Here is a 72,089-nt window from a genome sequence, read left to right on the forward strand (position 1 = left end):
GAAAAAAAGACTTGTAAAGTTAACAAACCGGATTTGTAGCCATGCCAGAGTTAAATATTTTGCTTCTTTTTTTTTTTTTTTTTTTTTCTTTTCCTTTAGAGGTAAAAATTCTTTATGCATTGCTAAGCTATATGAATATTAACAATGCAACACCACCAACACCACCGCCACCACCACCACCTTTCCGCACCGCCAATATAACTGTTCAATTGACAACAATAACTCTCGATGCAATAACAGCCATTTGCTCAGCAGACACTTACTGCATAGATATTAAAAACAATTTCATACAAATGAACTTTTATAAAATTTAAAAAGAAAAAGAGAGAGAAAAAAAAAAAAAGGCAAAAAACAAAAAAAAAAAAAAAAATGAAAACAAAGAAAAATATTATAATTTCAATACACACACTCTCTAAACACGATTAGATTTACAACAATAACAATAACAATAATAACAATAATAAGATAGAGAGACCAGCGTGCCAGCCCGAACGGCAAAAGAAAACAATTTGAAATATTCAGTAAATTACATCAGCTAAGTAATTGAACTAAATGTGCACGTTACAGACCTTTCCATATCTCGAACTCTTTCTATTTGCCTCTTACTCGCACTGTCCATCTGTCTATCTGTCTATCTATCTATCTATCTATCTGTCTGTCTGTCTGTCTGTCTGTGCGTCTGTCAGATTAACTGTCTATCGGTTTTTTCGTTCGCCTCGCCATAACTTGATTTTGTAGCACAGTTTACGTGGTTGGCGGGTGTGTCTGTGTGTTATTATTTGCTGCACTCTTGCGTTTAACGTTTCAAGTAAAGAAAGTCTTTTTGTGCCTTTTTTTTTATTTTTTTTGTTTTTCGCTACAAACGTTATTTGTTTTTTTTTTTTTTTTTTATTATTTAAAGTTTATATGCAATAAACAACAGTTTTATTGTATTCAATTTTATTTTATTTTATTATTCACGTAGCGTCATCGACTTGAGCGAGCGTGTTTTTTGCTTTTTTTGTACCTGTTCAACGAAGTAGAAGTTAATTAAACATTAAAAGCAATAGGGAGATCTTTTCAAATTTTAGTTTGTTTCTTAAGTCTTTCGTTTTCAAGTGATGATACAAGCAAATGAATACTGATTGGATGATCCTTTTGAAATTGGAAGTTTTCATCTATTTAACTCATACTCATATACATTTAGAAGTCAGTTTATATTTTCATATGGCGTTTAGTTCGTTTGTTTTGTGCCAGCACTGCTAACACATAGAACTTGGGCCAATCGCATTTTACCTAAATCAAATTCTTGTAATAACTTTCTCAGATAAGCCTTTTGCTCCGATTGCGCGAATCTTTCAATCAGCCGCGGTTTTGACAGGCATATTAATTATATGATTATATATATAGAAGAATATAATTTGCTCCGATTCGGAGAATCTTTCACTCAGCTGCGTCTTTGACAGGCAGATTAATTGTAACATTGTTAACTTGTGCTAATACTCGATCTCGATTGTGCTCGATCGCTGTCACTATGGTGCGGCATTTTGTTTTTTCAGCAATAATATCTGTGACATTGAATTGCGATCGGGCATACAAGAGTGGCTCGTGTGACTTCTCTTCCTTGTGTTTGGTTCCACTTGATGCTCGGCAATCAGATTCATTTCGCTAGATTTTCGTTCCGGGATCCTTACCTTTCAAATCTATTTAATTGCATTTGATATAACAATCGAAAAGGACCCAAAATGGAAGTCAACATCCAACTCCTCTATACTAAAATGTGTTAGCAGAGTTGCCACTTATTTCTTTAGTAACTCGTAGACGGCAGTTGTAAAGTGTGCGGACTCGTTTAATACTTTTTGCAAAACATTCAATCAATATTTAATCACTCTGGCGATTTAAAGCTCCTTTGCATAGGAGTGAATCGCGTTGTATATCACTACCCATTAATCTTAATACGTTAGCTTAAGTTGAGAAAATTGACTTGCAACTGCAACATGCTGGAGAAATGCTTACTGTCGCATCGATTATTTTACAGTTTGCCTTTTCTCTCACACCGTCTATGACTTCATGCATACGCAGAAAGGAAAGATGTTGCAACTTCTTGAGGAAAAGTTGTAGAGTTTCGCGGTTAATTCCTTGTTTCACATAACTGCTAGCCAGTGTTCGTGTACAAGTGGCCATGCTTTTGAAGATAATTCATATAAATAAAATATAATTCATTTTAAGTATTCGCTATAAATACGAATTACTTTATATCTATTGTAAAAAAAATATAATAAAAAAAATTAATTAGAAAATTATTTAACAAATTAAATGTTAACCTAAACACATACTTCCAAGGCTATACATTATATTTAATAGTTTTATTTTTTGTTTTTTTCAATTTTTTTTTTTGTTTTTTTTTTTAAATAAATAGTTAAAATTCGCATTAAGAAAACCTTGCAAACGATTTAAAGATATGTCTTTACTTTGTGTAAACGTGCTACTATTACTAATTTAAAAAATATTTGCGTGGCACGTAATGCACCCAGCCAAACCCAGAATAAACGGAAAGAATAAATAGATAGATATTCTTACGAAATTGAAGATACATTTACGTAATGTCTGTCTGTCTGCCTTTTTAATAGAGAATCATTTTTAATAGATTTTTCACTTTTTGCATTCCAATAAGGCAGTTAATCATGTATTAGTGTGTCTTTAATTTCCATGAAGTGTCTTGTTTTTTTTTTTTTTTTGTTTTTGTTTTGTTTTGTTTTTTTTGAAGACAACATGCTGACTAATTTATGAAATCTGACAAACTATAGGCACATGAGTATATGAGTATATAAAATAATATAATAATTATATTATATGTGTGTATGTATAGTATAGTATAGTTTTGTAGAAGAATAATGATAGGATTTCAAGTTTTAATGGGAGGTCATTGCAACTTACCCACCACCTAGGAAGAGCGAAAAAAGCAAAATCATACGACATTTGTTAGTTGCTTGTCATTGTCTTCTCTTTTCACTTGCGTTCTTTGCCCCCTTCTGCCTTTCTGAACCCCTGAACGTTATGCATAGTGCATAAGAAGTGTCGAGCAACTTTCTGGATCAGTTTTCAGCAATAATCCATTTATAGCCTTATCCATGCTACTAAGCACAATTAATTGCTAAGCAAACACAAGCTGATGTCCCTTCGTCCATCTATCACTATAGCAAAACTGTTTCGCGATCCGTTGAAAGCATTTCATTTGGAACTACTAACCAATGAGGCTCACTCATCCAACTCGTGCTAATTGTTTGCATTGGCGGGACCACACGCTCTTGCTGAGCAGGGCTTCACTTCTTATGGAAATTTATGAAATTAGCTGAAAACAGGCATAGCTAGGAAGGGACAATGGACTTTGAATAAAATATATTTTTTCATTATATTCATACAATACCCGTGAATTTTCTATACAACAATTCCGGTTTCATATTTACATACCTGGCTTAGTTCTTTCGAAAAAAAAAAACATCATAATTAACGTAAATGTTCATTAGGTACACAATGAAAAGTGCATGACGTATAAGAAAATATTGTATTGGATTTATCTGATATTCGGTCAGCAGTGTAAACAGCTTTGATTTCATAGTTTTTGGTGATACCTCACGAATTGCATTGGTTGGCGAATGCTCAAGTTGCCCTAACACCCCACCAAAGAAAGCAATGCAGTTTAACGTTAGGAGTCTTAATTATATGGCAGCTGGCTGCCGGGTCATAGTGACTTTCGATAAAAGAGAACAAACAAACAAAAACAAAAAGAAACGAAGAAGTAAAAGCAAGGACGAAGAACATGTACAAGTAACTTAATAGTTATTTTCAAATGACTCAATTCACTTCAACGAGAACGTAGAGAACGTAGTCGTAGCATTTGCAGTTGCTATCCGCAGAAAAGAGAAACAAATATGAAAATTACTATCTTTAAATAGAACAAGCAAACCATAAAGTGCGAAATAATTTATTTTATTAATTATTAGGACTCGAATAATTTTATCATCAAAAATTGCTTTTAATGTTCAGTATATTCGCACCCGTTTTAGGATTAATGCTTCTGCAAAGGTGCTTCACACGTCCATAAACATTCAATCTTTGTTGAATTTTAAATGAATACCTCTTGTAGAATGGCTTGTAGAGTAACGTAAGAATTTATATTACAAAGAAGTGCGTGAGTAACATACAACGAATCTCCTCTAAACCTTTATCTCTTTCTTCCCATTTTTTTTTTTTTTTTTTTTTTGATAGCAAGAAAGCTAGCAGAATAACAATGTTCGTCAAGGTTATTAGGTAAACATATATATGTGAAAGAAGAAAATTATATTTGGAAATAGTAACACCAGAGCCATTTTCGGGAGGCGCGAGCGCAGCGACAGGCATCGTTTAATCTATTACCTTATATGGAGAGGATTTTGAAAACAACAAAAAAAACTCACTCTTTCACTGATAAACAAACATTGTTGTGGGACCTGGGCCATCGTTAAATGCCATATACCACTTGGCTTAATATAGTTATTCATCTCAGCGCTTGTCAAAACAAAGTGTTACATGAGGAGCGGTCCGATCTTAAACATTTTCAATAGCTTTTATCCTTGGCACAAACTAAGTCGGTGTACAGAATTTCAACTGCAACTTCTAGGTTGAATACAAGAAAGTAAGAAGGACACACGGACAGAACGGGAAAGTTTAAAATAAAAAGTGAGTCTATCCCAAGCCCTTCTGCATGTTGAATACATCCGCACAAACTTAATATATCCTTGTACCCACGTGCGGTGTAGAGTGTAAAAATGTTTAAAATAACTTGTGAAAAAAATCTATGTATTTTGCTAGGGAATTTAGAGAATTTAAGATGCAGGGAAGAAATTTGAATGGAAATAATGAGAATTCTTTGAGTTACGGTGTTTGTGTTATTTCGAGAAAAACGCTTTTGAGGATTTCAAGTGTTCGTATACTGCCATACAATTACGTTTGAAGTATTAAATTTTTTCTAACAATTTAAAATTTTGCCACGCCCACCGAAGTCATTCTTAACTATTCAAATCTTCGTTTACGGCAATGCAAAGTATAGATTTTCTAAAGAATTTGCAGCGCACTACCCGGTAAACATGGGGATGATTTAACTTGAGGTTTAGGAAATCCTGGATAACTCTACGATGGATTTGCTTATATATACTCATGCTTGATCCGTTAGATAATCTTAAATTGTAAGGCGTAAAAGAAGTCGAGGTCTTAGGCCTTGCAATTATGATAAAGATGTTGTCTTGTTATTAAAGCAATCGCTCAGACGCCTGAAAAGCACTATCAATCACGCTCCACCCAACCGAATAGGTTTTTGCAATAATAGCTAATTTTTATTTAAAAAAAAAAAAATAAAAAAAAAAAAAAAAAAAAAAACTTTTCATGCTTTCAAGTCATGCGATTTGCATGTTAGACTAATGGAAAACTCAAGCCAAAGCTATTCTAATATCAAAGTAAATTTTTCAATCAAAGTGTATCTCGTATGTAATTTCGCAGCATATCACGTGATAATCCTTCTGTTCACATAAATGTCATATAAGAGGGGATTTGCTCCGCACCCTTTGGACATCTCGCTTCGAAGGGAGTTTACCTTAGTTCTCATACCATATCACAGTAGCCGTTAGACTAACTAATCGTTTTAATGTTCTTAAAATGCTTTATTAGTTTAGCGTAAGTAATAGGAAAGCGTGGTTTACTCTTCCATAACGATTCAATAGAGAAAATGTTGTTAACACACACCTTGAGCATTGGCACTTAACTATTGTTTGTTTATTGTGCACGCATATGTTTATAATATTTGTATAAATTTTTATTGTTGTCAAGCGAGCGCAATATATATATATATATATATATATATATATATATATGGATCAAATAAAACACCACAAAATATAGACTGAATGACAGCTTAGTAGAGCTAGCTGGCAATCATTGATAATCAAGTGACAGTGGTGGTTATAATAAATTTACTCTGTTTTTTTTTTTTGTTTTTGCTTTTCTTGTCTTGTTTATGTGTATACATTTCATAACATGGCTAAAATTAAATCATTCAACAACATAACGTATAACAATGTAAAGCCTTTAATTGAATTAAACCTAAGTCACCTACATTCGTTGCATTTAATGCACAACAACAACAACAACAACAATACGAACATATATGAAATTATACGAAATATTCGAAATGCAGTAGCAAGTAGTAAGTGGGCAAAGACCCAAAAAAACTGTACATATATATATATATCTGCATTGCATGTTGAATTTTTCCTTCTTTTTTTTTCATATTTTATTTTGGCGGACATTGGCTCCGAACGTAATAAAGATAAACGTACTAATAAACATCCATGCTGCACTAACTGCATATTGTTTGCGTTAATTGCCAGCAATGATTTTAAAGTCTAATTGCTAAGCTCATGTATATACATATATATATATATATATCCCAAAGTATTAGAGAGTTGAATGAAGTTTATATATCTATATATATATATATATATGTATATATGAAAAGAAAACATTTTCATTTACTTTTTAAAATATTCCCAAATTTCAGTTGCTGTATATATGTAGTATGCAGCCAGCATTACGTTCATATAAATATATCTACATTCGCATCTATGTTCGCATCTACATACATGCATGCATACATATGTTTATATTATATTCAATGCGAGTATCGAAAGCGAAAGCAACTTTGACAAGGTAGGTTAGTTTTTTGTTTTCATTACATATTCGCACACACACACACATATATACAAACATACACACGCTCACATACATGTACGCTTTTTATTCATTATTTAACTGGAACTGAGAGTCGAATCTCATTTGTTTAGCGATCTCGTGGCGCAGCAATGAAACAACATGCAAAACGGTTTTCAGTCAAATATATAACGGACCGTTTCAGCAGTCGTGGTGCTGCGAAAGCATTAAAACCAAATTGTAAGACCGTCATCAGACGACAACATGTAATATAAGATAACAAGGGAACGAATTCTTTTTTCTTTTTTTATTACTATTATTGTAAAGTTCGTTTTGCAAAATGAGAGAGAGAGAGAGAGAAAAAGAGAATAAAAGAGAAGAAAAGAACACTAAAGGGATCATAATGAAGACTTGCAACGACATTTATTGTCAAGAAAAGAAATATGAAAAAAAAAGCAATTATTCATATTGGGTTGGGTTAGCTTAGCTTAGCTTACATTTAGCGGCAGAGCAGTAGCCGTGACCAGTCACAGCACCCATACTATTGCATATTGTTTGCCAATAAGCAAGAGTCTGCCGCCAGAGTAGAAAGACAACGAGTCCAAGCTGCCATTGTTTTGTTGTGCTACGTGGTGCCGCAACGTACACCTAATTTGCACTTTTGTATAATCGCATAGATACCTGGTTAACGTTAACGTTGTTGTAATATTTTTCATGCTCTTCCTGCATTCCGAAACCTTGAATCACATTAAACTGGTTCAGATAATATGTACACACGAATGCCATTGATACTTAAGTTATTTTATAGTGATTTAATTTTTCTATTCACTATTCAAAGAATTGGACACACACACACACACACACACACACATAAAAAACTTTGCTCTGTCAGGTGCCATTTAGAAAAAATTTACTGCTGTAACAAGATGTGCCTGAAATGTTATTTCAACTTGGAATATCTTTCCTTAGTCTTAATAAATATTATTTATCTTAATTCACGGCAGAGTTATGTTGACCGTCAACGCCCATAAAAAACATAATTTTCAAGAAAAAGACTTCGTTAAGAAGGAAGAAATGGAGAGCAATTGGTTCACCTACTTAAGTGTTCACTTCGCGGAGCTATCTGTCACCAGGGAATTAAACCTTCACCCAGTGTATCTGTAAAACACATTTGTTCGCCTATTGAAAGGGTTTAAAAATACTCCTATTAATCGTATAACAACAACAAATAGAATGGAGAAAAATGGATTTTCAAATCATTAAACTTAGTCTTAGCTAACCGGCATCTTATCTAATAAGTGCATGAGCTACTCTTTTCGCATTTATGTTGCCAATGTTATAAGGGTGTGTTCGAGGATATATCTGTCCATTTATTTAGCTATTCTTGATTGCAATTTCACATGGTCGCATTTTGCTTGAATGACTAAGAAGATTAGAAAACTAACAAAGCTTAACTTAATATGAAAGAAAGGTAAAAAGAAGAACAGATAAAATCAGAAAACAAACTTGATTTAAAATTCTTCTGATCCGTTTTTCATCTGTTGCGTCGTCAAACGCAACAACAAATCCATTAACAGCTTTATATAGTAAACTAATATACTAAATAATTGTATATAAATGTCTACCCTTTACTCGAGGTCTCCAGGAAAATTTTCTACATATAGCTAACATTTGACGCCAAACAATCCTTCAATCCATTGTGAGGACGTTTCCATCCCTTTCCTAAAGGCTGGGGCAGCTCAGCGGCCCAGTGTAATGGAAACGCACAAGAAATTTGTATTTTGCAGGGACCTTTACCTTTATTTTCTATTTCTCTTGTTATACTTTCCTTTCAAACGCGTCTCGACAAATCTACGACTAAAACTGAACTTCATTATTTGGCGACTCAAACTCAACTAACTTAACCTATCCTTAACCTACGCTTATCTGGGCTATACTATTCTTATTCTATCTTAATCTATTCCAATTCTATCTTAATCTTGAGTTAATCTTGAGTTGATCAATTTGTGAGCCCTGACTGCTTGGGTGCGGCCATTTGGAGAGTACTCGTGGTGGTTGTGATTGACAATTCCGGGCCAAAGTGGAACAATCGAGTGCAGCTAGGCCTCACCTGTAAACCGTTCTGGACTCTGGTGCTGCTTAGGCCCCTACTCTTTGGGGATTGTCTAATTCGCCAGGGGGCGTATATTACGCTTAAAGTGGCTTGGGCCACCGTGGGGTTAAGCCATCATGGCAGGAACCCACGTTAAACCCATGCTACAATCTATCTTAATCTATTCTTATTCTTTCTTAATCTATTCTTACTCCATGTCTATCCTACTCTTATCCTATCTTACTCTCTAGCACTCCTTTCTCCCCAGCCAGAGACGGAGAACCCGAGAGGCCAAACCGAAGGACGACTTTGGGTTCTCACACCATATATTCAGTCTGTTGTTAGTATAAGCAAAAGGTGCTCTAGGTTTTGTTAAACGCTGATCTGATGAATATGAAAATGCATATATTGCATATTCATTGTAATGCATGCGTCATTAGTGAGACAAAGTTTAGAATATGCCGCGATTGCTTCATATAGTACCTATTGTTGCTATGCACATATGCTTAATTAGTGCACAACTACTATTACTATAGTTTGTATTACGCAATTTTGAATGGCATACTGCGTTAGTCATAAATTTTTTGCATGGATAGATGGAACGAAAATGACATAAACTACATATGTACTATATATCAAGATGCTCAAGGGACTTGTTTTTAACATTTTTTTTTTTTTTTTTTTTAGTATCTGCCTACTTATGAACACAAAATTTTGCTAAAGAATATCAAAAATAAATTCAAGTATTGTAGAAGAAGAGGGCTATAGTTCTACCAAGCTAAACTGTACCATGCGCTGTCAAACTCCACCATACTTTTTCACTTTCGATAGATTCCAACTCATCTCATAAGATTCTTACGCTTACATAGTATGTTTTACTTGTTATGTCGTTAATAGACTTTTTTTTTCTAATTATTTTCAATTACTTTTAATTTGTTTAGTTTACAATCTGTCTAAAAGGAAGAAGAAGTAGAAGTAAATATTATACGAATATGAAAAAAAAAATAACGAACAATATAACAAACAATAAGGAGATGAAGTTTAAGTAAAAGAAAAAGAATTAAATATATACTCAGACAACTCATTAAAATAATTTAAAGGGCAAAAATAAATTAATTTCATAATGGAGAACGCACCATATGATGCCTTTTCATCTAGAAGGGATATTACTAAGGGAGTTACGTGCTAACCAAGTATGAGAAGATGTTAAGCGATCACGTCATAAATAGCTTTACTGCTGACGCACCATGGAGTCATTAGCAATAAAACGAAGAGCCTTAAATAGATATTTATGAGGTTGCTAGGGGTTCCTCACAATGGTGGGGACAATAGATCCCGATAGATTGAAGGATACTCTTGTACAAAAGGCATTTATTGTTTAGATGAAGTTGAGACGAATTACGTAAAATTTTTAATTGTTTAAAAAAAAAACAACAAAAACACATAGTGATATTTACTAGGAGATCCAATACAATTTCAATATAATTTCTTCTTCTAGTTGCAAGCACCATGCAAACGGAAATTTGCGAATGCTGCTAACGTGCAGTTTGACAGTGCACAAGAACTGGAAGCTGGTTTCTGACTATTGAATTCGAAATGTTAGGCTTACAACAAAGATCAGATTGGGAATATGTTAAATAAATAATAGATTTTTTTTTTTTTTTTTTTTTTTTTAAATAATATTCGACTTTTGCGCACACATTTCGCGATTCTTTGCTTTATCTTATGGTAACAAGGCTCGAGATTCGTTGAATATGATTTATAAGTTAACTTATTGTTATCCATCGGGGATATATATCATTGTCTTCGTACATACATATACATATGTATCCATGTCAAATGCAATTCATTCACATTCGTCTGTGGATGAAAGTTGATACATATCTGAAAATCATTATTGTATGGGAAATTGTTCAAAATTATCTTATCTACTGGTTGTCTTTGCCCTGAAGAAGACGAAGAAGAAGAAGAAGAAGAAGAAGAAGAAGAAGAAGAAGAAGAAGAAGAAGAAAAATTTGCATATATGAACTTTGATCTTGCCAAGGCTTAATACTATATTAAGTAAATAGTAAAACAAAATAATTTTCATAATATTTCGATTAAATGAATTGATGTAATTCATAATTCATGAAAAATGATTTCAAGGAAATGATCTTCACATGTATGCTAAGTTGTGCTCAGTTAATTATGATCAACTCTTACTAAAATGTCACACACCATAGAATGTCACATGTGCATGTAAGAGTGTGTACGAGTGTGTAACAGTATGCAATAAATATTACACTACACTACACTTATTATCATAACAATCAATAGCATTGTAATCTAGATCACCTCACATCTCTCGACGTATCTATACATACTTGTAAACATCGCAATGAAGGCATTTTGTGAAATGAAAATCAAATGCCAAAAAAAAATAAAAAAAAAAAAAACTAAAGGAGAGAAAAAAAATTCAATAAATTTCAACCCCCACCTTTAAAAATGTATAAATTAAAGACAAAAGGAAAACGACAAAAAAAGCTAAATGATAAATACCGTAAACATATTTGCTGCCGCGTAAGAGCTAACACTTGCATACATACATTCGACGGCACATGTACAAGTAATTTGCATTTACAGAGAGAATATATTAAAATCTGCCGACCAAGTCACAACAGCACAACAGCAAAGTGCTCAAGTGTATTGAACGTCAACTGAGCTTTAACGTTCGCTGCATTACTTGAGTAAGCAAGCACACACACACACACGCACACACAAACATACACAGAGTTGGAAAGAGTGCACGACATAACCGCTTAGAGTACTATTTTTATCTGAAGTTGGCCACGACAGCAAACTTGGTCATCATCATCATCACATCAACACTCCGCAAAAATGTTGTGCAGAAAGAGAGATAGATGTTCGGCCAGAGTTATGTGTATGTACACACTGAGTAAATACTTGTGAGTAAAAAAGTGATACCAATAACAACAATAGCAATAAAAGCTTTTACACATAGGCAAAAGGGAGAGTTTTTTATTAACTGTTATTATCGCTAAGCTCAAGTCTCTGTTACCTTTTCCTCCTATTAAACGGCACTTGAATGTATTTACTCTTTGAATAGCTCTAACGTTACATATTATTCTACTCACTTACATTTGCGTATAACACACTATTAGGAATAGTGGTGCTATAGCAAAATAAACAATCGCCCATGTATGGGTACACGTAAGTGAATAAGTATTTTCTGCATTAACACACACACACACACACACACACACACAGCACAACAGCAATTGTATCGTTGTGATCGCTCGCTTTAGCGCTTTAGCGAGCGCTAATGCGCTAATGTTAATAACATCGACTCCGTTGCTCCGTTGCTCCGTTGCTCCGCTGTTTGGGGATAAAAATATTTACAGTAAACGTTAGCGACGTCAGTTTTTTTTTTTTTTTTTTTTTTTTTGTTTTTTTTTGTTTTGTTTACAGCTGATGCACGCGTGCGCACATTTGCAGCGGTATAAAAAGCGTATGTAAGTTTGCCAACCACACACAGTCGGTTCAAGTGTTTCGCGTTGGCGCAAATAATATCTAGACGAGAGATCTAATCATTCATTCATATTCTGCCTTCAAATTTGGATATACATATATATATATATATATATATATATATATTTTCTTTCAATTTCATTTCATTTCATATTTTTTGTAAAACAACCAACAACGAGCATCAAATTAATTGTTTATTTTATTGGAAAATCTAAAATTTTAAAAATGAACAAATTTCTTATTGTGTTTGTTGCCCTCTTTGGAGCCGGTATGTATTTATCTAGAATTAAAGACGAAACAACTAAATATCAGAAAAAAGAAAAAAAAAGAAAAAAAAAAAAGGAAAAAAACATTTTGCAAATAAATGAAAATCAAATAACAAAGTGTCAAAAAGTGAACAATTACCTAAATTGACTTGAGAGCAGGAGGATATTATATATGCATTATCTCTCTATATTATCTTATATATGGGCTTGTGCTAGAGAAAAGTGTTTTTAATTGAACATTTAAGTGATTTGATCAAAGAGAAATTGCATTTAATTTTTAAAAATAAAATTACAACAACAACAATAATAATAACAACAACAACAAAATGAAAATGAAAATAGAAATAAAAATTATATAAAAAAAACATTTTTTCCTTTGTTGTTGGTTTAATATATTTAATTAAAGTTGAATTGAAAGAAAATGAAAGATTTTTTTTTTTATTTAACAAATTTTTGAATAAATTTCAATATGTATCTGTTGAGTTTTTCTACAACTTTCTGGAATGTGAAATTTTTTTTTGTTGTTACTGCAAACAACATCATGTCGAATAACTGGATTTTAATTGATTTCATGAAAATAGGTTTTTTTTCTTTTGTAAATGTAGTCACTGAATGGATAAAAACAAGTGAGAAAGTCATGTCCACTTCGTGCCTTCTCTTATGATAGACAGGCTTGGGGGCTTGCTTGATTAATTTGATTTTACTTTACTCTAATAAACTTTCAAGTTTCATGTTGTTCTTACAAAAAATGTATTTAATTTTCCCCTTCCAAGATTTATTTTGTTTTTCAATGAGCGTGACTTTTAATAGCTACCTGGCAAAGATGCAGCGCAGGTTTGATGAGCGAACCCATTTATATTCATTTAATATCAAATGAATGCAAATGCAAGACTTGGTGCGTTTTTTTGCAGTTGTTGTTCTCAAGTCCAAACTCTTAGAGAAACTGTCACACAAAAGATTGTTTTTGAGTTTTCCCAAGATAGGAACAACAGTTGCTTTACGATCGTCCGATAGGCTTGATAGACTTGCACACTAAGCTCTAAGCTCCCCCTTTAATGAATTTTGAATGCATTATATTAACATAAGAAAAAATATATATTATTATTATTATTATTATAAATTTAACCAGGGAATAAATTCTAAGACGTAAAAGTCTTCAAGCACTAGCATCGGCTTTATTAAAAACTCTACTCTTTATATATTACAATGATAATAATTTTAGATGAAAACTTAGGCTTATATTTTTCTATTTTTTTTTTTTTTTTATATGAAATTACTAGAAACGATGGTTATCCCTTATTTACGTCGTGTTATTCGAAAGGGTGCAATTGTCATAAACATTTGCAGGAAAAATAAAAATAATTCCAGTAGCTTTCTAGTTGGGTAATAACTGATTTTCTTTCACACTTGAAATACGTTAGTTAAAAGAAATTTCTCCTATAATTGATATCATATCTATATATGTCGGGACCATCGAACTTTAGGAATCAAAAATCATTCTTAAAGAAAATAACTCTCATATAAATTTCTTATCTCTCCCGGAGAATATTCGGCAAAAATGTTTCCGTACGGGCGAACATCTTAAGCATTCGCTGATCATATTTAGTTTCCAAATATTTCGCATCGATGAGATATGTTCACTATATTTGTCGTGTCGAACATTAGGCTTAAAAAACCTCTAATATACCCATTCGCTCGGCCATTACTTGAAGCAATTCATATAATAAATAAAAATTAAATTTTGCCCATATTCTCTTAGCCTGCATTTCTCAAGATCGAATCGACTGAAAAACTGACACTTTATCAGATAGATAGTCTTGATTACTGAAATTTAGTCCACACATTCTTAGTTTGCATTTCTCAAGATCGAATCGACTGGAACACTGGAAGGCAGTTTATCAGATAGATAGTCTTGAATACTGAAATTCTTCTTCGCTTGATTTTCTCAAGATCGAATCGACTGAAAAACTGACACCTTATTATATAGATAGACTTAGACAAGGTAAATATTTTCATGAAGATTGTGTTGCCTTCTAATGAAGATTATGTCTACGTGATGGTAGATAAGTTCACAAAGCACGGAAAACAAATATCAATATAAAATATGTCGCGCAAATATCTATCCTATCCGGGATTTCAATAGTTCTCCGACTATCTAGTAACTGTATTGATCATTTTGAAAACAAAACAAGTCCAAAAAGAACGTTTGACATACAGGAATCCTCCTCTCACATGAAAGTTGCGAGTTTATGACTTAACGTATTAGGCGTTGATTATAAAAATGACGTCAGTCCGTTATCAAAAGGACAAAAGAAAAGGATAAAAAACGAATCTAGCATAAAGGGGATAAAAAGCGATAATTACACACGTTTCTACACATTTTTTTTTATTAATATATAGACATATGCTCCCAGGTGTAGGTTGTATCTGTAGCTATAGTAGAGTTGAGAAAACCGTGAAGATATTTATGAAAACATAATTTTTGGAATAATAATAGTTTTGCGAAGAGCTCGAAAACTTTTAACAAACAATTTGCTTTAATATTATCTAAGTAATAATAAGCTAAAAAAGTATAGTTTGACTGACTATAAGTTTAATGCAAAATGATTTGCATTTCAAAGCATTATATGAGGGTTTCTTCTTTTTTTTTTTAATATATTCATAGTAAATAATCTCTTTTCTTGTAGCGAGTTGTATGAAGCGTCAGTGAAATCGGATGATCTTGAATTTAATATCATTATATGCAATTCATAGTTAGTTAAGTAAGTTCATTAAACTGTGCATAGCATTATTATTATATTACCTAAGCCTTGAGCAAACACTTTAAAAGGGCCTGAAGATTATTAATTTCATATTATCACATAATGGCTTAGCTTAGAATGCATTTCGTATTAAACTTTTGATTTTAGCAAAGCGTAAAGAAATCTTAGATTAGATACTTTTTGCAGTAAAAAGTCACAAGAGGAAATTTGATGCTTTATGATTAGAGAAAAAAATACTAAAAAAAAAAAAAGTAATAGTTCAGGGGGAAGAGAAACTATAAAAAATCTTACTCATGGATTTTCCAAAGCAGTCGAACCCACTTCGCTTTACGGCTAATATATATGTATAAAGAATGACCTCTAAAAAGGTTCTTCTTGACATAGCATTGTTGCTGCTTGTTTCAATAATCCCTAGATATACTTAAGGTAGAGGTGAAGATGCATGAAGAATGATCAAAATGTCAGATCATGTCTATGTTCATTTCTTATGTGCTACACAAAGTTCTCCAAAAAAGAAGAGAATTAAATCCATTTCCACACAGTAATCAATCTTAGTGCTGCCTCATAATTATTATTGTTATTATTATTATTATTATTATTATTATCATTAATTTCGCCAGAGAAATAAATTCTAAGATTAAATGAGCACTTAAAGCACTAGCACGCAAGGCTATCGGCTTTTATTAAAAACTCGACCGCACTTGAGATTCGAATCCACGACCATTGAGATGCTAATCGAGATTTCTTACCTCCGGCAACTAAGGCGGTCTCTCTCATCATTAAATCCAGTAAAAGTCGTTTGGAAAGTAAAACTTTTTGTTATTCATATTTAATTAGTGAAAATTTGATTTTCTTAAAAAAATATTCAAGAATTAGTTTTTTCCCCATTTTTATAAAGAAATTCATGTCACGCCTGCAATAATAATCTTAACGCAGTTATTAAAGCTATCCAAGTTTTCCATCAGCATTATCTGGAAGAACCAATCGATTTTACAGCAATGTAAAACATTTGTTTGTGGCATCAAACACTTCTTCTTACTCTAAAATTTGTTTCTCGTTTTTATAAACATCCCCTGGACTCCACATGTACAACACTTTGCTTTGTTATAATTATAGTCAAAGGATGAAGAGGTTTCTTCCCAAACACCTATCACTTCATGAGAGTAAATAATTGCTTAAGGTATGTCTGTCCATCCGTCCAGCACCGGCTGGAAAATTGGAAGTTACACACTTCGGCGTCATAGATGAAATTTTGTACATAAGTGTGATCTGCTCACCAAGTAAATAGAAGGCAAAAAGGGTTACAAAAAGAATATTCCTTATATCATATCGGCAGATATCGAAATAATTCAAAGTTACATGTAACAGGCCCGAGAAGATGACATCGTGACTTTACGTTTATTTGCTTGATGCGTATGATGATTTCTGATCAGTTGATGTTAATGGGTTTTTACTTTTAATTCTAACTTTTTATAGCTTATCTGTCTTCTAAATTCCTTTCCTAATTCCTTTAATTGCGAATATTGTAAAATGATGTGTTTTTGAACTGAAATTTTTAAACCATAAAAACGATGTAATCGCTTAAATTAAATTTCTTTATCTCTATATCTTTATTATTATAAAGACAAACACAAATCGTTATGTAGTTAATTAAAATATTAGAGAAAAATGGAAAAAAGAAAAGGAGAAAAACAAAAGAAAAATTTATCATTAATCAATACGTTTTTCTTTATTTTTCTTATTTTATTTTATTCGAACAAAATTATATAAAAGTTCATCAATTCAATAACATCTTTTGCACTTTGCTTTTCTTCATTAGCTTGAAAGACGACGTATGCAGTATGCAGTATGCAGTTTTTTTTTTCTTAGCATCAAAGATTAATGCATTTTCATTTACAGATCACAATTATATATATATATATATATATATATACATGTAATGCATTACATATGCCATCGTTTTGTAATAGAGACGAAAGAAATTGAAAGCAGATAAGATGATTATAAAAAGAAAAGTTAGTTATCTTAAAAATGTTAATAGCGTTGTGCAATGATTGCTTTTAATATTGTATCCGTAAACATGTAAATGGTAAATAATTTGTTTCGTGATATTGCATTTTACAAAATAATGCATATGTATTGATATAACACTTACTCTGGCCCACGTCGTAATCATCTTTTGATAGTTTCACACAGTTAATAGTGAACACAGCACTGCAAACAAATTTCTTTGTGCTTAATATCTGCTAATTGGAAAAGTATGCTGCTTTTGACCGCTGATATGATTTACTTATATCGCTCTTCTTATTATTATACATATTAATACAAAGTCGACCTAATCATTGACGGATCAATATTTACAATGCAATCAATCAATTTGCCAAATAAAACTTGTCTCAAAATGAAGCCAACATCTTTCTTTTTCCCTAAGTTTTTTTTATAAATTCCATTTTCATACTCTCTAGACCGCGTTCTGTTGCAAGGTTATATTAAGGGTATATTAAGGTAACAGCCGGAAGGACTATGTGGAGGCCTACCTTCTCTGAATCGCTTTCTGAACCGATCTAAGCTTGTTTGTCCGCTTTTTGCCCAAGCTAAAGAGCTCAATTTTCGAAATATTTTAACACCATTCCTTTGCCCAAGGACGAATGCTGTTGAGAACGGTTCGGATCGGATCATTTTTTCTACCACTCCCCTAACGCATTATTTTGAAAAGTCATTATATGAATAACAGCAAAGAATTAAGCAAAGTTGTGCATGGCATGCAATGGTGGACCGTGCCCTACTGTAGTGTTTTCATTTGTCCCAAAGGACTTTTTAGTTCCGAGTTTATTTCAATTTAAAAACTATAATTAATTAATCGAAATGATTTCATTTATGGAAACGAGCTATAATTGTCTAATAAAGGATAGATTGGAAATTTTGAAGTAAGCAAAGCCCTTTGGCATGGTGTTAAGTGGCCTTTACTATCTATCTCGTCGCTGTGTACCTTTTCATATGTTATTAACAGTTCGTTCTCTTAAAAAGGGCAAGTAGAAGTAGAAAAAACCAAACTTATCTTCAAAGCAATGGATGGCATAAGTATTTGTATATAAAATGTCTAACAAGCGAGCCCGCGCCTTGGCAGTGCTTAATAGCAGCAAAGCCGTCTTGAGATTGTACGACATGAGCTTACGCATAGTCGTATAGCTGAGAGTTGCGACTAACACGTTATGCCCGCGATTTAGACTTGACTTTTCGTTGACATAGCATCGATCGTGTACAATATCCACTAGGCTGCGTCTACTCCCACACTGTTTATTACTCTTTTTTCGCTTCCTTCTAAACTTCATATACATGTATAGGATATCGTTTGAATTGATTGGTGGTATTAAGGGATACCCTTAATACCTTTAGAATATTTCAGTTTTTCAACGGGAAGACATTGAAAGTCTTCAGTTTTTTTCTAAAATATACTTTCTAATGCCGATAAGAAGTCACTTATTTTCAAAATATGAGGTTAGAATATATCAACCACTTGTTCTTGTTTCGAAAAATCTTTAATGCCGGGGGGAATATAAGAAACAAAAGAAAAGGAACTTTTTCTGCGGGGATCTCGCTTCAGACGTGCAAAAAAGGATTGTTGAAGTCTCAAACCCAAATTAAAGGATGTAATCTGAGCTCCGTAATGGCAACGTTCTACAATGGAAAAGTAAGACAAGATATCCATATGTTTATAAAGTGCAGCAGTCGTCCAGCTAAAATTTCTTTACCTTGTAGCCGCATAGCCAACATGAAGTACAAGGAAAACATCGATAATTTGCTTCGAATCGAAAAGCTTTACGACAATTAAAACGATATACGACTGAGGCAATTCTCTTTTATCGAGTATTACAAGAATCATATTTTTCCCTTGTATGGGGTGCACAGCTAAGGAAATGCTACTGTATATGTATGTTTGTATTCAATGCAGTTATTTAGATGTTGGTAAATACAACATCTATCGCCATTGTTGCATTTATATTTCAAGTCAATTCACTTTATATTGAAAGGTTTAAGGCTTGTTTTTGTTTTTTTTTTCTGTTTTTTACCTATTTCTTGCTTTTTTTTCCCGCAAATTCTTCCCCTCTCTAATGTTGTAAAACAGTAAAGTTTTGTTTCATTTTTATTTTGTTAATAAATATTGAAATTCATTTGAATAATAATGAGCTGATGTAGAAAAAAAAAAAAAAAAAAAGGAAAAGAGATTGTGTACGAGTTTATACGCGATGTGTAAGCGATTAAAACAATTTGATTGAAATTTTAATTATTACAATAAGACGTTTGGAAAACTAGTTACCCCAACTATTGCATACGGGCTGCGTAATGAAAGTCTATAACAATTTCCTTTGTGCATGTATGCGTTTGTGTGTGTGTGTGTGTGTGTGTATGTATGTGTGTAGGCATATTATAATATGACTTAAAATTCAATAATATTTCTCATACAAGTTTTTCTGGTATTTTCACTTCTTTGACATTGACATTGTTAGCTTTTTTGTTCATTCACTTTTAATTTTTTTAGTTTTTTTTTTTTTTTTTTCTTCTTAAATTTTTAATCTCAGATATAAAAGGTCAGTTTTCTCTTAAGTTAAGTAAACAATTTTTAAACAAACGCATAACTTTGCATTAATTAATATATAAAGTGATTGGTTTTTTTTTTTTTTTTTTTTTGTTTTTTTTTTTTTTTTTTTTGAAATTTTCCTAAAATCAATAAATACCATCTCTCTATCATGTTAATGAATACATTATTTGGGTCAATGCTTAATTGGTACTAAAAAAATATATATAAAAAAAAAAAAAGAAAAGACAAACAAACCAACAAACAAACAAAAAAGACAATTTATAAACATATAATGAAATAGTTTTTTTTTTTTTTTTGATCTTTTTTTAACTCTATATGTTAAATACTTTAAATAGCTTATAGCAAGCGTTCAATGGCATGAGTTTGTCATCGGAAAGGTCATAGATTGGAGAGTAATGCAAAAAAAAAAAAAAAAAAAAAAAAAAAAAAAAAAAAAAAATGTGTATTGAAATAAAAAAAAGATTTAAATATTGCTAGAGGAGACAAGCAATTAAAAATATCTCTCTAAAAATAAATATTTAAATAAAATTTAAAAAAAAATAAATTGTATGAACTTTTGTTACACTTTTTTTTTTTCCTTTTTTTTTTTTTTTGCTCTGTGTTTGTGTTTGCATAGTACTTTTTAGTTATGAAATTCAATACAATTAGACTAATTAGTAATTTTTAACATGGTAGGTCAGAGACACTTCTATTGAATGTGAACGTAAATAAGAAACGAATCTTGGATGACTTTCATCCGTATTGGTTTTTAAGAGAGACTCTATCTAATATTCAAACCACATTTCTGTCCAATTTCTACTCTAAGCCTGAAAAACTTGGTTATGTCTGTTCTTAGGCCCATCACCGAAGGATGAAGGGCTAAGGTTTGCAATGCCCAGAAGGAAACATCAGAGACCCAGCATTAAATTCTAAATCGATTTAAGCTCTCTCACCTGTCCGTGTGTGTATCTGTCTACATCTATTCAATCTATGCTCGTTTAATATGTATTTCGGTTTCTCTACCAAATTTAGGCTTTTGGCTTTTACTTACTTACATCCAATCTTTTCCCGAGACTTTCAACTCTCCAATCGAGGCTACCTTATGTGGCTGTAATTTTTCATATCATGAAATTTAAATTCAATCTTCATTTGCAGTTTTTTAACTGCGATTTAATCTGCATCTGTTGAGATTTTCGAAAGAATTTTAAACGCAATCATAAAATAATATAAAGCGAAAAAGTTTTGATTTTTGACAGAAATTTTGGTATCCTTGGAGAATTCTGTATATTCTTTTTCCTCCTCTTTTGTGTCACCATAAAAAAATAGCATAAATAAGAAGTTTCAAGTAAATACCCTAAAGACATTTGAATTTTCTTTTTGGATGACACACAATAGTTTCTTGATTAATAAAAGATTTTTCATGCTTGCGACTCGATATCATGTTTTATACACCGTATAGCCCTACGTCTAGCTAGATCCGATTATTTATTCTACTATTCAAATTATTAAATGTCTTGGTTTTTTTTTTCAAATAATAAAAAAACATTTTACGCATTCCCGTAAGACTTTTTTCATACCTTTTTTTCGGTAGACAGAACGAAAAAACCCAAAAAGATTTTCAAATTTTGTGTATACCTCACTAGCTGCAATAAATTGAATCAAAACGCCACCCTTTTCTCGAAATACGTAATTAAATATTCTCTTCCAACAAATAGTATAAAAAGAAATACAAAAATTCCTTCGTTATAGAGAAAGCGCGAAATGTGGTTAGCATTAAACACATTTGTAGTAAGTAGGTACAGAACGACATAAAAATTGTTTTCAAAATCTTCCTTAACCCTTATCGAATTACGTTGAGATTTTGAGGATCATTTCAACTTTTTCTCAGCAAATTTCGTTTATTTCATATGGGATTTCCAAAAAAAAAAAAAGAAGAAGAATATGTGGTCTATATGTTATATTTCATGTTCATATATCACCATAAATTATAAACATAAGCTAAAAACAAATTCTAATTATTCCCAGGCTTCTTACCGGTTCACCATAATATGATTCGTTATAAAAACACGTGGTTCGATTAGGATTAAAGCAAAACACCTGAGCATATGTTGAGCTCAATAGCGGCATATTTAGTTGTAGATCAAAATTGTGTAAATGAAATTAATTTTGAAAGGTTCGATTATTCTTAGACCATAGCCCCCCCAAACTCCGTTTACAAATGTAAATACCGCATATTACTATTCATTGTTGACCGAATAAGAAAAAACTCCTAAAAATATGCTACATTTTTTTATTTATTAATTAAAATGTATTTATATTCATTTATTTATTGTGGTGCACTGAACACATCGCGCGCATTGCTTATTACTTGTTTGCCAGATAATTAATACAACAATTATTCGAAAAAATATGCATGCACTGTATAATTTGTATTGTTTATATATATATATGTAGTATGTAGTTTACATATATATATGTCAGGTTTGTCTTTTTTATTTCGTAAGAAAGAACAAACAATGTGATAATATGATATAAAATGTTTTAAAAATAACTTCATTAACATAAAACCCACTATAATTACAATAAATCATCGTGGCTATGTGTTAAATATCATTTTAAGCAGAGTTCATGTTTTTCCGTTTTAATGTACGTATTGGCTTTTTTCCCTCCCCCCTTCTAAGATATACTAAGTAGTCTAAGAAATATCAAGTGCAATGATAGAAGAAACGTTAGCTAGTCTTAAATATTATTTTATTGGACCTAAGCACATATCCACATTGAAGTTCCGCCTTACATCACTTGCACTTATTTCTGCACTCGTTCAGATGTCCGACGAAAGATAAAAGCTGAAGTTTATCTTATGTCTTGATTTAAAAAAATCTTCATTAGGATAAATTACTTATATAATGTTCACTTTATTTTGAATATATAACCGCACTGCCAACTGACAAAACGAATACCGTAAGTCGCTTCAGAAAATGATTTAAGAAATCTCTTGCCGAGATTTTTAGAATTTTTGAACCGTTCTCCGCTTTGTTGGAACACTTGGTATATATAAGTGCATAGAGGTTTTAAACTTTTGCGATTGGAATTTTATGACTTTGATAGTAATCTGCCATAAAATCAGTACTGTGCAAAAGGATTGTTTAGATATATTTTTCTTTTATTACATGTACAATTTTCATTATGGATTCGTTTATATGATTTGTCCATAAGTGTAAGTCTAAAGTGGAAAAGAGAAAGAATATCATATGTAAGCAGAAATATATGCCGGTCGACTATTGTATATGAAAACCAGATGACATTGAATGAATACCACGATACAATAATAATAATAATAATAACAACAACAACAACAGCAGCAACAACATTAATAACAAATAGAGCGACTTGTAGCAAGTCATATGAAAGCCAAGCAACTTTACTAAAATTAATACGTATACATATATAATGTGAAGCCAACTCATATAAAATGCATTTCCTGTTTGACCATTTGCTTTTGGCAAATGTGTGTTAATTAAAGTTTGCTTAGAAATGAATTAAATTTTTCTTTGGTATGAGGAAAATTACTTGAAAAACTAATTACCAGTACATAAAATTGAATAACTTTTCAGTTTTCTTAATTTGAATTATGATTACATTATGAATATGTGTTATATTATATGTGCATACGTTACTTGCTTACTTACATCGAGATTTTGATAATATAAAATATTATTACATTTCTTTTCTATATTCATTTTTTTTTCCCCAAAAATTTTGGTTAAATAAATGAAGTCTTACATATTTCATTTCCAAGCTTATGGAATATTTTATGCAATTGTAAATCATTTTCTCTGGGTCTATATATTACAATGCATTTTTTCTTTCTACCCATTATAGCATACTAGAAGGAATGAAATTATGTTCGGTTTGAGTCGAATTTTTTGTTAGTAAGTGCATAATAATTCTTCTTCTTTTTTTTTTTTTTTTTTTTGTTTTCTGCATTATTGTATACGTAATAAACTCCATAGAAATAAGCTTCCATAGTATAACTAATAATGGTGTATAACAATGTACAAGGTAAGGATGAATAAACTGCATTTCAATAGCATACATGTATGTCTATGTGATATATGTGATCATACATAAGAAGGGGCAGGGTTTCTTTCAAATATTTCGATGAAACTTGCAATAACATGGCACTAATGTCCAACTTTTAGTACGAACTTTAAGCTTTTGGTGAATAAAATATGAGCATAGAAAGCGATTTAGTTAAATTCCGAACCTCATCTGCTCGACAAAGACAGAGAAAGTCATAAGAACTGGGTCCGTTACTTTAAACGAAACTTTGACAGATGTTAGATGATGGAGAAGCTTAACACGTATGTGGACACTTTGCGTACATTTTTGAACGCTTCAAGCATTTAATAAACTGAAGATACCCTCTGGCGTTGTATTGTAGATAAAAATGCGTATGCATCTCCTTAGATAAAAATAAGGGTATAATAATTTTCTTTTCCAATTTTAATTTTTCATTTTTTATTTAAATAATACATTAAAAAATATAACACATTTACGGCATATAAGCGCAAGAACATTTAAAACATTTAATATAGCAAATAGTAGAAATATTTCTTAGATACATATATAGAGAGAGATAGACTTAAATATTAATTTTCTAAGATTTGTGTTTACCTTATGCTTCTTCTACTCTTTGTAAATGTAAGTTCAAATATTAATCAAACTTAAAATTTGACCGAATAATATATTGCATTTTTTTTTCGACCCCATGTTCAGTTATAAAATGATACCAAGAAATACTTTATATCTTACTGTAATGAATTATAAAAATATGAATTTCTAAATAAATTTTTCTATAAATATAATAGTAAAACAAAAAATATTTAAAAAAAAACAAATTGAGCTTGATAATTAGACTTGCCTTAACGAGTCTTACATTCAAGAATGTAAAAAGTATTTGGATGTCAAATTTGGATTAATCGATGTTTCAATTTTAAAAAGTTCGTTTTAAAATTCTTTTTATTTTATTTCTGAATTTGTATGGTCGTGGGTATGGTATCTTGGCATCTGAAGTAAGTTCTTTACTTTATCTTTTCCTACCGAGAGAACGACGGACGTACGACCTGACAAGTAAGTTAGCCTATTTAGATCGATTCAACATCCTGGACTAATTGAGAACGTAAAAGAAATTTTAACAGTCTTTTTTCTGGTTGTTGTAATCGAAATCACAAAATCAAAATAAAGTAACCCTAATCAAGAGTATAAAATGCTTCTAAATTGTATTGTATGAGGCTACAGTAATTAAAAGGAATCCGATCGAGTTCACGTTTACTAAAAACATTAATAGAAGTAAATAAGATACACTCTTTTGGATTGAATTACATTAATTTTTAAATTTAATTCATAGATAACAGCTAAATTTTTTACATCACTTTGTGAACAGATACATTTTCCGATTTTAGTAAACAACTAAATGGACGCAAGGAAGTGTGGACAACTTACCTACGTTAATCAAAAAAATTTGCATTTTACGATATTACATTAGATTAGATATTAGATTAAATACGAAGTTTAGGAAAAAAGTTAGGAGGAAAATTTGTCGTTACTAGAGATTCCTTTTGTATGCACTGCTTGCACGATTTTATGGTCTTTATAAAAAAATCTTTTAGTTTCCGAAATCAAAGAAAATATGTTTGGAAGTAAATAGCTAAGTATAGCGTAAGAAAAAATATTTGTCAAATGTTGACGGATCATGCTTTTTTTTCTTATTAAATAAAAAACTTTCGTATTCATGAGAAAAATTACACTAATATATTATTATTTAGTTGGCAGTGATACAACGATATTTGTTTCAGTAGTAGTATTACGTGATGCATTGTTAAAATTAAAACATCTAAAATTGTCAGCTGGCAATGCTGCTATTATATGTGTATAATAAATTATATATCGTAAGCGTGATGAAATTGCTTTCTCATTAAAAATCTTCAATTTGTGAAAGAAGTACAATAAAAATTGCGAAAAAATTATCGGTTGTGTCTGGAAAAACTTCTTTTACAAATTACAACCAAACCAAATAAATTTTTAGAATATTTTGTAAGCCCTACGGTGAAAAAACTTTTCGCCAGTAACATGTATGAGTTGGCGTCTTAAAATTTTTTCTTGCAAGACCTTGCAAAATTGCACCATTTTATCGTATGTAAAATGTAGGAAAAACCAACCCGGGAAAATAAATAGATCTTATTACATTAGAATTCGTGTGTTTTCCCGTAAATATCGCGTGTGATCAAATATGTTATTTAATTCGAGGATATATATAATTTGTTACAAACTTTGCGTATATCATTTCTATACAAAATATAAGAGAAAGTCCTACACATTTTGCGCTTAAATAGAAGAACCATCTTTTTGGAGAAAGAGTAAATTCTAAATGTAAGTCTTTTATATCAGTCAATCAACCAGGGCGGAGTACGCCTTTTTTATACTAGATACGTCAACGTTAATGTGAAAAGTCTTCGCCAAATTCAAAATTTTTCTTTCATTGACTACCTAGTAAGAAACGATGGACATTGATAGCTAATTTAGAATCTCTTGGTAATGATATAGTATTTGGCACTTTGTTTCTACTTGCCTAATGTGTGTGCAATAGTGGTAAGCACTAAATTGGCAATCGAGGCAAGGACGTAATGTATATTTGTTTCATGTCAATTATTTTACAAGATAAGATTTTATTACCTACGCAAAGCAAGAAAGTTGGTTAGTCAGTTTCGAATGAATTTTTTAGTTAGCTGTTTACGTCTCAATCTGTACGATCCGAACGCTTTTTGCATCAAACCTTCAAAGAATTCAGTTTTAAGTTTGTTTAGAGTTTCAACTATTCTACTAGCTATTAACTGCAATATATTGGAACACGTGTTTATGAGCAGATCTCTTCTGTTTTCTAAGTCAAATTTTTTTTAGATTATCTTCATGGTCATAAGGTTATTTTAATATTTCATGTAATGAATTAGGTAAAGCTTCGGCGCCGTGTTTTTAATTTAGACTGCAAGTAACAAACTACAGATGACCAGAGGACAAAGTACAGAAAGCTTAACTGACTTTTTCTACAACCTATGCAGTGCAGTGCAGACAATATAACCCGTTTAAAGAGATGAAGAGAATTATATATAGTAAGCATACCCGAAGAAAGTTGTTTTCGAAGAGATAGATGAAATTCAATTTTAAATTTTCACTTTTAATATAATAACGTTTTCAAGACCCGCCTTACAGTCCTTTAAGCCTCTTAAAGGGGGCACTTTCAGCTTAAACTAAACTAAATCTTAACAATGTTGTGCGACAAACTATTGAACAACGCAATTTATCTTACTAGAAAGCAGGCGGGATGCTAAGCATTCAATTTTAATACCCTTGCGACACACTTAAGAGGAGAATTTAAATTTAAATTCAAGATTTTTATATGATATGACCACGATTTGTATTGACTCATAGAAAATGAAGATAGGGATTGTTTTCATATATCACAAGTTGTTGATAAAGAATTTTTCCATAGCTTACCGAACTGTCCCATTAGTTATAAAATGTTATACACCTGCGATAAGCTTAATATAAGATAGACAGGAATATTAAACTAAAATATCAAAGTTCTCAATACTAGACGCTTGTTTATTATATATGTAATAGGAAGAACAATTATTCATAAAATATTCAAACTTTTATTCTACAATTTTTCTACGAAAAATGGAAAGGAAGGAAAACGTCATCATTTTATATATTTGTATGAAATGTATTCAAATATATATATATAGATATATTTCTTTTAGTTTCTGCTGACGGAAACACAATATTACTTTACTGTAACGTTTTCATAATGACAGCTAAAGCATAAAATGTTGTAGTTTTTCTATTTTTGTCGGTATATTGTTGCAGATGAAATCAACTCTTAAACCCAGGTGCTTATAGGTTGAAGGAGACATTCACATATATATAACATTGTCTTACGCAGATGGCAAACAAATTTTGAAACTCTTAAATAATTTTTGACACATCCCTGTGTATAATTTGCAATTCATGTCTTGTCGAAGAGTTAGTGCACTTTTCTTTTCTTTATTTTTTTACAATCTTACAATGAAAGCAAAAAAGTAAATCCTTTCAAAAAAATATATATTTTGTAGTAACACTTACATGTTACTTTGTTTATTATATCAAAGCTTTTTATACAAACATATTATTATATAATTTTTTCTCTTTGTTATGTTTTAATTTTGTTGTACCATCTTTTCCACTGTCAAAAAGTATTTCATTTGTCATACAAACTTGTGTATGTGCATTAGCTTCGTATGACAAGTGTTGCACTGAACACATGTGTGTGGCAAAATTTGTAAATATTCACACATATATATATATATATATATATATATATATATATATATATTTATATATATAACATCTTCTATTGAGAGTAAGAGAGAGATAGAGAACGATAACGAAAGAAAGAGAGGGAGAAGAACCGAGTCTGGCAAATATTTGAATACCATTATAACTGGCTTTAACGAAGAGTAAAATGTAAATAAAAACGTGCTAAAATACCAGTAAACACAACAATTTTTTCAACAAACATACACATACATATAAATACCCTTTTTATACGTAATCATATGTAGAGATCGTTGCGTGCTTTTTTTTTTATACACACTTCTTTTTTTTTTTTTTTTTTGTTTTATTTTGCTTATAAGCTTAATAAGTGAAATAAAGTCTCAGTTGTTTTCCATTTCCATGCTGAAAAAGGATAGAGTAGATTGTTGTTATCTGGCTGGTTGCTGGTACTTTTTGCTTGACTTATAAAAATACTTTTGTATAGCAATATTTCTCACAATATGCAGCAGTGATGTGCAAGTGCCTTACTTTCATAGTTAATATTAATTTTCAGGTTTTTATGATACAATTTCAATTTGCCTTTATGGGCTTTTAGTTAATCGGCAAACAATGAAATGTGATGAAGATAGAGTAAAAAAGAATTTACTCATAAAGAAAAAATAAAAAGACATGTGTGGCCTTAGGGGCTATCTGGGAGTAGTCTGAAAGCACCCACTTGGATCACTTTCGTCCGTAAGACCATTGTTAAGCATTACTGACAACAGCAATTTCTGTACGTCGATAAAGTAGTTTCATGAATATCAAAATTTTCTATCTTCTTCTTCTTCTTAGTTTTATCAGTTTTCATTCCACATTCGTTCAAGTGACAAAGTTTCATCCTCACCTTGCACCCCTCGCTGATGACACATTCAAATTTTGCATTTTATGTAATTGTTGACCCGATTTGAGTTTATTCTGCAGCGTAAACGTGTGTCATTAACAAAATCTTGCATCCAAGGGTGGTTACTCACACCGAATGGCTTATTCATTATTATCGGTGGATATTTGATTCTATTGTACTCGTTGTTAATACACTTCCTTACTTACATATACGCACACAGTCTACATATATATACATAAATATGTACGCGTCGCTTGCTTGGTTAGTGGTGTAAGTCCTTTCTTGAGAAACACTTAACTAAACGTGCAATCTGCTATGAACTTTTTATCTATAAAATATTCCAAAAAAAATCTATGGAAGTTTCACATATCTATCCATCACCTTTGAAATTTTTAACGCCTCATACTTTTATTTATGGTTATAAAAAAGTGAACGGGATAAAATTTATCTTCCACTTCTTCTATTAATAAGAACAAGTGAATCCCCCCCACGTCATAACGGCCTTCATAATCGATGTAGAATTAACTTGAGTTGTCGCGATCTTCTCTCCAATTCGATTTATCTGCTACCCATACCGCTAGTATCTTCATTTTTGGGACCAGGCGGGTGTCGAAAGTAGACTTCTCACAGACACACAGAGAGACAGGCATGATTTAATCGATTCAGAATTTCATGCTGATCAAGAGGATATGTACTTTCTAGGGTCTGTAGGAAGCTTTCTTTCGAGTGTTGCAAAGGTTATGACAATATGACTATATCACCATCCTTCGGCGAGGGGTATAAAAATTCTTCGAAATATTCATGATTTTTTCAATAGAAATTTGCGTAAGTAATGTTATTATATTTGTAAACACTTTGAAAAGGGCGTAAGTTCATTTGATGTCATCAAAGCCATGGATTCCTTTTAAGTAGCATTTTAAAAACGATCGCATTGTAAAATTAAATCAATTGAACTTTTACCAAACATAAATTGACTTAAATGGACTTGCATTATTTTCAAAGAAAACTTCTCTTATATATATATATATATATATATGTATAAGTATATTTAATAAGTAAGATTGTTGGAAATTTAGTTTTACCACAAATACCGCAATAAAACGTGTTTTTTTGAAAACCATCGACAAATGACTGCAGAAAGACTTTGTAAAATGATATGCAAGTTTTGTTGAAAGACTTATAAACAATCGATAGATCTCTCTCTCTCTCTCTCTCTCTCTCTCTCTCTCTCTCTCTCTCTCTTTCTCTCTCTTGTCAATAAAACAAACAAGTTGTTGAAAATGTGAAGAATTAAGAGATAAAACCGCCTGCTATATCATTCATCCGTATAGAGGTTATAAACTTTTTCAAAAAGAAATGAACAAATTTTCTCAATCATCTGTTTCGTAATAAAAAGAGGAATACAAGCCTTCGAATTGCCTGCTAGGGAAAAATCGAAAGTAGCACTATGTTCGTTCTAGCTAACGGGACTAAAGTCTGCACATATCAATAGAGCGGTCGAAAAGGTAAACTTTGTTAAATGTAATAGAATTCGGATGGAATTGTTTCGTCTCACCGTATGGTGCTGTTTATTAGCATGAGAACGATGCATACTCTTATCGTGGTAAAAAGAGATCTGAAGAACAGGGTTTGTAATCTTTTATGACCCAGTAAGCTTGTGATCTCATTGCATTTAAAAGTTTATTACTCATTGAAATTTTATTCACCGACAAACTTATGACGACTTAAATGACCGAAGTTAGTGGTGGATAATTAAAAGTCAATTTCTTTCCCGATGGCTTCAGTGGTTGACACTTTTTCCATATTAAGAATCCCTACATAATGTGCAAGCGAGATTCTTTCCTAATACGCCCTGTTTCTTTAGTCTAATTCGATTTAGGAATTTCAAATCCTTGTGTTTACTGTTACTGTTAGTGAGAGACTTAATACGCAAGAAAATAAGGAACATATTCCATGCAGGGTATGCCGGGAGGGCAACGTTGAGAAATCTTCAAATTGTTATATTATCTCAAGAAAATGTTTGCTATTAATATACTTTTATCACTTCTGACATGCATTACTCTTCACCTTTCATTTGTTTCATTTGTTCTACTTTGTTTTTGTTGTTGACACTTTTTTCAATCAACTTATCTATCAGGGATTTGTTGTTTGTAAACATAATTAAAAATATTAATTATAGTTATATTTGTATATAGTATTTAAACAAATTAGTTTCCCGTGTTTGTGTATTTATGCTTGTTTAATTATTTACTTATATTTTATTTTATTATTATGTATATTGTTGTTGTTAAATATTGATCATTTAATTGTAATTGAAATATATTCCTCTCATGATATATTTAATGATTGCTATGACCTGCAAACTGCGGCTGTTTAATTAAATTAGTTAACCGCCATCATCATAGGGCAAAGCAAAAAAAAAAAAAAAAAAAAACTCCTACAAATGTACAGACTGCACAGACGACGCAGTAACGCAAAAACATAAATTTAATTATTTATGAATTTATTTACCGATATATTATTGCTATGCTCCTTTTTTTTCACTTTAAATTTTCCTTAATATTATTTTTTTGTTTGTTTATTATTTGTTTTTATGTAATTTGTAAACACACACTCATATAAATGGATATCAGATACTCATGCTTATTCACAGAAAATACAATGATAAGAATTTTATTAGCAATTAAACAATATCATTATTAATTAGCATAAAGATTTAATTAAAATTTAACAATCACTAGTCTTTTGATGAGAAAAAAGTAAATTCTAATAATAATAATGATAATAGTAATGTTTAACGATGCAGTAATAAATGCACTTGAAATTTAATAAATTTTCCATTAGCTATTGAGATTTGTTTACTTACGCACTTGACAGTATTTGTTTAATAAAATGATATTTGCTTAGGGTTTTGAAAGCACCTTTTAAAGGCTGAAGGATAGGCCGCAAGCACAAGCACTTAATGCAGTTTATGATTGTCGCGGACCAAAAAAAATTAAGAATCCAATAATCTTCTTAAGTGCTAAGAGCAACTGTAAAAATATAGATTGGTTGGGTAAAAACCTTTGGGCTTCGAAAGGATCAATGTTTTCTGTCTGATAAGTGTCTTTGGTGACTTTTCCTAAAATAATTGTTCCAGAGCCTCCGGAGGCAGTTGCAATTAATAAAGAACAGTTCGTTTTTTTTTTTTTTTTTTTTTTTTTTTTTTTTTTTTTGGGCCCATCTAATCTGTCCGCTATAGAAAATTGCTGCTTGCTGGTGGAGAGTAGTCCACTAGATAGCATAGTAGTAATAACTTTAGTTCCCTACTGTCCTTTTAACATAGTAATAATTCAAAAATCCAATAACAGATTAAAAGGCTTAACCTTGGTTTAAGACATCATCGTATTTATAAACAACAAATTACGATACAATAAAATAATCAGAATTTTCTTGAGCCATTTCCTATTTAAGCCTAAGATCATTGCGTTTATGAAAGTTTTCCTTAAAAGTGAATTGAATACGAAAAAAATCGCGCTAGTAATTGAAGAAGGCGTGGGCGATCGCGGTATATACTTCAGATCAGCGTAAGTAGGGGAATTTATTTACCAACTCCGACAAGGCCCAACAATCAAACACTGTATAAAGTGGCACATCGCCTTATGTGTTTTTCTTCATTTATATTTGTGATAAAATATTAAAATTTATGTCTTCTCATAGTTGTCATGGGAGCACTTATATAGTAAGCGGCTAAAAACGCTAAACAGTGTTTTCTACTTACGGATTTTCATCGAGAAATATTAAAAAATTACATCTTTTTCTTTCAAATGAAATGTTCTATGGGTAATGTCCGTAGAAGTGGCTCGTACTCAATTCTCATTTTCAATAGCTCGCATCCTTAGACCAAAAAAAAAACAGAGTGCGAAATTTTATCATAGAATTGCGGCAGATGTTAGTTGGATGAGTAGACAAATGAGCTGAGTGTAGGATTGATAAGATCGGTGTATTAGATTCATCTGAAAACTCTGTGGACGTAATACGCATTCGCAAAAGCTCAATATGCCATGTAATACTTGGTCTAAAAATGGGGCAGAATCAGTTCATATATCGGTTCATAAATCGGTTATAATTACCAAAAAAAACCTCACGTTTTCTTCCTAACCCCAGGTAAAAGATTTACGATTTTGATGGTTTCTTAAAAGGTAAATATATATTTTTTGTTACAACTCTCATGTACAATGGAGAAATTGGTCAAATAAGTTCAACATTTCGTCCGTAGTTAGCAAAAGTTCACACAAGTAGAAGGCGGAGTACACAGCTACTACGGGTCTTTTAGTTGTTTCAATTTTCAATGACCTGATAACCGAATTCGATAGGGCAATAATATAAAGTACATATGCTGTGTGTGCTATAATTGATACGATACGATACGATACGATACGATATACGAACAGCGCTTTGTCTTTTTAGCTTGTGATGGGTATTTAAAAATTTCGACACGAGATCATTTCGTCTTTATTTTATAAAAAGATTTTAAATAAATTTCATATTGGATCGTATTTGAAGACATATCCATACATATGTGACGATGTGCTATCGCAGTTGGCTAAGCATGAAATTTTCTTTATAGAAACCCAAGATGATTGCATATGTACAAACATTTGTATATAAATCTATGTACATGTAAGCATATGTTCCCTAAAACCATCCTGTATGTTAATTCAACAATTAACAAGTGTAACAGGACGCACTCGGACGTACAGAAATATAAACACATAAGCAGGTCAGGCAGGCTGGCAGACAGGCAGATAGGCAGACATTTACCACCTCTCTCTAATTCTGTAATGCGGTTACAAGCCACGTAAACTTTAAATTCTCAATCCATCCATAAAAGTACATGCAGCAGACGTATAAACACATGTCTATACGTATTTATACGCATAAACACATACATATATATATATATATATATATATATATATATATATAAAATGTTTTATCTGAAAGTGTAGACCAGATGCTTTAAATTTACCAGCAAACAACACTACATAAATAAAAAATTTTAAATGTTGGTAATTGAAAAAGGCACACACAACAAACAACAAAGCTAAGGAAATATAGGGAAAAATAAAAAGAACGTAAAACAGCAACAAATAAGAAACGAACAGGCAGTAAATAGAAAAATATGTAAGTCGTAAGTATAGTACAACAGAATGTAGAAAATAAAATGAGTGCAAAAAATGCAAAACAATGAATAATGTTGGAAAATGTTTGATTTTTAATTTTCCATTAACTTTTTTTTTTTTTTTTTTTTTTCTTATTCTCTGTTTTTCCACATAAAACAATTTAAGGCGTCTTGTCTCGTATTTGTTATTTTTTTGTTTTTTCCTTTGCTGCTCTGTGTTGTATAGAATTGAAATACAAAGTAGAAAAAGTATGTTGCCCAACTCGTATCAGTTCATGTTTTGGTGTTGGTGTGTACGTTGCTCGTTGGTTGGTTGGTAGGCTGCCATGACAGGCAGGTATGGAATGTTTCTATGTATGAATGCAGTCAAACGTCATTGACCAGCCACATACGTTTGTATTTATTACAAACATATATATATATATATATATATATATATATATATATATATATGTATAGAAAGGTATATATATATATAAATATATGTATACACCGTATGTATGTATATACGTATATAATCTATAGATAATATATATACGTAAATATGTATATTCATATGTAAGATCAACAAATAGTAAAAGTTAGTAACGCGGTACAAAGAACAAGACAGACAGAGAACATACGTAAGCAAACATTAACTATGAACCTCGTGTAAGAAGAGTGTCTGCGTACAAAATTACTATATATGTTTACGTATATATGTATGCGTATGTGTGTGTGTGTATGTGTGTGTGTGTGTGCATGCAAACGCAAATAAGTATTAAATGTTTGCCTGCACTTAGGAAAAAATATATGAACGTGCTTCCACAGGCGTGATGTGTGACTGTAAGATAATTCCGTGTAGAGTTTTTTATTTTATTTTTTTTTTTTCAATTTTTTTCTCTTGGGTAATCATACACTAAACCATAACCAAGTATAATAATTTGATATTAAATTTATTAAATATCAACTCAACTTGGTAGGCGCGTTATATGTGCAAAGATTGTGTGTGCTTGTAACTGGCTGCCTATATTTGTTTTCTATGTATTTATTTATTTATTTGCTAGTGTTGCTGTTGTTGTTGTTGTTGTTGTTGTTAACGAATGAAATTGAAAATAGAAAAACTTATAATTGTATATATATATAGATGTAAATACATTTACTTGTACGTACGAATACATGTCCATATGTATTGTTTACTTGAATACAAGTGGCAAATAAGCCTCTCTTCATCCAACTGGAAACAAAAAAAAAACAAAAAAAAAAAAAAGAAACGAAGAAAAATCCACAATGACAACACTAGCAAAATTATTACAGAAACCAGTTCGTTAACACTACGACTTACTAACCTAGAAATTGGTCAAAAGCATAACAACAACTTTCATGCACAATAGTATTTAAAAGTCAAGCTTTATAAATACACGCACAAAAGCAGAATCCTCAGCATAAAAATAATAAAGTGACGCTCTTTATAATATACATAGTTACTCTTTTTAGCTGATTTTAAAAAAGCAATGATAGCAAGGTGTGTGTTCTTCTGTGTGATATTCGTTCGACACTATTCAAATGAAATTTTGAAATGAAAATATTTTTTGTGTATATTTTCTTTGTTCTTTAAGTTAAAAATTAAAACACAACTTTGTCTCAACACTTTTTCCAATTTATTATTGTGCAAATGAAACACTTTATAATACAAAGGCAAGCAAAAAAAAAAAAAAGGGGTCATAATCTATCTAGCAAATGTGACAGCAAATTAAAAAGCCTGTTAACTCTCCTCATCTTCAGTACGTTGACGGATAGGCTTTTGTAGTATAATGGGGAAAGGGTTAAGAACAGTAGCAGGTAGTTGTATAGTTTTGTCAGACAGTTTTTCATTGTCCGAAAATATCGTATACATTTCAAAATGAGTATATCTCCCTACCCCTTTCTCCCTCTCTCTCTCTCTCTGTCTCTCTCTCTCTCTCTCTGTCTCTCTCTCCCTGTCTCTCACTCTCTCTCTTCCTCCCCCTCTTCTTTCTTTGTGCTTATCACTACTTGGTAGAAATAGTGCACCTAATAAGGGTTTGCATTCTTATTTCCAAAAATCGAAGCATAAGCTTTATGAAGCATAAATGGTATCTGTAGTATAAAGTGCTCAGCAGATTTGATTGGCTATCCCTTCACCATTCTGAAGTATTGTTGGATTACATACACTCATATTTGAGATTGACTGAGATGCTATCGCTGCTAAGGGGCATAATACTTTTTTTGCGCTACGGGATGCTTGGTGGGGACGATGCGTTTGCCAATGCGAATTCAATTTTCTCATTCTTAACATATGGTATTTAGCAGAGAAAACATGGTGTACAGTCTACGACAGACACAGAGAAGATGTATTGTAAAAGTATTTTCAAGACGAATTGCACTGTGATATTATCAATTACAGAACAGCTTTCAAAAACAATTTGATATGTGATGTCAGACATTCTTTTCATTTTCCCTTCATTACCTGCATTAACTATCCACTGTTCATGTATCGGCATAAAAATGATTAATAACTTGCGTGCTAAGAGCGTATACTCGTATTATAAAAAAATTTACGATCTCTAAATTTATTATTTATGTCGGTTTCATATGCCGTAACAGTCCTTTTACAGGTTTATCATTAAACATTATTACAAGTCAGCCTTACTTTTAAAATATAATCAGACAGAGGGAAAGAGAGAGAAAGAGAGAGAGATAGAGAGACGAAAAACCTGTCTTAAATGTTAACCTAAATCTTTGATGATGTAATCACATCACCTCACGTTTGCTTCCAAACTTACATATGAAACTATTTACCTTTTAAATAATTTTAAATAATAATAATAAAAATAAAAAAAATAAAAAATAAAAAATAAAAAGTTAAGAAAAAAAACAGCAACAACAACAACAACAATAATAATAATAACAGCAGCAAGCAGTTGTATTAAATTCCGTGTCGTTTTATAAAATGTAAACTAAACACTTGAAAGGTTACTTGAAGCGCATAAACCATTGCGTGCAATTACACGAACACGTGAACAAAACTGCATTTGGTTGCATTATTATTATTATTATTATTATTATTATTATTAAACGAACGTGGCATTCTCCTAAGAGTGACTAACTGATTGTATGTGTTCAAGGAAAAAAATAAACGAAAAAAAATGCTGCATAAACGATGTTAACCTTGAGATTTTGCTTAAGTTTTTTTTTTTGAAAGGATGTCGTCGAGAGGAGATGTTAAGCCGAAAGATTCTTATTAACAATGATGATGATGATGAAGAAAATGATAATAAAATTTTACGAAAAGTTAAACGTAATTCGTCGGAATAGTAAAAGGAGTTAACCCTGAGAGTTATCCAGGCTCTGGCTTCTTTATGCACAAACACACACGCACTCGCACACACGCACACGCACACGCACATACATCTGCATTCGCATTCTATTATGAGATGAAAGGAAGACCGAAAAAAGAAAAATGAAAATATGTATCACATTATATGCGGGTGTGGGTTATGTTACGACGTACGTTGTTAAGATTCAGCTGACGGTTGCGAAGAAAAGAATTTTTAATTACATTTTTTTTTTACATTTTTCTTTTCTTATAAGCATCTTTGGCATCACCAAATTGTTGTTTTTGTTGTTTAATTTTTATTTTCTTTATACATTTTTTCTGCTTATTCTTTTTTCATTTACTTTTACATCATCTCCTAGCAACTTGTCAACCTGTTAATTGCTTTTATCTTGTCTTCAAAGTTCAGTTGGTTTAAGGCAAAAAAAAAAATAAAACGTTTTTTTTTCTTTCTTATAAATGCAGATAATTACAGAGAAAATTCATTATATACCTGCCCGTGCATATGTTTGTGTATCTGTATGTATGCATCATATCTAAAGTTAATCATAAATAGAAAATTTGATTTGATACACCGTTCAAGCGTGCAATACAAAAAACAAAGTTATATATATATATATATATATATATATATATTATTGCGGTCCACGGTCCCAACAGTACTTTTTTTCTTTAATGCTTAAGCTAATGTTTCTACATCAGATAAAGTGTTTCATTAAATTTTGTTCGAAATTATGTTCGCCTTAATTTAATATATACTTCCGTTGATTGTATTTATAATGTTGTGTTGTGTTATAAAGTGTAATTTAAAGTGACTGACTGACCCTCCTTGCAAGCAATCACTTACATTATTCAATAACTAATAGGCTGCTGTTTAAAATGCAGAAAATGAAAAAAAAAAAAAAATTATCATTCGCAAAACAAAATAGAAACAGAAATTATATTCCGATTGTGTATCGAACATTTTTTATATCCATTACCCACTTTTTTAACATACCTTGGTGTAGAGCATTTCAGAAACATTTCTATTCTCTCATAAGTTATTGTTACAATTTAAAATACATGAAGCGTAACATTTGCAGATACGCTCAGCACAACACAAAAGAAATGTATTTAATTTACTACATTTAACACGTCTAACTACAATCGATGTGATGTACAACGTTGTGATCAAAGAAAATTACTCGGCTCGAAGTTATCGAAATGAAGTCAACCTTGCTATATGAAATGTGCCAATGATGATGATCAAGATTTGGACAGAGAGACGGACTGGCCTGATTATCATTCTCTATCGACATATGTACACTTTAACATATCGGGTGTAAGTTTTATCTCACCTTTATACCTATGCCAAAAAAAGCATGTAAAAGTACTAGAAGGCCTTGCGATGGAACTTGAATGTTTTCAATGCTAAAGAAATCCACAAAAAAAGCCACACCTTTTTGTCCACAATCGGCATATTACAAAGTCTGCTTCAGTGAGATTCCCGGTTTCATAGTTCTAGGTCCTCGATATCTGGGGATTGGGGGATTAAATCAATTTGATTCAATGCAAAATCGATCGTTTCCTTCAATGGGTACATAAACGAAGCATCCCAGCAGATTTCTTCGCTCTTTGTGAAGTTGTTTTTTTAGTTAGTATATGTTTAAGATCGATCCGCTATTTCGCACTTGCACGTGAATTTCTCAAAATATGGTTCTTTCCAGTTGTAGTAGATGTCGAATAAAGTAGACCTGAATGGAAGATAGTGGAGAAATTTAAGCAGGTTGCGTTTAAGTCTTCGGATAAAGAGGAAGAGCCTAACTTGATAAAAATATTTCAACTCGAAGCGACATGTACGCGTTTTTTGCAAACATAACGGCAAAGCTAACATATCTCTGTCTTATGCTGCCCTATAGGCAAAAAAAAAAAAACAAAAAATGCCAACACAATCACACCGACAGCAATAAAAATCACAAGAGCACAATCACTTTGCTTTAGATTGAAACGTTTAGATGCCAAAACTTTCACTTTGTTGCAGTCCGCTCGGTATATAATCAATAGATTTTTTTAAGAGCAAGAAACTGAATTAGTATTTGGAAAAAGCATCGAAAAGCTAAACAATTTGTGGTAAAAAGAAAAATTGAAGCAAATCTATAAAAGATAACGATTTTCAATAATGTGCCCAAACAAATATTATTTTTTTTTGTACATAGGTGAGGAAAATAAAACAGGTTTTTATATTTTATAAAACATTTATGTATATAAACAAATATTCATATATATATATATATATATATATACGTATACAGAAATTTGTGGCAAGGGTTTAACGTGGGTTCCTGCCTGAAAGGCTTAACCCCACGGTGGCCCAAGCCACTTTTAAGCGTACTACGCCCCCTGGCGAGTTAGACAATCCCCACAGAGTAGGGGCCTAAACAGCACCAGAGTCCACAACAGTTTATTGTGTATGGAACAATAAACCCCACTCTGGTCAATGGCGAGGCCTAGCTGCACTCAATTATTCCATTTTAGCTAGGAACTCGCCAACCACAACCACCACGAGTACTCCCCGAAGGGCCGCACCCAAGCAGTCAGGACTCACAAATTGATCAACTGACTGCTTCCGCCATAAGGCTTCCACTGTGCTTTTGATCAATTACCACCATTACCCGCAGGCATCCGTGACATGTGTTCAAAAGTAAAAATAGGTAAAAGGGGAAAACTTATTATTCGTCATATCCCTTTTCCATTTTTGCATGTATTAATTAGTTTACCAGACATCTTCTATCAATCGGCCAAAGGGAAGGCCGTCCGTCAATTCCTTTTTGCATTAATAGTATAATTAATTTATTTGTTTATTACGACTTAAGGACAAAGTCCATCATATACCCGCAGGCATACGTGGCTTTGTGAGGCGAGCTTCCTGACTCCCGTGGCTCCCAGTTTGTTTTGCAAAGCCTTTTGGCATACTTTGGGCGGTTGTTAAAAACAACCGTACTTGCTTCGGATTCTCCATACTTTCCTGGTTGCCAGCACCAATGAACTACTTTTCTTCAAGATATATAGGTCTCGGGTATTGCACTGAACATGGCAGACTAATCTAATGCACTCTACCATGCACTCGCTAGATCACTACCTTCATCGTACTTAAATACCATTCAATATATTTCCTCGGTAGTAACTAGCTATTGACTAAGAGCTCTTCTTCCAGCCAACCCCTCCACCATCTCTCAGAAACTCGTCGCCGAGTTAGCAGCCCAAAACCTTAAACTCTTCTTAGCCGGCCGCAGCCGTTGCCCGGGGATCACCGCTGGGAGGTGAGAGTTTCGGCACATCTATGCTTCCCATCAAAGCATAGTTCATCTCCCCATATATGTATACAATGGAATGTTTGCATAGGCAAGCATCTCTCTTAGACACTTGAAAATGATTTCTTTTGAAAAACGTGCGAGGATGAAGAAACGACCTCCCACAAGCGTTTCGGTTCTAAACAAAAGATGTTTATTTGTACATATTGAATATATATATATATATGTGTACAATACATATATATATATATTGAACATAAATATTCAAAATGAGCAAAACTTCTAAACTAGCAACAATGGTTTTCTCTTACTTGCTACTTAGTATTGCATGTATTCTCAGCTCCCCTTAGCTTTACATTTTCATTTCAAAAAGAAAAAGACAACAGGTCATGTTCACTCTTTAGTCGAGCTTGGATTCAGAAAACCTTTAGGCGATCGATTTAATCAATTTGCCGACTTGAAGTTTTCAATGAACAGATAAGTTTAAGACTCTTATACTAATAATTGTTGTGTATTTGTTGTGAAACTTTACTTTGGATCTGAGGAAAACTTTTCTTTGCTCTCAGGCTCTAGTTGTCGAATGCATTCGTGTATCTACCCATCTGACGGCTCATGTATGTTGTAATAAAGAACCCGTCAACCCGTTTCATTTGAAATAAGATTTAGTTTGAAATTCATGTTTTTTACATTTACTAAGACAGATGCAAAGAATCCTAAATAGTTCCTAAAGTAACAAATATTTGCCATTTGATGGTGTAAATGACAATGTGCTCGTATTTATTAGATGTTTGCAAACAAGTTGATCAGTTGATCACTTTTTGACTTGAAAAAGTCATCTTTTTCGGGAAATTAGTACAATGCGTATTAATCGAATTAGTTTCTTGTTTTTGGGAACATGGCGATAACATGACGAAAGAATTTATATTGGTTTGGCAACGATTCACCCACTGACCAATTTTGGCACTTCTTCAACTTTTCGCTTCCACGTGCCAGCCAAGCCATGCTGCACCGATCTGAATAAGTGATAATTAGCAGGCGCCATGTCTGGCGAGTACGCTGGGTGTGGCAGAACTTCCTATTCCAGCTGGAACAGTGTATCCAGTGGACATGTTTTGCAATAAGTGGTCAAAAAATTGCATTTTCTGTCAATTCGTATCATCCGTGAATCGAATCGAATTAAACCGTTGAATCTAAAATCGATAATTGGAATATGAAAGCATCGCTCTGAACATATTTGATGGGCTTCGGCAGCAGATCTTTTCAAATGAACCAGAAAAGTAATAAATCTGGAAGAAGAAGAATTTTGAGCGCTCCATGATTAGTGTCGACTTACGCCGAATAAAACCAATACGTAGAGGAAAGTCAAAGCCATCGAATTGACCCGTTACGTATACTGGTATTTCCCCATTTTTTTTATCATTTTTACCGGTAGAAGTAGGTGATCAGAACTTTCGCAAACACTTGAAATATATTAGGTTATGTGTGCGTACACAATAAGTTGCGCATCTGAAGCAGTATCTGACGGTTTGGCATGTCTATGTAGATTGTTTACGTTTACATAACATATTATGTTTACAATGTTGCCATTCGCAGGAACCTATTACTGTCGTTATTGCTTAATTGTCAGTCCATTAAAACGCTAAATAAATAAAGTACCGAAGATTCTTATTATTGAGTGGGAAAAAGGAAAAAACACGAAAGTTTATAAATTTAATTAAGTTCCTTAATTCCCAAACAATTAATATTTTCCTTTAGCAAAAAAAAAAAATTACAAATAATTGTAACCTTGGACTTGAAGCATTTTTTATATTCTGCGCATTGAATTTTGACGCTTATCATTCGACCGCGTTATAAATAATTGCTAATTAATGTAATTATGAAAACAATTTACTTTTCATCATACATAATTATTATTGTTTAACTTTTTGCATCTTTTTTTTTTTTTTTTTTTTTTTTTTAAGTAAACTGACTCTTTGGCAGTCATTAAACCGTTCACTGCTCACTTATATGATTAGTTAATTGCAACAATGCTGGTACGTGTGCATACAAAGAAAAAAAAAAAAAAAACTAAAAAATAACCGAGCATTCGCGTTTACCTAAAGAGACGTACGTTTTGGCTTTTATTTATTTATTTATTTATTTATTTTTTTTTTTGTTATTTATTTTTTATTTTAACCGCAAGTATGCACATAACGTACATTGACTTTCAAATATATCATATCATTGATATTTGAATAAAAACAAAAGAGTAATAGCGTCAGGGAAGCTCTGAATAATCAATTTTCAGCAATTTATTCAGGCGCATATTTAAATGAAAATATTTCCTATCACTTTATCACGAATTATATACGAATGACGAGTAAACGTTTATGAAATGTGGTTAATTGTGCAAATACGTACACACAAACATATATACACACGCAAACACATTCGCACCTAAAAGCTTATAAATTTTTAATAAAATTCGGCGCATAAACTAAAATCATAAATTTTTGTTTTAAAATCACCAACGGAACAGCCTAGTTATACTAATTCTAATATCCCCTATGTCACATTCGTACTACAAACCCTATAAAATATAGATATAAAAATAAATATATATATACTGACATACAATGCATATGTATGTGTACATGTACGTGTAGTTGCATTCATACATAAATGATCGGTAATAGTTTTCAAGTCGTTGCTTTTACTTACGTATGTCCGTCCTTCCGATCTAGAATTATTCCTTAAATTGCAAAGGAAAAAAAAAGAACAAAGAACACTTCTCCAGGGCATTAGCATATGGGAAACAGAAAGAAAGAATTCTGCACTGATGTAATCACTTTCAGCATTTCGCAGTAAGTCAGATAGTAGACATTAATCGGTTACCAATTTCAAATTGGACTCCTCTGGCCTCTCCTCTTCCATGCCGTTAATCGACAGACGACATACCATCTAGCATTTTAATACCGATCCGTGCTTCTAGCTCCATAGGCATGTCAAATATATCCAATTTTCATGAACTTACTAGAACTCCCGGATAATCCGAGATTTTAGGTCCATAAACGTGGATTTATTTATACGCCCGTAATTTTCATACCGTTATAAATCATCCCAAGTCCGTGTATCTGAGTTTATTGACAGCTGAGCGCATTTCCCGAAAAAACAAACAGTTAAAATAGGATGAAAGGATTTTCATAAACTTGTTGACGGGACTGCTGGGTATTCAAGATCCGTTTTATGCTAAATATATATTTTTTTATTTTTTTATTTGCCTTTTTGTTGTATTTTATTATATTGTTGTTGAAAATTTGGATTTGGAAACAAATACAGGCCAGGCGCGGATATGATATGTGTTTGTGCCCACATAGATAAATTTTTAGTGGTCTGCCAAATGGTTGAACAAAATTTATGGTTTTTGTAATATGTATTGTCGTATTTCATTCTTACCCTATTGAGTGTTGTAGTTTTATCATCTCATATGAAACCGTAAACACGACGCTTCTCGCGTGATACTCATTATGGTCATGAAGCCAACGAAATGAAGAATACATTCCTGTTTGTCTGTCACCGAAGGCAATATTTCTTTTTTACGAGCAAGGTGTGTGTGTGTGTGTGTGTGTGTGTGTGTGTGTGTGTGTGTGTGTGGAATCTCTTTCTTAGAGATATAAAGCACATTGAAATGTTCTTATTGAAGGGAGACACAGTTCCAGTTCTTCCTGCAATTTCCAAAAATTTAATTACTACTTAGTGAATGCCACGCTAATGGCGACAATAAACTGATGACGATTTCAAACAGTCCTTGACTAATTGGCTGCATATTGGCATGAAAATAAATTCAAGTAAAGCTGGTTTCGAAGAATATCGACAAACCTATTTGAATTTGAAAATTCCCAGCATCACAAAAAAAAGACCCCGAAGTTAAACCATACGTATGTAGGGAAAACAATGTACATGTGTGCAGAATTTTAGACGACATCTAGAAGATAAGTATAGATGTGACGAAATTTTCACTCAGTTTAGGCACTTTGCACTTTCCTTAGGCGCAGAGTATTAAAAGATCTTTCAAGTATTTATTTTGTTTATCACGTACGTACGTGCGTATGTATTGAAATATGTGTAGATCCGCTTACAAGTCACTTTAGTATCATGATGGGTATCTAAATTTCAACTTATAGCGAGCAAAGGTTTATTTTTTGGCTTATTTTATATCCTATATACATCCTATATATGTATATATATATATATATATATATATATATTCACATATGTGTATATTATTGATATATATAGATATATATATATATATATATATTTATTATATTATTAAAGGCATATACAAATTGTTAAAACAATCGTTTATCACAATGTCGTAAGTCGATGGCAAAAAAAAAAAAAAACAAAAAAGTGCAATTTTGCAAAAATTTTAACCGAATTTTATAACTTCCTTCCCTATGCGTTTTCCTCGTTTTTCATTTGCGAGATTGTTTTATTTTATTTTATTTTTTGTTGATTATTTTTAATTTTTATTTGTGGCTAAAATCCAATAATTAAATTTTGTTGAGCGAAACGATTAATTAATTACCGTATATTCGCAGTTATAACACTAAATTAATGTACGGTAATTGTTGCATGTCTGTCCTTGGATGTATATACAATTTTATCATTGAATTTTGGTTTTTTTTGTTTTTTTTTTTTCCTTTCCGTCCCCCTAATTGTGCCTAACGATAGAGGGCTTCATGTATGGAATGCTTTCCTGCATATATTCACACACACACACAGTTCACAGTTCAAAATTTTGTAAAACTGATTATTATTTAAAACCATAAAATACACGAAATCATTTATAGAGCCAAATATATATATGTACATATACATATATATATATATATACACACCATATATATAAATATATACATCATATACATATATATATATCTATATACACCAAGTAGGCTTGTGTGTGTGTGTGTGTGTGTATGGTCTGATAAAAAAAATAAAAAAAAATGAAAAACACCAAAAACATGGGAAATGGGATTTTTCTCTGCATCACAATGATATCCTCATTTTTGTGGTAATACAATTAGATTATCGCACAGGTTTTGCAGTTTTGTTTATTTATTTGTTTGCTTGCTTGTTTATTGTTGATTTTGTTGAGAGCATTTCGCAATGTCAACATAAACAATAGTCTTTATGTAGTGTGTTTATCAATAAATTCAATGACGGCCACTGGCTTGTTCGGTATATCAAAAGAGTTTCTTTTTTTTTTTCATTCCCCGTAAATTGTGGATAACGAAATAGTAAAGCATGTTCGACAAAATCATGTCCAAAAACGCAATAAAATACAAAATAAACAAATCTACTACACAAGCGGTAAAAATCATTTCCGAAAAACAATGAAAACTTTTTGGGAAGTAAGAGAAAGATCAAAATTTGAAATATAGTTGATCTTCAAGCCGCTATATGCATTCTATTCTATTCTACCGTAAAGATCGACGAAGTCTTGCGAACATTTGTTGTTCACTTTCCCGAATTCATTTACGAAAGATAAGCAATGTATTAGAAGAGATTTTTTAAGGAGACTCGTTTGGACGACCATTATTTAAAGACATTTTCTATTAGTTATTTTAATACAAAATGGCGGTCTACTGCAGCTTTAGTATAAAAAAAAAAGATCATCTTCTTTATACCTAAAGCACACAATTTTCTGTCTAAAAGATGGATCTGAAAACGTTCTTGCAGAGTACCTTCAATGTCAAACTCGTCACTAGCTTAAATTACATAAGAAATATTCTCCGAACTTCGTTACAGCTATGAAGCTACGGTTGATAGCTTGAACAGAGCCAGTCTATTGAGAATCGAACTCGACGTCTCTTAAAAAAAAAAACGCAGTTTGGACAAACAGTTTTATGTAGTGGTTTCATCCAAGAAATTATCTTTTATGCCACGGAATTCGCTCAGCCTTCTTGTGAAACCATTCTTGAATGTTTAAGGGACGAAGTAAAAATGGTAATAAAAAAAAAAAAAAACCCAGAAGCGCGACTACTTTATTAGATAAAACAATTTGCTTTACATTCTTAAGGGACTCCACTTAATAAGTCAAAGTTAGTTGAAAACGTAACCAAGAGAGAGCTAAGATAATCTGGGATATTTCATGGATGCCCATCTTCAAAGTCAGTAATAAGTACATCATTTTCCCTTATCGTAACATGCTTTTTGTGCTTCTCTCTGAATCTACCACCCCTGGGTGTCTTCTTAGCCTTCTAAGTTTATTCACCGTCAGGTTGCGAAAGTAATCAAATCATAAAATGTTTTATTTAAATTCTTCTTATTATAAAAAAATGAAAGAAAAATTATATATAGAGGGATAGAGGTGAAGACAAAAAAAAAATAACAATTTTCCACGGCCAGATGGTTAAAGGATGTGAAGCAATCTCCTCCAGGAAGGAGAGAAGGAAATCGCATTTATGAGGTTAGGGTAAATAGGGACAAGTAAAAGGATATATAGCTAAGCGAACTGAACATGTCAAGCCACTTACATAGCCAGCTTAGCTAGCTTAACAAGCTTAGTCTAACAATCCATTAAGATAAGAATATTAGGACAAAGTTTTTCATTTATCAATAAAATTAAATGGGCCGCGCATTAGCTTGATGTAAACGACGAGTGTGGACGGCTATGTCGACTTGAAGAGTGTACTTGCTTGATGGGTTTATGAACTCTCTCTTGACTGAGATTTACAAGACGAAGGTGTTTTAATTGTTATGCAATCCGAACCTAAACCTATCCTACGAAAATTAGATTTTCTCAAGAGCGGAAGTAACAAACACTTTACGATTTTTTTTCAAGTTTTTTTCAAATGTTTACAATTTTGAAAAGATTTCGACCCTTTGATACTTGAAAATAACGGTTTAAATTGTATGTAGCAAAAGTTCATGGGGCGAAAACAATACTAGACTAAGAGCTTCTAAAGCCAGTCAGCTAATCCCACTCAATAGTTTACTAACCTGGGATAAGAGAAAAACTCCTTTTATTTTTTAATAAATTATAAAATAATTCTATTATAAAATATATTGAAAATATATTGTTATTAAAAAGTATTGTTCATAAATATTTAAATTTATTTACAGCGTACCTTTCCCTTTCGTTGAATCTTAATCGAGAGTAATTTTAACTTTTACTCGGTCGTTGTTTATTTTAATACATGCAATTAAGTCGTAGAATGAAAAGTTTTTACAAACAAATTTTTGTCAAAATAATACCAGTAACGGTACCAGTTTTTAAATCATATACACGGGCAGGCAGGCAGGCAAGCAGGCAGGCAGGCAGACCGTGTTATATGGCATATACGGTCTTGTGTGTTTAGTTAGTCAGTTTAGTTCGTACAACTCTTTTTTGCAAAGTTATAAACATGTATGCATGTATGTGTGTGTGAAAAAAGGAGTGGTCTTTATTTATATATTTATATATATATATATATATATATATATACATTTATATATTTACTATTAATTGTAATTTAGTTAGTAGCACACATTCTGGTTAGAGCTATTTTGCACATTTTTTTAAATTTTTTTTATTTTTTTTTATTTTAATTTTTTGTTTTATTTATTTTGCAATTCAACACTTACTTTACTGTGGCTTTTCTGGTTGATTGTATTCCGCAAAAGCCAAATCCTTTATATATATAAATACATATATAAATATATATGTGTTTGTGTGTTTGTGTGTTTGCGAATACATTTTCGATTATCTAACAACATGCAATAGAGAAGATGTTTAATTTTTAAATTTTATATATTCTTCAGTCTTAAATATAAATATTGCTTATCGAGAGTTTCGCTAGCATGCTTGAGACGTTTGCTACAAAAGTATTCAGTGAAACATTAAATCGATTACAGAGAATTCATTTCAACGCTTCATTGCTTACTATCATCAGAGTTAGAGTTGGTAAGATTGCGTGCAAAAATTGAAAACGCGTAGATTCAATGCATAGACAGTCAAGTGTCAAGGAAGTAAAAATTCCCTGAGAATTTCATTTTATGCAAATTGCTTTATTGTTGCATTCCCTCCGAAACTACACGGAATTAGTATTTTTTATTATTATATTAAATATTGAAAAATGGCAATCAGAGCGAATTAAATGAGAGCGAGTTGGTAAAGGCTATCTTTCTATTGAGAGAAGTACGGGAAGTATAGCGAATCTATGTTTGTCGAGCTTGCGGTACAATGTAGGAATGTACAATGTAAATTTTCGATCGATTAACTTCAAATTTGAACCGTAACTCTTTATAGTAGCATTTTTTTTTTTTTTTTTTGATTTGTTAATTTTACTCCATGCCCCATACACAAGCTGTTTAATGCTGCGCCCGTTTTGGTTAAAGTTTGTACAATGATTTTGGTGTTTATTTCTAGATGGAAATTGACGAACTTTTGCGACGACGTTATATATATGTATTCGTGTTTTGCATGGTTTTACTTTGTTGCCATTTTGCTTTTTAAAAAATAATTTCAATCCAAAACTAAATCGATTCTTTAACTTTATATGATCACCCCATTAACTATAAATTGCCAAATTGTGAAGAAAATTATGCCAAGAAAATACTGACAAAGTAAAATTTTATGCCTAAAATTATCCGCCTAAGAGGCCGAGTAGACTAAGGGTCCCGACTAACAACTTAATGACCGTGGATTCAAGCCTCAAGTCTGGTAGGGTTTTCAATAAAGCCCATAGCCTGAAACACTAGTGTTTTAAGACTTAAATTTTTGGATTTTAATTACTCTGGTCAAAATAATTATAATATTAATAATAATAATTATTACTATTACTAAAACTATTATCCAACAAATGTGCAGAGAGTGAATTGAGTTAAATTGAATTGTAATTGTTTCTAGATAAACAAATTATGCCCTTTGTCCGCATCACTTCTGTAAGGCTAATATTTAATTTGCCGTATCCGACAGAACTTAAAATAGACTCACTTTTTATTATACCGTACGATTTAGAATGATCCGTCCGCCCGTGTAATGCTTGCGCAAATATTTCTACGTTCGTGCGGCCTTAGAAGAATTACCTTTGAGTGCAGTTACTCGAGGACAATCAGGTGATCCCAGGATGAGCAAATGAGCATTTTGCAGCCCCTTCTCCTTATAATGCGTAATTTTGAGAAAATCGTTAACTTAAAAAAAGTAGAATTTTCAGAATTTCTCGGCAAAAATTGCTAACTACTGCCTACTGTACTCTGATGTATCAAAATTGATGAGAATTTCTTGTGAACGTCTTTTCATATAATCATCCCTATGAAGATTAAAGTCTCGCTATATAGCAAAAATGTATATGAAAAATAATGTTAGCTATCTACCTACGGTCACGGTCGTTACAATATTCTTTTGTTTGTTTTGTAATGCCCTAAAGGGGGCATTTTCATCTCCATTTCCATTTCCATTTCATTCTAAAAGTAAACATAGACAGCTTTCTCTTATTTCGCATTTTCATTTTATGCAATAAACGATTGCTGCTGCTGCTGCTGCTGCTGCTGCTGCTGCTATTATTTTTGTTAGTGATCGCCTTAAAATTTCCCTGGGAGGCAGGCATGCAGGCAGGCTCATCATCGTGTGACGCTTCTAACTGTAATTAAACAATTATGGCCTTTGCATAAGCGTATTGGGTATCATTATCATCATCATCATTATCATCATCATCATTATCGACGATACTCTTCAATTATTTAATATTATTATTACACGATGATGGTAATTGCAATTACAGTATTCTCAGTTAGACAGCTTTGCAGCAATGATATCAGCAGCAATAATATTGACAAGCTATTTAATAATGCATTGATAAGTTCTCACACAGCTACAATAGAATGGTGACAACAATAATAAGAACAACAACAAACAATGAAAACAATTGGACTTTATACATTATTAATCCATAAATGGATTTCATATTTAACGGATGCCACTTTTCTGTTGTTCAATTATTACTGATTCATATACGAATGGCTCATACATCATGCATACATCATACATTATATACATACACTTACATAAATAGACATAACGTGTAGTATCATTTTTTTTGTTAATTAATTGAATGTTAGTGTAGTGATACGCGATGATGATGATGATGATGATGATATAAGTTTATAATGCAAATTTTAATTAGGTTTGACGTTGTTATTTGATTTTTATTTATTAATATTTCATAGTAATTACAAAATAATATTTTCAAGTAATTACAAAAAGAAGAAAATTAAAAAAAAAAAATATATATATATATATATATATATATATATATATATATAAAAGACGATTCAGCTATGAACTAATTTTCAATTTTTATACATATATTTATTTATTTATATTACAGCTGTTGCCCAGGATAACTTCAAATGCCCAGATGATTTTGGATTTTATCCACATGATATATCCTGTGATAAATATTGGAAATGCGATAACAATGTGGCTGAATTGAAAACTTGCGGCAATGGCTTGGCATTCGATGCTTCCGATCCTAAATATTTAACTGAAAATTGTGACTATTTACATAATGTTGACTGCGGAGATCGTACACAATTGGGTGAGAAAGACATATAACAAAAATATTGAATACACAGAAAATTGATTTTATTTCATTCATTTTTTTATGTACACAGAACCTCCAATTTCGACTCCCCATTGCTCTCGTTTGTATGGTATCTTCCCGGATGAGAATAAATGTGATGTCTTCTGGAACTGCTGGAACGGTGAACCATCTAGATATCAATGTTCTCCCGGTTTGGCTTATGATCGCGATGCTCGCGTTTGTATGTGGGCTGATCAAGTGCCCGAATGCCGAAATGAAGGTAATTTTCTGCATAATATAATTCGATTGTCCGAAAATATGGTTTACATTTCTAAAAGTATATGAAACTATAAAATTATTTTAATAAGATGTTTGTTAAGTGTTGTTGTGACTTTTACAAACTGTCAAACAAAGGACGTTTTCTTTGGGACTTCAATTACACCTCAAAAATAGGGTATTACATGTTATATAGTAAGTGGTGACCCAAAATCAGGTTTATTTGCAAAACAAATCAATATTGCCACTCATAGTACAACGTATCGCAAATGTAGAGCCGATGGCTGATACGATTTTCCGCAAACAAAGTCGTGGCATGATTTAATCAAATGAAAAACGCTTCCTAAGTCCACCTATAATTAGTATGTGGCGTTTGCAATAATGCGTATCCATTCAAAATTCACACTAAAGCTTTGCATTTTATAAGGCAAAATTTAAAAAAATTTTTAAAAACAAAGAGAAAGTGCAATATTGTAGATGTATATCATATATCCGGACAGCAGAAAAAAAAATATATATATACATATATATACATAAACAATATTTTGAAGTAAATTTAACAAAAAGTTAAATGAATTTTTTTCCAATTCGATCTTTGCAGAAGTTGCCAATGGTTTCTCTTGCCCTGCGGCCGGTGAATTGGCCAATACTGGTTCATTCTCAAGGCATGCTCACCCTGAAGATTGCCGTAAATATTACATTTGCTTAGAGGGTGTAGCTCGTGAGTATGGTTGCCCCATTGGTACAGTATTCAAGATTGGTGATGGTGATGGCACCGGCAACTGCGAAGATCCCGAAGATGTTCCCGGCTGGTAAGTGCAAAAAAAAAAAAACCTTTCTTTCTTCTCATATGCCATATTCATATATAAAAAAAATATAAACGCATTTATGAAAATGTATTTAAAGATTTAAATACATACTGTAGATATTTATGCATTCTACATATTAAGGTGTTGGTTGCTTGAGCCCTATGTTGAATATATATACATATGTCCATTCCTTCATTACATTTCACAATTGTTTTGAATTTTCACTATTTCAAATGTACTTTTGAATATATATGTATATATACATATGTATATATATATATGTATATATCTATATATTTTATTACAAAATTAAGCTTGTGCGCTTCACTATTGGGAAAGCTATTTTCTTTCAATTTACATAATTAAAGTGAATGCTTTCTATATATTATATTTATTTGTTCTGCTGTATGTTTTGCATACTTTATTGCCTGTTTGTTTACATTTATATTGATTGCTTAAGTGTTTTTGTAAATTTTTTTTTTTGTTTTTTTTTTTTGTTGCTTGGCAAGAAAAAACATCCTATCATCCTAGACCTTTTACCTAAAATAAAAACGAAAAAAAATACCTTTACATTACAGTGAAGACTACTATGGCGATTTGGATTTGAAGAGCATCCGCAAAAGTGAACTTTTAGCCGGTCTGAACAATGAAGGTCGCAAGAGCGCATCAAAAGCCAAAGCTGCCTCCTCATAAACTCATACTAGACACTAGTAACACTTTACACACTCACAAAAAACGCATACACACACATAAACAAAAAACAAAAACAGAAACAAAAACAACAACAACAACAACAACAATTAGTTTTGAACACTTCCTCCACTAACAATACTATAAAAACATTTTTTAACTGCACAAACAAAATTTCAACACTTTTCTCTACTAAAAATTCCTTACTTTCTATTTTTTTTTATTTTTTTTTTTTTTTTGTATTTTTGGTTCTGTTTTGTTTTTAAACCGAGAAAGCGTACTACTCTCTATTAGATCGTTCAATATATATATATATATATATATTTGTACACATCTATACATATATATGTTTATATATAAGTATGTGTGCCTGTGGAACGGGATGGTTTGTGCTTGCATCGGCAGCGAACAGCAAACTTTTCTCAACGCAATATACATTTCCACACATAGAAGCATATTTCGAATTTCTCTGTTTCCAGTACAAGATTCTCGTGTTTACGTTTTCAGTTTATTTATACCTAAATTTTTATTAGTTTTTTCAATATAATTTTCTATTATTTTTTTTATTTTTTTTTTTTATTATTTTTTTCTCTTTTGAAAAATATTGCTTGTATGTTTTTAGAAAACAATAAAAAGCAAGAAATTCACACAATTTACATAGAGACAGAATAATTAGAGCGAGAAAGAGAGATAGAGAAATTAAAATTCTTTCTCTGAATGCATATCGATTTAAATTTGTTTTTATATAAAATTGAAGGTACGTGTGTCGTAAACGTTTAGAGATTTGTTTAAATTTAAGTGATTTTTGATTATAAGTTTATAATTTTATTAAAAAAACAAAAAAACAAAATGATAAAGAAAAATATATAAAAACAAATATATATAAAAACAAAAAAAAAAAAAAAAAAATTTGTAAAAAAAAAAAATTAAATATTTAGTTTGATTTGTGGAATTTCGGTGTAGTGGAAATGTTAACAAACGTAAAGTAAGTAAAACGCAACGCGACTGGTTAAATAGGAGATGTGTACGAAGTGAAAATATATATTCGGTCTATTAGATTATAAAAAGTGTAATTTTTAAATATATATTGTCGCGCATTGAGGTGATATTTTAAAAATGAATTGATTTATACTTTGGAAATGCACTACGTGTTTTATTTGACAACATGACAACTCATGTCCGAGAATATGGTTTACATTTCAACTTTCGTTGTCCGTATATAGAATATACTTTTACAATCGCGTTTCATTCATAAATTAGTTGTACATATCAATTATAAAAACCAAGTGCAAGGAATTAGTGGACGTTTTCTGGCATACGACAAATGGCAACCTATTGGAATTTGGGACTATCTAATTTAGTTTCATTAAAAATTTTTACACCCACGAAACGTGAAGCACACTTACCTTTTACTTAGACGTAATGAACTTCACTACAATGGAAACTCGATCTTCATGTGTAATATGAAAAATCTCACTCAAAATTGATTGGGTCTGACAGCTATTTTTTTTTTTTGTGACTTATTACGATTATTGTTAGTAGATTTGAGCATTTCCATTACACCTAGCATTCTAAGAATACATGTAAGTTTTAAAGAATTTTTTTTTGTGTGAATTGAGGACGGTGCGGTGTGGTGTTATTGTGTGAAAATGTTAAAAAAAGCTTGTCGCTCAGAATGCTCTCTACCTTTTTTCTTGTGTTACCACTTTTTCACATCTGTCTTAACAAAACGAGTATTATGTGCCGAAAAGACATCTGGTGTTTTTAACGCAAAAGGATTAATTTCTTGGGTAGCGCTGTAAGAGACGAACCTCTGCTGAGAGAGAATATTAGCCATTGATTGAAAGCATTATCAGTTATAAGGAGAAAATGTGGTGAATGAATTGGAGAATTCTAGTATATTCCAGTTAAATGATGCTAAGTTTTAGAAGACAAATCTCTGTTAGGACTGAAGTCAAAGCCGCTGCTTAAGACTAATATGAGTTATGAGGAAGAATACCCAGTGACTATGTTGCAGAAGATAATATATTCAACTTGAGGAGAAGGTGTCGCAAGATGAGCTCGAGCGTCCTCTTGTTCAAAATTCAACTTATAATATATTTTCGCGTATTCCGAACTTAGGTTACACAAGCTCATAAGATTCCATGTTAATTCACGTGAGAAGAAAGGCACTGCAATGCTTTGCCTTTGTCAGCCTACGTACTTTCTTACTTGGAAACTTTTCCTCCTAATGATTGATGCCATCTTTACATGTAATTGGCTCGGTTCGTTTGTTTGTAGAATTTTCCTAATTAAATGCGAAAGCTAAGTGAACGGATCCACCAAAAAATTGCATTTTCATTATTAAATTTTATTCGAAATGTATCCAACTTATGGATGTTTTTTTAAATTAAATAAAATTTTTAAAAGAGAAAGCGAAATATTTTATACACTTTCAGTAGAAAAGTATTTTAATACGAAAACACTTTCTTAGATGTAATTAGAAGACACTAATCTGTGTATACATGAAACTTTATCTAAGTTATGAATGCCAGTACTTCAAGTTAAGTTTTCTTTTTTCCTTTACAAAGGCATGTTGATGTAGAACTTAAAAGAAGTATTCTCTCCTCTTCTTTTTTTCCTTGTATTCCAGATTTTTGTTAACCTTGACTGAGTACCACACATACCTTAAACACTTACAGTTACATTCCACACGGCGGATAATATGTCATTGTTAGGAAAATTGTGTCTTTATATGCGATGTAAGTGTGACTGTAGCTTGATTGAACTTTGTCGTTATTTTATATATATATATGTTTTCATAAATTCCCGACTAGGATCTCTTACTAGTTGTTAATATATCGTCAACATATTGAAAGGTTTTTGAGATTTTTAGCTATGCATGTGCGTGTGCGCTTATTATATTTAGAATGTAGATCACGCTTCCATGCGCTTCCCAAGTCAATATCCAAAAATTGTTTCAGTACAATTCCCTCTATTTGAGCTATTATTGTAGAAGAGAATACCTAACCGAAAAGCCACTTAAGCCTACCGCTAATTAAGTGCACATGTATTTATTTCATATAAAAACCCAATTATTATTTTCATCTCCACCCTCCTCCCCCTGGTTTCAATAAAGTGCTCATCCCTAAGGCGAATAATTAATATCTATAAATTTAATGGATAATATCACGCCTATCTGCCCTAAAACTAAGGCTGTAGCTTTCAATTTGGTTTAATAAAGTGAAAGGATTTCTTACAATTGAAGTATGGATCTCTTTGTATCATTTTTAGATGAAGCAAATGCCCAAGTCAATAAAAATAGAAAAATGATTTGAAAACTTGAGATACCCTTAGACCCTAACAGAGAGAGGGGAAGGTTTGATTTTTTTTCTTGTATAATACACTCGCACAATTATAGCGTAATTTGGTATACTTTGTTTCTTAGCTGCAGAGGTAGGTTCCCTTATTTTCTAGTAAGGTATGTAGATCGCAAACAAGGACAAGGACGTAGGTACAAAATTTCAATTTCATGAGAGTTTTAAAAATAGATGACTGGCTGAAACTTAGAATCTGCTTACATTAATTTTGAATATACGGACTATATGTAGGAGATCTTGAGGGCATATCCTTTGTGTTTACCCAAAAAAAAAAAATGTTAAAACTAGTACAACAACAAAAACTTTATGAATTGAAAAATTTCTCGCTTAGCAAAAACGTGTACAAAAAGGCGAAAATTTGTGTGTGAATGTAATATAAGTGTTTTTAGTGTAGAAATTGTTAGTAATGCTACGAATGCTACCAAGTAAAATAGCTTCATAAAGCGACTCTTAGGTTTTTTTAATGCATATGTATATATGTATATATATGTAATACAAAAATTATTGAGTGATTGCAAAATTTCCTACGCGAGATTTTCAGAGATAGCAAAAATCTAGACACACAACATAGCCTTTAATAACAAGTTTATTTCAATCAATTTTTAGGTTAGGTTAACATGCAAAATTAAATTAGGTTAACATGGAAAATTAAATTTTGTTGAAGACATTGGTTTTTTTTTTTTTTTTTTTTTTTTTTAAACATAACCATTCACTTAGTGGATGTATTCAATATGTACAACACGCATAGTGGAGGCTGTGACCGCGTTGGCCACAAAGAAGTGACGAAACACAAAGAGCCAGGAAGTGGTCGCAGCACGGCGAATGTATGTTCAATTGTAAGTGTCATGGCTTCAGCAATTAATCACTCACTGCGACCTGCGTATGAGTATGGATTCAATGTATGGGAGTATGGCCACGAACTAGACGCGATTTTTATATATCAGGGTTTTGGCTGGATTATGTTCGTGGCCTCATGAAAATAGTTTACCCACTTTGCGTGATCTTCCGACATTGATATTTGATTTTGTTTTGTTGTGTGCTTTGGTGAAGTATAATACCCGGATTGTCACTGAAAAGATCATCGATTAACTACGCGTTACGAAAGCGTTTGGATTTGGTCATTAAAAGCCATGTATATGAGTAATAAATCAGGACATTAATCTTTTATCTAAGGGATGTAAGGGAAAACAATACTCTTACTCAAAAGTCTTATGCCTTCACTGATAAGACGTGCAAAAAAGAAGGATACTTATCATCCCCAATATGCTTCTAACCTATACATTAATGTCTGCGCCTTAAAACCATGCCTTTTTTCAAATCGGCCTCTTGAACTTTTGCAATCCCTCAATATATATGTACGTATATATATATATATATATATGCATTATATATGTTTGTATGTATATGTGTATGCAAATAAATTTCATTTTTCTTTAGCCTCTTGATTTTTTTATGTGTGTGTGTTTGTGAGTTTTTTTTTTTTTTTTTTTTTTTTTGCATAAACACACATTTGTATATGTGTGTTATAATATATGGGTTAATGCGAGCACGAGCAAGAATAAAGAAAAGAAAGATTATCCAATTAAAAGTTGTTTGCGCAACATAAACACATTAAAATAGAAAAACTAAGTAAAGGAAAAAAAATTAAAAAAAAATAAAAACAAGAAAGAAATTAAAAGAAAATCAAAAACAAGAAAATGTATACGTTATACGGAGAAGTGTGCTGACAACAGTCAATTAATTGTGATGTTCTAACTGCGTAAATAAAGATTATGCATAGCATCTAAGAAAAAAGATGATAAATGAAAGTCAGGAAGAGAGAAGGGAAGATGTTTTTCTTTTTGACGAATTATATTAAATGGAAGGCGTACTGACGGAAGAAATGTCAAATTTTGTGTCAATCTTACAAGAGGTGAAGAAATCAATTTGTGAGTGATAGCGAAATGATCGCTTTTAACAAAATACATGTACACAAGTATAGTCTAATACGCATTGCATCCATTCATTCATAAGAATTTTTAATTCTTGTTCGTTTTGCGAGATTATCTCGCATTATTTGCTCTTTTAGTTTTACATTTTAATTTTAATTAAAATCTTGTACTTAACGGTGTGCAATCGACATCATTTTATAAGATTTTCATTAAAATTCATGCAATGTGGTCAAGCGTCATATGCGTTACATGTATTAACGTCAACTTAGAGGCTCTAGAAGGTAATAATGCATAGATTGAGTAAACGAAATATGCAGGCCATGCAGTCTCTTGCAAATATGTACAGGACATGTATAGGACAAAAATCCATAAGAAGGCCTTAAAAGACTCCAAAGAAGGACTTAAGGCCAAGAAAGTTCTCCTAAAGGCCGGTCCGTAGTCGCTGAAGGATGTCAATTTGTTTGCAGGGAAAATGCGTTGAGCCACGGACGAACGGTTCGGTTTGGACAACTTTTCCGAACACTTCCCATATGACGTGTAATTTTTAATAGTCGATTTATGAATAGGTGTAGGGTGATGGCCCTGCCCTACTTTAGTGTGTTAACTTGTCTTCTTCGTTTCCTTTTATTAAGAGGAAACTGTCGTATGAAGCTATAATTTCAGTAATGCTTCAACCACACTCTTCATTTTCCGTTTTCCGTTTTTCATTTCGAATTTTGTATGATTTCTTAATAATATCTTCGTGGTCATTATACTATATGACTTCGATAACTTTGTGCTTAATGCCGAAGATAACGCAAAGGCAATTATTATCTATCTAATGGTAGCATGTGCGCCTAGTCTTAGCGTAAGAATATTCACTCCCTCGTTCGTCGTCTAGAACATACACGTACAAAACAAAATGGATCGACTTGTATACGCATATTCTTACAATTTGCAATTTTATAGAGCCAAAACCACATAACATAATCCTTTTTGCCATTTTGACTTTAATTAATTTTAATGACGATAAACACTGCAATGTTGGTTTCCGAGAACAACAAAATATTTCACAATGAAATAAAACATTAGAACATTTGAGGGAAAGTCGACGTCTAACTAGATATTATATAGCAAATGAAAATAGAAAACACAAAAAAAAAAAATACAAAACAAAAGATAATAAAAAAAACAAGCAGAAGAAAGAAAAAAAGATAAAGAAATAAATTCTATAACGAGTATAATACGATTACTTGGCAAATGTTTTTACATAAGAAAGCAAGACGGTTTAAATAAATATATATATATATATATATATGCGTATGTTACTTAAAAAACGAATAGGAAAGTATAGTTTTAGGCTGAAAATTCGCAATCAACGGCAAGGTCTTCTCTTGAAATCGTCTGCTGGATAGAGGGAAACACATCACTTCACAAGCGACTAACATCCATTAATTATTTATATTCAGTTTTGAATGAATCGTCGACTTTACCTTTTCTATAACTTATCTTAAAGTGAACATGAGAATCAGTAAAGCGATAGTGAGAAGTGACACGGAGGAGTAAAAGAAGGAGAAGTGGTCCGCTAATGCAACAAATCTTACAAAGTGTTTCCTTAATGGAAACGAATATCAATTGTCGATAAAATTAAGGCGGGCGGGCGACCAGACCACAGAGCATTTCATGATCAAATCAAACTCAGTTTCTCATTACTCAATTGACTCCCACTACCATGGGCAGTAATGGCAGTAATCATGAAGTCAACTTTTATTGAAACTTGTATGTTGTCTTTGCCCATGTCTGATTCTAAGCGTGGACACAGTAAAGCGAATGGGCGGCTAACACAGCTGTTAAGCAATTTAAGTTTTAGTTTTCTCTTATCATCAAGTCATTCAAACAATGTCGTTGACAAAATCACACCTTCTTAAAAGTAAACGAATCACCTATTTTCACGCCCCTTTCTAATAATAATGGTCGAGAAATACTTACCGAACAAATACACACAATACCATCCACCATGTGTTTTGGAAATTCTCACGTCTACGATAGTTAAAAATTTTAACCTAGGATCGATCTGCAGTCCAGCTCTTTCACCTTTACTTGTCTAATAGAATAGAATAGAATAGAAGTTCTATTGCAAAAATAGTGAAGATCGACTAATTGAAAACCGTTGGTAGATATTATTTTTACTTACTTTACGTACCTGGTAGTTAAAAATTTTGACCTAGGATCGACCTCCAGCCCAGCTTTTTCGCCTCTACTTGTTTAATAAAATCATGTAAAGTTTCATTGCAGAAATAGCGAAGATCGACACGTTGGCAGATATTATTTTTAGTTACTTTAGGTACCTAGTAGTTAAAAATGCTGACCTAGGATCGATTTGCAGTCCAGCTTTTTCTCTTATTCTTGTTTAATAAAGTCATCTAAAGTTTCATTGCAAAAATAGTGAATAGTGAGACTAATTGATATACGTTGGTAGACATTATTACTACTTACTTTGCTACGTATCTTTTCCATTCCCATATGTTTCATAAGACTGTCTTCAAAAAAAAAAAAAAAACCAAATTCTTTCATTTTATTTTATTAAATAAAGTTTTCATTTTTTGTAAAAATAAAAAAAAAACAAAAACAAAAATTTATCTAAAGAGATAAGAAAATTTAATTTTGTTGGATTTTTGTGCGTCTGTCTCTTTGTAATTGTTTGTTAGTGGTTGTGTTGTCTCACCATCTCATTAAATTGTTGCTTGACTTTTTCTAAACTTGTTTACCATCATCATCATCATCATCATCATCATCATCATCGACATCAGCACTCCATGTCCAGACATATGTGTCTATGTTATATATGCAGTGGTATTTTGACCAGCTTTGGTCAATTTAATTTTTATTTAATATTCTTTCTGTACAATGACAACAGTTGTTATTAGTTATTTTTTGTTTTTCTTATTTTTTTTATCTTTTTGCTCTCGATTTGTGTGTGTGTGTGTGTGCGTTCCGCGTTGAAACTTTGTTTTATAGAAAAATGAAATCTTGGAAACGAACTTATTTTTGACGCTTCCAGCGTCCAGCTTTTTATAATTTTGCGGACAACATGATCAAACGATTGATGTTGTTTACTTGTGTGTACACGCATATTGTAAGTAATTCATTGCCTTTGCAAGTAAGGCTTGATTTTGTATCTATTGCAGCAAGTAGATTACGTCTATCGTCATTTGCTCGTAATGCATGGAAAAAAGATATACTTGATGTGTGTGTGCGACAGTTTATCCATGTTCCGTTCATTCTACTACTACTCGATGAGCCTTCATTCAAACAAATAATATTTTCATTGTTTTTGTAGTAAATTCTTTTTCCTCTTCGTCAGATGGAATTCAGTGGTCAGGTAATAATTTGCTTAACAATTTCGAAGGCAAAACAAGCGATCACTTCTCGGTGTCGATCCAAAAATCTACTCCTCATATGTATGTAAAAAAGGAAAAAAAAAGAAAAATTTAAAGCAAAGAATTTTTCATTTCTGTGTTTGACTTAACTTAGCTTAAGTTAAATTTCAACAAATATTTCGAAGTACCCTCGCATTCCTGTCTGATTTTCCATATGCTAAACGCTATCGCTATGAAAATTTTAATAATTAGCAAAACTTATTCATTTACATGCAGTAGTTAAGGGGATAATAAGAGATTTTGTACCGTAGAAGCGTGTTTCCGAAACTTAGCAAGAAAATCTACTTACACGCGATATATGCATTTGTGTTGGTGGACATGGTAGAGAAATGACAAAAAAGATGTTCCTTTCTTCCCCCACAGGCGGTTGTCAAGTGACAAAAAAAAAAAAAAAAACACATTCATTACCTTCCACAATAGACTAAAGCAGTAAAATCTAAAAGTATAGTGCTATCTCTTTCTATCGCCGAAATATGTTATCTAAAATTAGCAAGAAAACTTGTTCCGTGGGGAAGTTGAGTATTTGTGATGACGTAAGGGATAATTAGAGGATAAAAGTGTTTTCTTGCTTTTCTCACTACCCCACCGGTCGTCTGTAAACAGCAGCCCGCGCGCAACTTAACCGATAATTGGAAGATAAAAGTATTTTCTTGCTTTGCTCGCTACTGGTCGCCTGTGAGATGCAAACCCATAACTAATTAAACTAAACGCAAAATCATGTAAATTAGACGGCGTTGCAGCACAAAATTGTCCAGATGCCAGTCGTATTCGAACATCTATCTGCAATAAATGTGAACAGGCCAAGGCTAGGCGCCTTTCATAAATGTGTTACCTAAGCAGGCACGAGGACTTTGCGAAATGAACGATCACCGATAATCGATACTTTTTGTTGAGAGGACAAATTAATGTTTATATAATATTTTGCCCTTTTTTTTTGTTGCCTCTGCTTTCTGAGAGAAAAGTAATCACAGGGGAAATATTTAAAGTGACCGACCATTAGGAAAATAAAAATACAAAGTGAATGTAATTTCTCTTTGAAGTGTATTTGAGGTGATTTAAGCCGCCTGCCTACACTCTCTTCTCTCATTTCATATAATTTCTATTAATTTACAATATATTCGCTATAAGTGTTGTGTTGTGTGTATTTCACTTTTATTTATTCTATCAATCCATTCCCTTTACTTATTACTATATATATATACATGAATACATATATATATATATATATATATATATTTGCATGCACATTAATTAATATACACTTACACAGGTACATACAATGAGTGTATGTACTTTAGCATACTCGTAAATCGTTTCAAAAATGTGGTTAGCATTTTGCCTTTTCCGTACAGATAGAGAATCCGTGGCAACTTCACAATACGATAAAATATATATCAGAAAATTTTTGATTCGTTTATTGGTGAATTCGTTAGCCATAACAATAAAACAAGTAAAAACGCTATGATCGGTTAGGGTTGATCTCTAAATACACTCTACACTACTTTACCTAAAATAATTAACGTCTTATGTATTATAGCAAACTATGTATAAATATCAAGAATTATAAATTTTATCTCTGGAAAGGTAGGCGGCGGTGAACAACATGATCCAAATTTAGAAAAATTAATGTTTCTTGGAAAAGATTCTACATTTCCTTCACATCTGTTTTCATCATAAAGCATAAAAAATCGGACTTTGTTGGCAAATAAATTCTTCCTTTCGCTAAGAACCCTTACATGAGGTGGAGGCCATAAATTTACATTACACTTACATGACTACATTTGGTAATTAATTTCCTTTATAAAGTATTGAAAAATGAAATTGTTTTCGACATATAAAAGTTTAGTATTCCTATAGGGATAGCAGCAAATAGTTATGTAGTGATATCTGATCGGAATTTTTTCTCATGAATTGTGTGTGTGCTAAAGTACGGTCACTATTTGATTTTATGCTGAAAAATGTTCAAAACTACAAACTTTTGCCAAATAATATTTAGCATTAGACGGGGAGTGATTGGAAAAGTGGTCTGAGTCAATCCGTTTTCGAAAAGGTTCTCCCTTAGAGCAAAATATGTCTGTATACCATATTTTGTCAAAGTATTTCAAATGTTTGTGACCTGTGAGTTGGGCAAAAGGACTCGCGTTAACAGACATCGGACGGACGGACGGATAGACTTAGGTAAAGCCTTTACGTAACTCTTCCATAATTAGTTGATTAAAAACTGCCTACCGTTTAAAAGTAATAATGAGATCATATTCAACAAAGAAATACATATATATATATATATATATTCCTTAGGACCCTGGCGCTCAACTGCGAGATGATTCGTAATAAGTTTTTTTGCCAAAGACGGACCTTCTATATTCTCTGTTGCTTTTATTAATATAAAGTAATTATATTAAATAAAATTGTTTTCCACCTGAGTGGTGATCGAAGGCAAAGAATATCGAGTAACAAGTCAAGTGAAATCAAGTGCGGTAGAGTTTTCAATACAGCCGATAACTAACGCCTTAGATGGTAGCACTTTAAGACCTTACTCTTAGAATTTATTGCGCTGAGTACATTAACAATAATAATTTTTACATCAGAACATTGAAGATATACCGTTGGGAGTCCAACATGTTAGTTCCCGATGATTTTATCAAATATAAAATATATTTTTTCGGAACGCTTAGCGCGTAGCCATTTCTCATCTCAATCGAATTCAATTCGAATTCAATTTCGATCTATCTGTTGATTGATTCTTGTCAGCTAAAGCATTAATATAACCAAAATACGTCTCGTAATTTTGGCAACAATTGACAAACATAATGATAACTAAAAACCATTTACTCAATTCGTACACTGCCTCCAAGTACGTACACAACATTTACTATTTATTTACATATTCGTATGAGTAGACGGTGAGTACTTTAAAATATGGCCTAAGCCGAATAACATAAATTCCCTTTCATTTTTAAACGCATTAAAGAACTTTCCATTATGTACAATATTCAGAAGGGAAAAAAAAAGAAAATTCGCTGAGAGGATTTAATATTTCGTTTAGTCGCTTTTTATTTTTATCTTGTTTTACTTTGCTTTGTTTTTGATAACAACTTTGGTGGTCACGTTATTAATTCCGGGCAAATACAATATGGAGAGAAACGTACTTGATGAACGGTCAAAATATTCCGATAGCAAAAACATTTTATCAAAAGTGATCAATTTTGCGAACTTTTTCATAGGATTATAGAAAATTTCCACTACACCAAGAGAGTATGAAAAATAAAAACAAATCCAGTTGCGTTGCCACCTCTGCTCTGTATTCACGCGATATTCCTCCACCCGATTTATATTGTATTTCTAACTAACGATATATTGTCTGTCTACGCGGCTCTTCTTCTACGCTCTTACGTGGAGACACAAAAACTGGCCAATTATGTAGAGTTGGCCTTTTGTCACGGAATTCATTTACTTCTCAGTCGCCAAAGGGAAATTTTTCAGACAACTCTGCAACTCTGCTCTTTCATCTCACGACGAAGTTTGCATAGCAATTCTCGATAATTTAGGGAATGTTCATAGGTGTGTTGCTATAACATGGACATGGCGCTATAAGTATATAACGAAATTAAGGTACCAGAATAGAACAAGAAGATCCTTTTTTTTTTCTTATGCTTTAACTCTGGGCGGTTAACATTGAAAAAGACGAAGGAAGAGACACAGATAAAATATTTAATTCGAAGGTGCGGGCGAAAGCGTACTCTGGGGCTTTACGAATTTTAATAGTTGAGGCGTTACTAACCTACAATTTAAGAGAATGCTAATGCAAATCTTTGCTCATAATGCTCTACTGAGTTGTTATTGTTTTAAGTTGAACTGTTGTACTAGGATGATACCCTTCTTTACGTTGCTGTAATGTTTAGTTTAGTAGTAGTAGTAGTAGTAGTTAGTGGAAACGGAAGAGCTCTTCAAATTCCTCTTCGCTAGACCATCACAAATAAGTTTTAATAGTCGTGTTCCATATTCTATTCAACCGAAGGGTTGAAATGACAGTCAACTATCTCTTTGTAATTCACTTGACGACTACCCTTTGTTATCGAAATTTATTTCGCTTTAGCATAAGTCTATTCAATAACTTTGCATTGGCGGGAAAGTTCTGTCGTCATATTTTAAACGAAACATTTGAATGTGAAGATGTTGTTTGATGTGTTTCTCTGCAATCGGAAAGTTGTTGTAGATATGGGATAGTGTCCAGCATGTCATTATCGCCTCCCAGCGATGATCTTCGTTGAGATTAAAATCTCGGAAATTAAATTTGCCAAAGCAAGTTTGGCAGATCCGACATCAGTCTGTGCTTGACTTCCTTTCTGACACTAATACTAGTACCAGTGTCTTATACGCACTTCATCCACTACGCCTCGCAACTAACTAACTGACTGACAGAGTATAGAAAGTAAGAACCCCCCTTCCATAATGATGATGATGATGATGATGATGATTATTTACAGGTAATAAAATGCGACGGAACTTTCTCGTCAACGCAATTATTTTTTTTTGTTACAATTTGTGTTAATTGTATATTTATATATATATATGTTTATATTTATTTTCGTTTTTTTTTTTTTTTTCAATTTTCTCTTTCACAGTGAGGATTACTACGGAGACGTGGATTTGAAAGCATTGAAAAAATTAGGTTATTAATTTAAAAAAAATTATCATTCGCAAAACAAAATATAATCATTTTGTTTTTATTAATTTTTATATATAACGACAATTGTGATTAAAGTTAATGCGTGGTTAAGTGAGCGTGAAGTAACAATAAGAAATTCATTTAAATTTTTTAGTAAAACTAAGATCCCATCATCTTGGCACAAAACAACTATTCATAATATATTATATAAGTGAATCGAAAATCGGATCAATAATCACAGATATATTAAATTCGCTTTATTAAGGCACACCTTGAAAGACATCCACCACATCTTAAGCTTGACTTTCGAGTCTGTCATTTGCCCGCTAAAGACAGACTTCGCATTTGTCTATGAATTTTTCTTTTAATCAATCTGTGCTAAGTGAATAAGAAAAAGTTCTTTGTTGTAAGTGAATAAGAAAAAATGTATTCAAGTCCTCGTATGTTTACTCTCAGCCCGATGCCGTCCGTAGGCTGTAAGAAGATTAAAAAAGCAAAGAACGTGAGTGCGCAGTATTTTAATTAGTCTGCGATCAGCAGCAGACAAATGGAGGAGGAGGTAAAGTAACAAAAACGGATCAAAATGAGATTTGAGAGAATTCTAGTATATGGGTTTTTATCTGAATGCATTTCTAAAGTTAACATCAGCGTCGAGCATTTATCCTTCGATGACGACGACACATGAGTACATACTGAGTAGACATTTTAAAAAACAATGAATCAAAGTCACGTTTACGAACAATCTAATGCGTGTTATATATAACCGATAGTTGGAAATTTTTGTAAATATCTTAAATATTTCCTCAGTAACGAAATGAAAGTTACTTCTCTTCAAAAAACGTGAACTTGTACTATATATACATAAGTGTATTAGGAATTTCAATTTTCAATTCCCGATAAGTGAGTCTTAAAGTCCTAAAGCGTGTGTGTTCTCTGCGCGAATTCTTATTAATTCTTGTAGAAATTTTTTGTATTTTCAAATATTCTTTACTTCAATTTAAATAAGTTATTAATGAAAATGTAAAAATTGACATATATATCATTTCCTATTCACTTTATACATATAAACGCATCGAATAAATTTCATTTCCATATTGATTTATTTATTTGTCAATTTTATGTACACTTTTAGTTCTTTTAAAATATTAACGAAATTCGGCCATCCATACGGAGGTACATTATTTATTCAATAATATTATTATTCATTAGATGCAATTATGCCTGTAAAGCAAACGCACAAACATATACAAAACAAACACAAACCGGCACACATATACGCACTTATATATACATATATGTATATGTTGACCATAGGTTAAGACGTTCGAGATTATTTGTGTGAAATTATATTAAATAAATAAAAATAAAAATAAAAAAAAAAAATAAAAACGTTACGTACAAATACTTTATAAAGCATTTTTATTTAATTTGTGATTATAATAAACACAATGATTAATTTTACACATTTTGCTATATGTATGTATGTGTACATATATTATAAATAATTATTATGTGCTTTTAAATAACCAAATTATTTAACAGACATGTTTCCTGATTAAATGAAATTAATTTGTTGCAATAAAAAATGAAAAATTTTTTTTTTGTTTATTATATTCTTTACAAAGAGAAGGAGTAAACTTAGTTTGTTAAAACATTTTTAACGCATAGAAATGCCAATTTTAGAAATTGGGTAGCGAGACTAAGTCCACTGCAGTATATATATATCAAATTATTATTATGGACAAATTTTCATCATATTGGACTTATGCTCTGTACTGAATGATCCAAATTCTGTAAGATTAATTTCTACGTCAAATTACTATTATGACTCAATTTTTATGATCGCATTTTGTAACCCACACTTTTTGAAGAATCAGTTTTCCTACGAACGATTATATACGGGTTAAGCGGATTCAAAAAATTTTGACCATTCCGATTTAAATCTTGTTCATCAATTTAAAATTTCAAAATAAAGTCAATCAATTTTTAATAAGGTTCGTCCTTGGGCCGAGTACCACCACCGTATATCAAATTTCGAAAAAATACCTAAAAAATTTGCGGTAAATATGCATAGAAAACGTAGGACAGACGGACATGTTTAGATCGATTCAAATTCAGTTTCGAATCGTTATAATAATAAATTTGGAATAGGTCTTCTAAGAGCAAACGAAATCACCTAACGAAGATGAGTACTTGAATCGGATATAATCGTTTCAAAGGGTTTCATAGATTTGCTTACCTGTCAGTCCCTTCTTTAGAAGAAAATGTGATCTGGATTCCATTTACATTTGCTTCAACTATTCTTCAGATTCATTTACAACGCAGGAGCACCGTGGATATTATATTCAAATGATTTCCTAATTCTTTCATAATAATGTTCAGTTTTAAGTATGTCAACTAAGTCATCGCTTATAAGCGATATGGAAAGTCCTTCCTCTGCGCGCGAGCAAGTCAATCATGTATTATATAAAAGTTAGACTAGAATTGCAAGGTAGCTTGCTATAGTCTGCAATACTTAGTAAGGGATATTTAAAGGTTCACCGTTGACATCTTTTCCTCATTAATGAGAGCGACTGGCGATTTTGCTGTAAACCCTTTTATGTCATGAACGGAACTTCTCTCTCTCTGTTATGCGAAAAATACTTTCAAGTATATTTCATATCATTATTTTTTAAATGACTCAATATTTAATTATTCAAATTTTCTTTGATCGATTTTGTTACATATAAAGAAACAAATTTAATTCGTTTATGATATCATTACGACATTACAATAAATAATAAATAACGATTGACTCACGTGAAAGTTTCTAATGCAATTTTAATAAAACTGTAGATAACCCAAAGGAACTTTGTTTTCAAATAACAACAAATTTCTTACATTCATTATTAAATAGAGTTGGGTAGAAAACGTTTTATTATTAGGTCGAGTCATTTTTCAACATTTCACTGTACGTTTATACTGTACGTGGTGAGGGAATTTTTTCTCAGTGTAATCAGGATTTACCTTAGGTTTTGGATAATTTTCACCGGGTCACAAGCATGAATCTGAATTCATTTAAGATTGTCTGTCCGTCTGATGTCCACCTAACAGTTTTGTGTTCTTTGATATATTTGAACGATATTTGAAGAATGTGTGTATTTTACTCCGAATACAAACTTTATTGAAAACAAATTGATTCAATCCATTTTGATAATATTTGAAAAATTTGAATTAATTCTCAATGACAGCTTAATAAATACCCGCAGAAGCTTCAAAAATTTCTAAACTCCCTGTAAATCTAAAGGTCGCTATAGATAAGTTTCGAGAAACACTAAGTAAAATTTATTAATATAGACAAGTTTTTAAAAATCGTGATTTCAACTGGACTTCAGACTGGACTGCTCTTTAACTTTTACTTATGAATTACGCAAGCAATAAGCGTCAGATGCAAAGTCTCCGATAATAACTACGTTAGTTAAACTTAGACAATTTGAGTGAACTCGGCTAGACTGGAGAAGTTTCTTAGGCACTGTGATGAAGTTCGAAATATCAGAAAACTTGATGGATTATTGAAATCTTTGTGAGTTTCTTGTATTCGTTTGGTTTCCACATCTCAAGCAGTGCAGGTAGTCTTCAATTCACAATACCTTTCTATTTAAAATACCATAACTAGTCTCCTGGAATTATATATATCGACTCCGCAATGGAATCGTTCTCAAGTTATTAAATCGAGTATAGACCTTATTTACTTGGGACAAAATGAAAATTTCGGCACACAAAAAAAAAAAGACGCGACTTTAAATGAAAAATTCAAATGTTTGCACACACATGGTGGTAATGTTTGTGGCCTGTATTTAATCATGTAAGAATTAGAATAAAATTTGTGACTTGTAAACACAACGCGTTATAGTATCTCATCATTAAGGATTTTTAGGTAATGAAAATCTGTTCTCTTAAAATTCCTTACTTGCTTTCTAAATGAACTTTTGCAAAGGGTAATATTTTCATTGTAGTATACCCTCAAGAAAAAAGACGAAAAAATTCATTAAAAAAATGGATTCTTTTTCTTCTTCTTAAATGCAATAAATGTTGTCTCATACGTAACAAATTTATTTTTTTTTTTTCAAAATTCCATTTGTATTTAGATATTTGTTTTGTCTTATGCTGTTGTTTCGAAAACATGTGTAAAATGCACCAAAACGTATACATTATGAGACAAAATAAGTTTTGTATTCAAACAGATTTGCTTTTATTACGGGGGGGCGGGGGGACTCTCTCTCTCTCTCTCTCACACACTCTCTCTCTCCTTCTCTCTCACTCTCGTCCATAACATTTTAAGCTAATATTTGTAAAAGAGGATAAATCTAAACAAGTAAAAGCAAAACTAATGAACATAGATGAATATGAGCCTGCATTTCGAAATACAAAGAAATTCCGATTCAAAATAGCATTTCAACTATATATAACTGCATCGATGAAAGCTCATATGCGTAAAGGCTGCTAGTAGTGTAGTGTAGTATAGTGTTTGGGTGTGTGCGTGTGTGTGTGTGTGTGTGTGCGTTTTTATTGCAATTTGCATTGTTACATACATAAACATAGGCATAGACAACGCAATGATAATCATTGCCAAAAATTTCGAATGCAACCGAATATAGTGAAATCTATTCCGAAACGAAATTTCAGTAAACTTCAATATTTTGTTTTCACTTTGTGCTTGCATGTTGGGCATTTATTTGTTGTAATGAATTCTTGTTTGTGAAAATTTTTCTGCTTTTAATGGGAAATTAGTTTTGTATCACATCAGTAAGTTTTTAGCATAGCTTTTTTTTTATTTATTTATTTTTTTTTTATTAATGATGGGAACTCACTTTAATTAAAAATTTACTACAAAAGTAAGAAAATTTTAATTCATTCGCTCCGAGTGACTTTTTACCCTAACAATCATAGGTAATTTTTTGTTTTCATTAACAAAATATTTTATTTTTAAATCAATATATTGAAAATTAATAAATAAAATAAAAAATTAATTAATTAATTAATTAGAAAAATTTAATTACATTAATTAATTAATTTTTATTGCATTAAATAAATTTTTTAATTAAGAGATCAATTTCCGCTATGCAAATAAAATGAAATTGAAAACCAAGAATGTATTAGTCAAGCGATCGTCGCCTCTCGTCGCTTCCCTCTCCCTCTATCTCCCGGCATCATTTCGATTAACATTGAATGGAAACATTTGTGTCTCCTTCACCTATAAGAATCTAAGAGTCTCTCAATGTTTAGCTCACCTGATACTAGAAAATGAATAAAAGAAACAATTAAAAGTGCGCCCATCCTATCCCAGGTAGTTGTTTGTTCGTCCTTTGTTTTCGATTCGTCCACTATTAGGTCTAAAGTCAGCCAATTCCGTTTC

General features: G+C 31.7%; 1 protein-coding gene across 1 annotated transcript; it reads left to right on the plus strand.

Moving 5' to 3' along the window:
• The first annotated feature begins 12,506 nt into the window (after positions 1-12,506).
• On the plus strand, positions 12,507-53,506 carry LOC119635133 (protein obstructor-E). Its single transcript, XM_038029729.1, has 5 exons — positions 12,507-12,608; positions 51,347-51,556; positions 51,633-51,821; positions 52,419-52,629; positions 53,205-53,506. The coding sequence occupies exons 1-5, from the start codon at positions 12,566-12,568 to the stop codon at positions 53,317-53,319; spliced, it is 768 nt and encodes a 255-aa protein (XP_037885657.1). The 5' UTR covers positions 12,507-12,565; the 3' UTR covers positions 53,320-53,506.
• The last annotated feature ends 18,583 nt before the right edge of the window (positions 53,507-72,089 follow it).

The sequence above is a fragment of the Glossina fuscipes genome, unplaced genomic scaffold, assembly GCF_014805625.2.
Source record: "Glossina fuscipes isolate IAEA_lab_2018 unplaced genomic scaffold, Yale_Gfus_2 3, whole genome shotgun sequence".
In the NCBI taxonomy this organism is placed as follows: domain Eukaryota; kingdom Metazoa; phylum Arthropoda; class Insecta; order Diptera; family Glossinidae; genus Glossina; species Glossina fuscipes.

Excerpts from the sequence above, each read along its gene's own strand:
- LOC119635133 (XM_038029729.1), top strand. The coding sequence starts at position 12,566 with ATGAACAAATTTCTTATTGTGTTTGTTGCCCTCTTTGGAGCCG. Across the intron at positions 51,822-52,418 it reads GCCCGAATGCCGAAATGAAG|AAGTTGCCAATGGTTTCTCT; the intron begins GTAATTTTCTGC and ends CGATCTTTGCAG. Across the intron at positions 52,630-53,204 it reads CCCGAAGATGTTCCCGGCTG|TGAAGACTACTATGGCGATT; the intron begins GTAAGTGCAAAA and ends TTTACATTACAG.